The sequence below is a fragment of the Engystomops pustulosus genome, chromosome 6 (assembly GCF_040894005.1).
Source record: "Engystomops pustulosus chromosome 6, aEngPut4.maternal, whole genome shotgun sequence".
NCBI lineage: Eukaryota > Metazoa > Chordata > Amphibia > Anura > Leptodactylidae > Engystomops > Engystomops pustulosus.
In genome coordinates, this window is record NC_092416.1 from 121,154,680 (window position 1) to 121,226,768 (window position 72,089).

General features: G+C 41.7%; 1 protein-coding gene across 3 annotated transcripts; it reads right to left on the minus strand.

Moving 5' to 3' along the window:
- Positions 1 to 17,179: 17,179 nt before the first annotated feature.
- Positions 17,180 to 55,965, minus strand: PMEPA1 (prostate transmembrane protein, androgen induced 1). 3 transcript variants are annotated; one of them, XM_072110707.1, is made up of 4 exons: positions 55,448 to 55,965; positions 20,839 to 20,993; positions 19,720 to 19,773; positions 17,180 to 19,424 (listed from the first exon to the last, which is right to left on the minus strand). In XM_072110707.1, the coding sequence occupies exons 1-4, from the start codon at positions 55,548 to 55,550 to the stop codon at positions 18,888 to 18,890; spliced, it is 849 nt and encodes a 282-aa protein (XP_071966808.1). In that variant the 5' UTR covers positions 55,551 to 55,965; the 3' UTR covers positions 17,180 to 18,887. The 3 variants fall into 3 exon arrangements, with proteins under 3 accessions (XP_071966808.1, XP_071966810.1, XP_071966809.1); XM_072110709.1 differs by having other exon boundaries at positions 55,797 to 55,964; XM_072110708.1 differs by lacking the exon at positions 55,448 to 55,965 and adding an exon at positions 52,680 to 52,814.
- Between the last annotated feature and the right edge of the window lie 16,124 nt (positions 55,966 to 72,089).

The following is a 72,089-nucleotide window of genomic DNA, read 5'->3' on the forward strand; positions in this document are numbered from 1 at the left end:
CCGCTCACTGTCTTCATGTCCAGCACCTCCTTAACCACAAAGACATCAGTGGAGTCAGCCTCAGGAGCAGGAGGAGGAGATTGCCGAGAGAAGTGGTTCAAGATGACAGGCTTCAGGAGAGAGACATGGAAGGAGTTCTGGATGCGAATAGTGGGAGGAAGACAGAGTTTATAAGCAGGATTTATGCACTTTACCACCTCGAGTGGCCCCAGAAAGGTTTGAGGAGAGATGGCTTATTATGATCTTTGACCAGGTCTGAGGAGAGATGGCTTATTATGATCTTTGACCAGGTCTGGCCACCAATAGAGACGGGAAATGAGGGATACTGAGTACTGCACCCCAGGGTGCCCAGCCACATGAGAGAAATGTCTTCAAGTCAATATCCTTTTCCTAGGGGGAACGTCGGACTTAAGCCTTTCCAGGAGGAAGCTCCCGCAGATCCACTGGAGCAGCAAGAAACAGTCTTTCAGGAGGAATAACATTGTTATTCTTTCCCAATAACATTTGAGGCACGAGAGAGTGCATCCACTTTGACATTCTTTTCAGCAGGATGGAAGTGGTTCAGGAAATGTGAAAAGAAGAGGGACCAGCAAGCCTGTTGTGGGTTGAGGCGCTGAGCAGTTTGGAGGTATAGGATGTTCTTGTGGTGCTTATATACGCAGACCGGATGATGAGCTCCCTCTAAAAGATAGTGCCACTCTTCCAGGGCAAGTTTAATAGCCAGAAGTTCATGATCTCCTATAGCAGTGGTGGCGAACCTATGGCACGGGTGCCAGAGGTGGCACTCAGAGCCCTTTTCGTGGGCGCTCAGGCCATCACCCCAGGATAGAGTTCACAAAGCAGGACCAAATCCACCGCATCTTCCTGCAGTCTCAGGCAACTTAAGAGATGCTGCTCTTAGCACTATTTTAAAGCGACACTTCATTGACTGTTTGGAACTGAGGGAAAAATGAAAACGGTTTGACAGAAGCTCTTTGGAGGTCATCCTGTTGGATCAACCATTCTTCTTGTACAGAAGGGAAGCTACAATGATGGTCTGAATTTGCCCTCCTTCTTTCAACTCTATTGGTGGCCTCGGGCAGCCGATACAATTGAAAGATGTAGAAGTTACTGCTTAAAATGCCATGTTGGCACTTTATGGTAAATAAGTGGATTTTGGTTGGTGTTTGGGCTATAGCGTCAATGCCATAATGGGAGAGACAAGAGAGGAGAAGTGCAGTATAAATTGCCAATAGTAATTTAGAAACCCAAGAATCACTGTATATCATGGAGTCCTACTGGGCGAGGCCACTGAAGTACCACAGACAACTTAGTGGGATCCATCTGTAAGCCCCTGTCCAAGATTATATATCCGAGAAACAGAAGGCTCTTCTGATGGAACTGGCATTTCTCGAGTTTGGCATAGAGATGGTGGACCCTTAGGCGCCTAAGGACTTGACGTACGTGGACCTTCTGAGACTCCAGCTCGGTACAGAACACCAGGATATTGTCTAGGTAGAGCAAATCTCTGAAAATAGCATTGACAAATTCCTGGAACACTGCTGGAGCATTGCATAGTCCATAAGGCATGACAAGATAAAAATGTCCGTCACAAGTATTGAAGGCCTTCTTCCATTCGTCACCTTCACGCATACGGATGAGGTTATAAGCCCCCCATAGATCCAGCTTGGTGAAAACCTTGGCACCCCGCAGGAGTTCAAAAAGTTCTGTGATCAGAGGCAGAGAATAGTGGTTTTTCAACGTCACTTTATTGTGGCCGCAGTAATCAATGCAAGGACGGAGGGAGCCATCCTTCTTGGCCACGAAGACGTATCCAGCACCAGCAGGAGAAGATTTGCAGATGAACCCCTTCTTCAGATTCTTGAAACAGGCTGACAGGCTGCAGCTCGGGTGTGGAGAGTGGGTATACCTGACCTCGTGGAGGAGATGTGCCTGGTAGAAGCTCAATAAGACAGTCGTAGGGTTGGTGTGGCAGCTTGTTTCTCTGAGAAGACATGGGTAAAGTCCATATAAACAGCGGGAAGATCCACCAGCACCTTGGAAGTCTCAGAAGAAGACATGATGGACGCTGGACGAAGAGCCATGAGGCAGTGAGACTGGCATTCAGGGCCCCAGCGAAGAACCTCCCCAGTCTGCCAGTCGAGGACAGGTGCATGTTGCTGTAACCACAGAAGTCCCAATAGAAAAGAGGATGTGGAACGGGGAAGTACATTGAAAGACAGTCTCTATTTATGCAAGTCACCATCTAGTATCTGCCCACTGACGGATGAGATAACCAGTGGCTTCTCTAGATGAACCACAGGGAAACAATACCGGGAGACCAGAGCAGCATCCATGAAATTCCCTGTAGAGATGGATCCAGGAAGGCCGAGGCTTGAACCAGACCACTGGTTCTAAAACTGAGCAGAACGGGAACATTTGGTTGGGTTGTTCTCACTAGGTGCATGCATCTCCCTGGATGCTGAGGACGGGCAGAAAGTGTTGGACTGGTGCAATAGAAGCAGTGGTACCCAGTTTTTACCAGAGCCCGCCGCAAAGCAGGTTGGAGTTATTGCGGCGTGGTACCACCAGGTCGTTCCACAGGCGCGACTTATAGAATCGTTAGGCAAACTCGTGGTCGGGATAGGCAGGAGGTCGACACAGGCAGCACAGGATCAGAGACAGGGACATAGGGGAAGGTCAGGACAGGCAGTACAGGATCAGAGTCAATAACGGAATCACAACAGGAACTGAGAAATACAGCAAATTGAAGAAATAGCTTTCTCAGAGGCCCTAGGCACAAAGATCCAGTGGGAAATGCTGGGAGAGGCAGGCTTTTAGCCATATTCCTTAACCAATCAGCGTTGCGCTGGCCCTTTAAAACTCTGAGCATTGGCGTGTGCGCACCCTAGGAGTCGGGGATGCATGCGCCGGGCTGCTGGAGTTGGAGCAGGATCATGGACAGGTAACACAGCAGCGAGGGGAGCTGGAGACCAGAGAGATACATGGGTGTGCCCGGGACATGGGTTGCGGGGGCACCCATGATAGCCTGCTGTTACAGGTATAGAGTTTCAAATATTTGTGAGGTTTCCTGGTACCTTTTGGATTCCCAGCCCCACTCAGATATTTACCGGTATATGAACTTGAAAGTGGAAAGAGGGTCCTTCTCATGAAAGCTCCCACTAGTTCAGGACCAATGCGCCAACATTAAAGGGGTTATTTGAGTGTTTTTTAGGGTTATGTCACATGTTCATTTTTTCAGATGCAGTTTTTGATGCCCAAACCAGGAATGGAGTAAAAGCAGGAGGACGAGCAGCACCTTTAAATTATTTGTCTCACCCATTATGATCCACACCTGCTTTTGGCTTCAAAAACTGCATCTGAAAAACTGAACGTGTGCCATAACCCTTAAAGAAAATAAAGTTGTACTCACCTGCTCTAGTGCTCCCATACCGCAGTAAACAAACTCCGATAGACCGCGCCACGGGACACAGGGAGCAGGTGAGTACAGATTCACTTTTTTAAAAAGCCCTTCCCAGCCTGGCTAATAAATTTTAGTCAGACAACCCCTTTAAGATGACTTGGCACAGCATACTGTAAAGTTACAAGCCTGTTTAACTGCCTCTCTTGTGCTTCACAGTTTTATAAACACCTTAAAACCACAGCTAACAAAAGCTAAGGATCTGCCATGAGGTAGGATGACAAAGCTCTAAGGGAAGTGGCAGAATTGCTGTTTATAATGTGGGCGACTCAGTCAGCCACCACAAGTAAGGAACTTTAAGACACAGATGCTATTGATATGCAGAATTACACCTGTTTGTCTGCTCCAGTCTGTACTTTCTGGAGTACCCAGGCAGTGTGTGATGACGTCATCACACACTGCCTGTGTCCAAGGACAGAGGAGCGACCCCGAAAAAAAGAGAATATGGCAGCAGCCAGGGAACACGGAAGTATTAGTTGTATTATTTATTGGAGATATTTCAGTGATTAACTATTAACCCCTTAGTGACTGACCTGTTACGGACATCCAAGTTTATTTCATATATCTACAAGAGCTGAATTTCTGCTTCCACGAGAAGCTTGATCTAACTTAAATCTGCCTCACTGCCAGCTCAGGAGTCATTCCAACAGAACGTCAAACCCCCATGACCAAGTCCCACACCTAAACACCTATCCACCTTATCAGAATATTATTGGAGTTACCATCCAACTCTCTTTGATCCCGAGAGAACTAGTCAATGTATTCCATCCAGGAATTGCCTACACATTCAAGCCACATGAGGCTGGGCACTGTCAGGCAAAAGGAGGAACCCATGGCTCATTTCAACAGTGTAATGTATGGCAATGCTTCTAATAATAATAATTCCTTTATTTTTCTGATTAGTTCAACTCCTTAAGGATAGTCCAGTCCTGCCACGCCTTGTATTATGTGGTGGATGCCAATTAAGCTTCCAGAGAATGAGCTTTGCGCAAAGGTCTTCACTATAGTATGCCTGGTTTTGGTCACATACATGCACACCAAAAGAACCAGAAGCTTACATACACTATATAAAATACACATGCATGTTTTTGTCACTATCTAACATGAAATCAGAATAAACCTTTCCCGTTTCAAATCAATTAGGATTACTAAAATTATTTATATTTGCCAAATGCCAGGATAGTGAGAGAGAGCATTTTTATCACTTATGCAAAGTGAAAAGTTTACAAATACTAAGATTACTATGCCTTTAAACAATTTGGGATATGATGATGTGAATTGGTAGAGACACGCCTGAAATACACTGCTTCTTTTTGTTACATCATGGGAAAGTCTAAAATAAAACAGACAAGATATCAGGAAGAGAATTGTGGACTTGCTGAAGTCTGGTTCATCATTGGGTGCAATTTCCAGAAACCTGAAGGACCATTGTTCATATGTACAAACAATTTTATGCAAGTACAAACAGGATGCGAATGTGCAGTCATCATACTACTCAGGAAGGAGTTGAGTTCTGTGTCCCAGAGATGAACGAGCTTTGGTTTGAAACGTACATAACAACCGAAGAACAAAAGTGAAGATGCTGGCTGAAGCGTCAGTCCAGTATCAAAAGCCTCTCTCTGCCAGGAAACAGCCTTACCCCAAAAGAAGCAAAGTCAAGTTAATATTTGCAACAGGAAAAACCTTTTTGCAGCCATGTTCTATTGTCTGACAAAACTAAAATTGAACTGTTTGGCCATAATGACCATTACTTTTGGAAGAAAAAGGGAAAATATTGCAAGCCTGAGAACACCATCCCAACTGTGACAGATGTGGGTGGCAGCATCATGTTGTGGGGTTGTTTGCTTCCAGAGAGACTGGTGAATTTCACAAAATAGACAGCATCATAAGGAACATTATGAGGCAATACTGAAGCAACATCTCTAAACATCAGCCAGGAAGTTAAAGCTTAGGTGTAAATGGATAATGACTAGAGATGAGCGAGCACTAAAATGCTCGGGTACTCGTTATTCGAGACGAACTTTTGCCGATGCTCGAGTGCTCGTCTCGAATAACGAGCCCCATTGAAGTCAATGGGAGACTCGAGCATTTTTCAAGGGGACCAAGGCTCTGCACAGGGAAGCTTGGCCAAATACCTGGGAACCTCAGAAAAGGATGGAAACACCACGGAAATGGACAGGAAACAGCAGGGACAGCATGCATGGATGCCTCCGAGGCTGCTGAATTATTGGCAACAGCATGGCCATGACAGAGTGACCGAATGAGGCTAGATAGCATCTAAAACATCCAATAATTGACCCTGACACTATAGGGGACGGCATGCAGAGGCAGCGGCAGCAGTGGCAGGCTAGAGAGTCTCATGGCGACATACCCTAAATGGACTCAGGTTTCACCAAAGGAGGTGAAATGATTTCCTATGTGAACAAAAGGTTGACGGTATATTTAGTCAATAACACAGCATGGTGTCGACATAGTGACCAAGTTCCATAACGTATCTGGTGAAACACCCGAAAAATGAGCCTGACACAGCTCTTTTGATAAGGGGACGACATGTGGAGGCAGCCATGGAGACGACTTCATGATTAAGAGCGACAGTATGGGGCATTCATATTGCGCTGCTATGATTGCAACTTCAGGTCTCCAGCATGGCGGCGACAGATGGGCCGAGTTCCACTATGTATCTGGTGAAACACCTGAAAATTCTGCCTGACACAGCTCGTTTGATAAGGGGATGATGTGCTGCATATCCTCTCGTGCTCCAGCGTCTGGGGTATAGAGAGTTGAAATGAGACATTGGTGGACGCTGTGGAGGATCGTGGAGGCAAAATGGACAGGAAACAGCAGGGGCAGCATGCATGGATGCCTCTGAGGCTGCCTAATCTTGGGATGGAGCTGGCGGTCCACTGCCAGGCGAGCTTTCGCCTGTCCAAGCCCCTGTCTCTCGGCTCCTCCCCACCCAAAATGGGCCTGGAGGCCAGAAGCGTTTACTTTGAAAAAATTATAATTTTCAAAGCAGGCCAGGTCGTTTGAATATTTCACCTAGGAATAATGGTATAGCATAGTGGTTCTATTTTTAATTGTTTTTACGGAAATGGTTCCATGATTAAGAGCGACAGTATGGGGCATCCATATTGCGCTGCTATGATTGCAACTTCAGGTCTCCAGCATGGCGGCGACAGATGGGCCGCGTTCCACTATGTATCTGGTGAAACACCTGAAAATTCTGCCTGACACAGCTCGTTTGATAAGGGGACGATGTATGGAGGCAGTGAACTAGTAGTAGATTAAAGGTGCTGCAGTTAAAACTATGTTAGTTGGATCTTGAGATGGAGCTGGGGCTCCGCTGCCAGGCGAGCTTTCGCCAATCCAAGCCCCTGTCTCTAGGCTACTCCCCAAACAGCACTTCTAAGAACCTTTTGTATAAGATCAAGTGTAGTAGCGTTCTTATAAGTTTAGGATATGGCGGGTGAGGGGAATGTAAACAGATGCGCAAGAAGCGCTGAAATAATATTGGTAAATGATAAAAGTTTGCCAGTATATTTTGTGGATTACACAGCAGGGTGGCGACAAAGTTAACAAATTTGATGTGGAATCCATGAAAACAACCCAAAATTCTGCCTGACACAGTTCGTTTGATAAGGAGACCATGTATGGAGGCAGCTATATGGACGACTTTTGGAGGCAGCTATGGCGATGACGTGTGGAGGTAGCAATGGAGACAACGTGTGGAGCCAGCTAAAAAGACGACATGTGGAGGCTGCTATGGAGACAATTTAATTTGGATAGTGCCTGTATGTGGCAGTCCAAAAAAGTTTTCAAACCAGAGGAGCAGGTAGGTGGTCCTCCAGAAAAATTAAATAAATTGAGTGCCTGTATGTGGCAGTCCAAAACAGTTTTCAAACCAGAGGAGCAGGTAGGTGGTCCTCCAGAAAAATTAAATAGATTTAGTGCCTGTATGTGGCACTCCCAAAAATTGCTTAAAACAGAGGACCGGGTAGGTGGCCCTCCAGAAAAATTAAATACATAGAGTACTATAGCTAGAGCCAGTTGGCCCTGGCAAAAAATAGCCAGTTTCCTATGCTTTAGTGTACAAAGAGGAGGAGAAGGAGGACAATGAGGAGGAGGAGTGCATACATTATTCAGGTTGAGCTTCTTTCACCTGTTGGAGAATGAAAATCCGGAGAAATCCAGGCTTTATTCATCTTGATAAGCGTCAGCCTGTCAGCGCTGTCAGTCGACAGGCGTGTACGCTTATCGGTGATGATGCCACCAGCTGCACTGAAAACCCGCTCGGACAACACGCTAGCGGCAGGGCAGGCAAGAACCTCCAAGGCATACAGCGCCAGTTCGTGCCACATGTCCAGCTTTGAAACCCAGTAGTTGTAGGGAGCTGTGTGATCATTTAGGACGATGGTATGGTCAGCTACGTACTCCCTCACCATCTTTCTGTAAAGATCAGCCCTACTCTGCCGAGACTGGGGACAGGTGACAGTGTCTTGCTGGGGTGACATAAAACTGGCAAAGGCCTGCTTGTACCGTGGGTCCAGGAGAGTGAATACCCAGTAATCGGTGCTGGAACAAATTCTTTGAACGCGAGGGTCACGGCAGCCTAGCATGAAATCTGCCATATGCGCCAGAGTCCCAACGCGCAAAAATTCACTCCCCTCACTGGCCTGACTGCCCATTTCCTCCTCCTCCAACTCCTCCAACACCTCTTCTTCTGCCCATACACGCTGAACAGTGAAGGACTGAACAATGGTCCCCTCTTCTGTTTCGCCAACATTCTCCTCCTCTTCCTCCTCATCCTCCTCCACCTCCTCCGATATGCGCTGAGAAACAGACCTAAGGGTGCTTTGGCTATCAACAAGGGAATCTTCTTTCCCCGTCTCTTGTGACGAGCGCAAAGCTTCCGACTTCATTCTGACCAGAGAGTTTTTCAACAGGCCAAGCAGCGGGATGGTGAGGCTGATGATGGTGGCATCGCCACTGACCATCTGTGTTGACTCCTCAAAGTTACTCAGCACCTGACAGATATCAGACATCCACGTCCACTCCTCATTGTAGACTTGAGGAAGCTGACTGACCTGACTACCAGTTCTGGTGGAAGTTGACATCTGGCAGTCTACAATCGCTCTGCGCTGCTGGTAAACTCTGGATAACATGGTTAATGTTGAATTCCACCTCGTGGGCACGTCGCACAACAGTCGGTGAGCGGGCAGTTGGAGGCGGCGCTGCGCTGCCCTGAGAGTGGCAGCATCTGTGCTGGACTTCCTGAAATGCGCACAGATGCGGCGCACCTTTGTGAGCAAAACAGACAGATTGGGGTGTGTCTTGAGGAAACGCTGAACTATGAGATTTAACACATGGGCCAGGCATGGCACATGTGTCAGTCTGCCGTGTTGCAGAGCCGCCACCAGGTTACGGCCGTTGTCACACACAACCATGCCTGGCTTCAGGTTCAGCGGTGCCAGCCACAGATCAGTCTGCGCCGTGATGCCCTGTAATAGCTCTTGGGCGGTGTGCCTTTTATCGCCTAGGCTCAGCAGTTTGAGCACCGCCTGCTGTCACTTAGCAATGGCACTGCTGCTGTGCCTAGAGCTACCGACTGATGGCGCCATGCCCACGGATGGTAATTCGGAGGAGGAGGAGGAGGCATAGTAGGCCTTTGAGACCTGGACCGAGGTAGGCCCCGCAATCCTCGGCGTTGGCAGTATATGAGCAGCCCCAGGGTCAGATTCGGTCCCAGCCTCCACCAAGTTAACCCAATGTGCCGTCAGCGATATATAGTGGCCTTGCCAGGCAGCACTCGTCCACGTGTCCGTGGTCAGGTGGACCTTGTCAGAAACGGCGTTGGTCAGGGCATGGATGATGTTCTCTGACACGTGCTTGTGCAGGGCTGGGACGGCACATCGGGAAAAGTAGTGGCGGCTGGGGACCGAATACCGAGGGGCGGCCGCTGCCATGAGGTTTCGAAAGGCCTCGGTCTCTACCAGCCTATAGGGCAGCATCTCCAGGCTAAGCAACTTGGAGATGTGGACGTTGTGGGCTTGGGCGTGTGGGTGGGTTGCGCTATACTTCCTTTTGCGCTCCAGCGTCTGGGGTATGGAGAGCTGAACGCTGGTGGATGCTGTGGAGGATCGTGGAGGCGAAGATGGGGTTTTCGCACGGGAGGTGTTTGGGCCGTGGTCCTGGGCAGGGGGCTGACTAGCAGATGACACAGGGGAAGGAGCAGTGGTGTGCCCGGCCGGAGGTGAACGGGTTTGGTGCCATTGAGTGGGGTGTTTAGCATTCATATGCCTGCGCATACTGGTGGTAGTTAAGCTAGTAGTGGTGGAACCCCTGCTGATCCTGGTTTGGCAAAGGTTGCACACCACAGTCCGTCGGTCATCCGGTGTTTCTTTAAAGAACCTCCAGACTTCTGAAAATCTAGCCCTCGCCACGGGAGCTTGACTACGGGCAACATTTGGAGCTGATGCACCAGGTCTGGCCCTGCCTCTCCGTCTGGCCCCACCACTGCCTCTTCCAACCTGTTCTGCTATAGGACTCGCCTCCGTCTCAGAAGCACTGTGTTCACCCGGCCTATCAACCCAGCTTGGGTCTGTCACCTCATCATCCTCCGATCCCTCAGTCTGCTCCCCCCTCGGACTTCCTGCCCTGACAACAACTTCACCACTGTCTGACAACCGTGTCTCCTCATCGTCCGACACCTCTTTACACACTTCTTCCACTACGTCAATAATGTCACCATCACCCACAGACTGCGACTGGTGGAAAACCTGGGCATCGGAAAATTGCTCAGCAGCAACCGGACAAGTGGTTTGTGACTGTGGGAAGGGTCCAGAAAACAGTTCCTCAGAGTATGCCGCTTCAAATGCCAAATTTTGGTGGGAGGGGGCAGACTGGGGGGAAGGAGGCTGAGGTGGAGGAGCCGGAGGAGTGCTGATTTCGGTGACATGGGTGGACTGCGTGGAAGACTGACTGGTGGACAAATGGCTAGAAGCATTGTCCGCAATCCACGACATCACCTGTTCGCACTGTTCTGGCCTCAACAGTGCTCTACCACGAGTCCCAGTAACTTGAGACATGATGAACCTAGGGAGTGTAGCTCTGCGGCGTTCCCCTGCTCCCTCATCAGCAGGTGGTGTCTCACCCCGCCCAGGACCAGGGCCTCTGACCCCTGCAGTAGTTGGACGCCCACGTCCACGCCCTCGTCCTCTACCCCTAGCCCTCGGGTTAAACATTTTCCAAATGAAAGTGTAAACTTTTAATTTTTTTTTTTTTGTGTTTATTTTTATTTTTATTTTTTTTTTAACAAAACGATGCTATCCTATTGCTATGGCTAGTTTCTAACCTACACTGACAGCACACAACTGGATTTTGTGCTTTGCAAGATGAGTTTGAGCTGTAAAATGAAATAAAGGTAAAAAAAAAAAAAAAATCAGCAGACTCTGCCTAATTGTAATCAAACCCCTAATAAATTGTCCCACTTTGGTGTTTGAGGTGGATATGTGTGTCACTAAGAGCTAAAAACAACGGTAGCAAGTCCCCCTGCAAATTCCTCACAATATGGTACTAGCTGCACTACTAGTGCCAGCAAGCCCAGCCACAAGCAAATTAAAAAAAAAATGTATAACGTTATTGTAGCCCTAAGAAGGGCTGTTGGGTTCTTGTAGAATCACTCCTGCCTAACACTATTCTAATAGAACACCCTAACGCTTTCCCTGACCAGCAGCAGCTCTCTCCCTAGCGGCATCCAGACAGAGAATGATCCGAGCAGCGCGGGCAGGGGCTAGTCTATTCCAGGGTCACCTGATCTGGCCAGCCAACCACTGCTATCGACGTGTAAGGGTACCACGTCATGCTGGGTGGAGTGCAGAGTCTCCTGGCTTGTGATTGGCTCTGTTTCTGGCCGCCAAAAAGCAAAACGGCGGGAGATGCCATTTTCTCGAGCGGGCGAAGTATTCGTCCGAGCAACGAGCAGTTTCGAGGAAGCTAATGCTCGAACGAGCATCAAGCTCGAACGAGTATGTTCGCTCATCTCTAATAATGACCCAAAGCATACTGCCCAAGTGGTTAGAAAGTAACTTAAACAAAGTCAAAGTTTTGGAGTGTTCATCACAAAGCCCTAATCTCTATCTTATTGAAAATGTATAGGAAAAGGCAGGGGGCAAACAGGGGGGCCTACTAACAGTTACACCAGTTTGCTTCGGAGGAATAGGCTTAAATTCTTATCAACTATTGTGAGAAGCTTATGGAAGGGCAATGGTAATAAATAAATGACTTAAAACGGGAAAGGTTTATACTGCTTTCATGTCTCAAAGACATATGTGTCTTTATATAGTGTATGCAAACCTCTGGTTTTAACTGTAGATGTTGTTCCTACAGCTGAACAAATTATATTTTACAACTAGAGACGAGCGAGCACTAAAATGCTCGGGTGCTCGTTATTCAATACGAGCTTTTCCCGATGCTCGGGTGCTCGTATCGAATAACGAACCCCATTAATGTCAATGGGAGACCCGAGCATTTTTTTAGTAAAAGAGAACATTAAAAGAACAGTGCATAATAAAATATTCCAGATGTTTACTAATGTTTTGCTTGTAAGAACACATTGAAATAACACTATTCTTCACTTTCCAGGTGTTCACGTGCGTCTCCCGCTAAGTTAGGAGATGTGCACGAACATCTGGAATGTGAAGAATAGTGTTCTTTCAATGTGTTCTGCACTTAAATGGCCCTGTATTCACTGTTTTTAATGTTTTAATTATATTCTTCACATTGCAGGTGTGCGTGCGTGTCTCCCGATAGGTTTGGAGATACGCGTGCACAGCTGCAATGTGAAGAATAGAATTAAAACATTAAAAACAGTGAATATAGGACCACTTAAGTGCAGAACACATTGAAAGAACAATATTCTTCACATTCCAGATGTTCCGAACATCTAACTTAGCGGGAGACACGCGTGAACACCTGGAAAGTGAAGAATAGTGTTATTTCAATGTGTTCTTACAAGCAAAACTTCAGTAAACATTTGAAATATTTTATTATGTAATAAAAATACTGTTCTTCACTTATTTAATGCTCGATCTCAAGCCGGCGAGATACTCGTCCAAGTAACCAGCCGGTCCGAGTATGCTAATACTCGACCGAGCCGTATACTCGGACGAGTATACTCGCTCATCTCTATTTACAACCCTTTCCCGCTCTCCTCATGTAAAAGCCCACTTCCTGCTATTTATTCCATGCTATTGTGACCGTGCTTGTCCTACTCTGATACGATTGGTTAAATGGATAGGCCTCCTGCCACCAGTAGTGAAATGGACAATGCTAATCCAGATCAGGTATGTGCTCTATTAAACCATGAAATAAAAAAAAATAAAACAAAAAGTGCACACAACTTCTAGAGGCAACATATATGGAAATTTTATTGTATAGTAAGTATTGCAGCCATCTGTATGACATATTTCTACTAATACACAGTAAGCAAAAACAGTTTGGAAATTGGCATCAAAGTACATCTGTATATACCATAACCTGCAGCAAAAAGTACATTATAATAATTAGATTTTTTAGAATAATTATCAAGTACTGCATTGAATGTGCTGTAGTTAACATAAGTAGACTGAAACATGTGATAAAAATTGCCTAAAATACAAACGCCATACATATATGCCACGGAAGTATCCGAAAAGTAACAAGCATACAATGTAGCTCCTAATAGAGCCGAATAATATACAGCAATATTTGTAGTGTAGGTATTGGGACATTTCAACATTTATATTTATAGATGTATATATTTATATATATATTAAAATATGTAAAAAATGCCCAGTTTTTCACACAAAATGCTTCATAAATGGGCCTGTAACTTGGGATCTTTCTTTAAATGTCCGTTTCATCCTTTATCACAGAGTTTAGTGCAATTTCTTTACATTTTAATTTTTCTAGAAACATCATTCATTTCACAAAATTCAAGAAACAAGTTCTTCTCACAAAAAGCGTTACGTTAGTAAGTATGCTTGTATCATTGGTGTTCATTGTGCATTGTTTAAATAAAAGGCATATCAATATAGAAAAGCAAAAGAAAAAAATAAATGAATAGAATTTTGTTCTGATGCCATCGTCATTTAAAGGGAACCTGTACAACTAAACTTTATAAAGGAACATTATTTACAATATTGTTATTAAATAATTATGTGGGGGCAGGAAATGTTTAATAAACAATGTCATTCTAGTAGACTAAGCTACTTTAGGAAGATGGGGTAAAACAATCTATAGTCCCGCCACACATACAAATTTAGCACAACCATAATAAATTACTTGAAAGTGCTAGGAGCAAGTGACCTCAAAGGTAGGGCCTGACTAATGGTCTAAACCCAAGCCACCAATATACTGAAGGTGTAAAGATTGCAAGCTTACAAAATGACATGTCATGTCATCTTTTGTCAAAGACATAATAAATAACAGCAAAAATATTTGTTCTATAAAAAAATGTGTTTGATCTGTCCTTTATTTTAAATATTCAGGCATATAATTTTGGAGGTGGGGTTCAGAGTGCACCCAACATTGAAGAAAAAAAAAAAAAAAAGGATAAATCCAAATGATCAGTATTTTCCACATTACAATCTGCAGGCAAATACACAGCTAAATCTTTACGCGTTACCTCCAGGTTTGCTTGTGGATTTTTAGAGGTCAGTTGAACCTTCACTTGACTTTAAAGGAAATCTGAATGGGATGAGGATCCATAGACATGCTGCTCCACATGTTAAATACATATGCACATGATTACTGTGTAATACAGTACCATTCAGGTCTAAGAGTTACACACACACAAAATTGCAAAGCCCCAAATAAAACTTCAGTCTTAAATTTCTACTTTCCAAAAATGTGCAGTCCGATAGGAGCCAACCAATTTTTTTAAATTGGTTTAGTGCAAGAATGTCGCAAGAGCGTATCCAACTGGCTACTGCAACGCCACTGGAATTTGGTCTAAGCTATTCTTAAAGGGACATTATGGTCATGCAAGCACACAAAACAAAGTAGGAAAAGCTTTTTCTACATTCTCTGACTCAATCCTATTTTAGGAAAGGTGTTTTAGGAAGTTATTTTTTGGCAAAAAAAAAAAAAAAATACTATAGGATAATCAGCACAAAAATGCAAAATTAATGTGAATGTTTCACAATATTAGAAATTGTGTCCCTTTAAAAACGGCTTTACAATACATGGGGGAGGAATGTGGTTTCTTTTTAGATTACTCAAGTATGTAGGTCTGATACTGGTGCAGATTTTATTTATTAAAAACAAAAAAATGTATATATACATATATTATATTTAGGGCCATATCCAACAAATTGTTGAAACTAAAACGTGCCACTCATTTTTAATAATTTAGTATGATGAGAATGAAGATTTGCCTTTATTTCTATAATTTACAGATACAGTACCATTCCTACACAAATCAGTAATTTTTTTCTCTCCTGACATCACCATGCTTTATTGATCAATACATACAGGAAAAGGTTAATTTGATTCAAGTAGCAAACTGTCACAATCGGACAAGCTTTTCATATGCACTTTTTTGGCTCAGTAGGGGCAAACAAATTCAATTTGCGTTGTACAAAATCTACCACAGTTTTCAGCCGATCTGGCAATAGGATATGTGCATTATAAACAAGGCTTCTACAAAACCTTGGGAACAGTCCAATGCTTTGCATAACAAGCACCATACAGAACTAGGCACATTATATATATAGGATTTAGAGAGAAGGATGGGGGACATCTTAAAAGTACTATACCCCTTTGGCCTGGGTCTCTGCACATAGAGACAGCTGGGTTTGGTTTAACCCAGCCACCATCCTTCATCACTGAAGGCGTTTTTAAGGCACTAAATTGACACAACACCAAAATAAATCCCAAATGAACACCTACAGATGCTTGTATAATACAAAGACACCATGGTCATGTTATCAGATCAAAAGTTTTGGGTATTTTTCTCCTTTGTAAACAAGGGATTTACTGAAGTCCTTGGGGAAAAGAAATCCAAAACTAAAAAAAAATAAGACACACCCCAAAAAGGTAGTTTTATGGACTAATAAAAAAGAATTAATAAGAGCATAAATATTAGAAAAAAATAAAAATTATTGCCTTTAGTTGTTGTTTTCTATTTTTCACCCACTAACAGAGGTCACTGCTGGTTTATTTTGTAAGGAATTTTATTGTAAAATCTTGTGCAAATCTTGAGAAACCCTTATAGGAAGAACACATTCCCACAGTCCTTAACCATCCTCCAAAAGCATCAGAAAATGGAGGTTTGTATGCAAACGCCAACCGTACTTTGTAAACTAACACTTCTTAAATACTTAAAATGCTGTACTTAACCATTGCGAACCCTTCAGTCATCACTTCGTTTAGATGGTGGTGTTTGTGCACAGACAGAATATGTTAGGATCTGTAGTCCTAAAATGACTGGGAATGGAAATTTGCCAATCGTAAAAAAAAGTAACAATTTTGTTCACTCCTTTTTGGAAGAAGAAAAATAAATTACCTTATCAGGGACTTTAAAAAAAAATGTTTGAAGTCAGGACAATTTAGAAAACTTACTTGCAGTGTATTGGAATTTTTTTTTTCAGTAACATTAGATACGATGAATTTTTTTTTTTTTTTTTAAATACTTTTTTTTTAAATTTGGTCATAAATGAGGATTCTTTTTCTATGGACGAAAAATACAAACTGCTGCAAACAATATAAAAGGAAAAAATATGGACCCATGTTAAATACTCTCTTAAGTAATAGATTGCCGTCAAGCCTGTTGAGGTGTGTAGGTCTTGTTTGTTGATTTTTGCTTTTAAGTCCTTAATTAACATTTGTGGGTGAAGTGCAGTTTCACTAAAGAGAAGAAAAATATCTTGTCATTTTGAGCTCGTGGAGATATAGATTTCGGATGAAATCTCGATCCAGTTCACTTGGAAGGTCTGTTAATCACTATAATTAGCAGTTAGACAAGCTAATTTATGCCGCGCTTGACCCATTGACTCCAATATGGTGTGAAAAGCTTAAGCGGTGTCCTAGCCAGTCATAATATCATTTAGGTAGTAACAGTGCTATAGAACTGCAAACTAATAACATTTAGACTACAGCTCCCACTATGCTGCTAGTAGACAATGGGCGTTATAGCTGCCCATCATCATATGCCACAGTGAAGAAGTTAAAGCTGGCACATAATGGAGAATGTCTGACACAGTAATGTTCTTTAAAGAAGAGACCTAGCCCCACTTCACAGTGTATATATGATCTGATCAGGTCACCTATAGCCAGAATTAAGGCTTACTGCACATTCATAGAGCGGAAATCAGTTTGATTCTTTTGTGGATATTCTATTTTATTGACTAATGGCCTACAAATGCGGAAAAAAATCCTACAGCTCCCAGCATGCATGGAGTAAAACATTATGCCAAGTCCTGCAGTATTTTTTAGAACAAGTAAAATGGTATTGGTTACAGGGATTAATCACAATGAAAATACATGGCTGTTTTGTTTTAAACAATAAGTAGTTCTACACTCTACCACAGGATGCGAGTTTTATTAAATTTGCCGTATCATACACAACCTATAGATAGGTTAGTGATGGCTATTTTTCATTAACTGTTGAGTGAATCCTTTGGCATTATCTATTTGTTAAGACTTGTTAGGGAAAATGAAACAAAAAAAGAAAACAGAAGCTTATAAATAATAATTTATTTTCTCCAAATAAACTTAGTAAACGGTCCAAAATATTGTTTCTGGTCTAACAGGGAATGCATCAGCAGTACAAGAAGTGTTGGGTTCTAAAGGTGACGCTTTTTTTAAACTAAACTTTTCCCGACTTAAAAGGGTTGTCAGGAGGTTGAAAAATATGGCGCCTGTCTTCCAAAAACAGTCCCACATTGCAGCTAAGGTATATGGAGAGAAATGGTACCTAGTGGCAATGCTGCATGCTACCCATAGTCAAGAGCTTTTATATATATTTTATATAAAAAAACATATATAAAAACCATGTTTTTCAACCACCAGGCATGAACTTTAAACAATGAATAAGGCTTCCTGCAAAAACAGACAAATTAGTTTCATGGCCAATTTGAATCATTCTAGCAGGTTTTTCACTGATCCTCATGAACTTTAGATTATGAGTGATCCACAAAAACCTAATCTTACTTCTGCCTACACAACATGGCTCCCTACAATTATCTTAGTGACCGGAGGCATCATTTAGAGGCGTTTTCCCAAATATAACTGCAGTGGTACTTAGACTAGACATGTCACGTCACAATCAAAGTGGGTCCAAAGACCTGATACTTAATGGACCGGGCATTGAAAAACAGACGTCATACTTATTTATGGTTGACAGGATATGATCTTTAGACCCAAGGCTCCAAATTTTGTTATATCCGAAAACATTTTGGGGTCAGCCAAAATGATAAAAAATAGTACATAATTCCGACTACAGACCCAGCAATCCAAAAAAACAAAGTGCTGCAATTGCTTTATCTTTACAGTTGGATTTTGTTCAATGCAGCACATAACATTTAAAACTTTTTTGTCTCATTTTTAGTTTCGTATTGTTTCTGGTAGACATAATACACTGCTGTAATACACAAGGACTGGTATAATCATATCAAAAAATAGTGCAAAAAAAGTTAACATTTATATAAATAACTCTAGTCCCCTGCTTTTTTTTTCTCCTTTTTGATTTTTTAAAACACATTTTCTGAGTTGGCACTCAAACAAATCCACCCATCCGACAAAAAAAAACTAGTTTCTCAGCTTTTGTTGTTTTGTTTTTAACATCCATTTTCTGATGAGGAAACATCCCCAAATGTATAGGCCCTTTTCTAATACAAAAATACTTCCCCTCACTCATACCATTTTTCTCTTAGTTCTCATATATATTTATATATTGCAAGTCTTTTTTTTTACAAATAAAGTTTTGTGCAAATATTTTAGGACTTTCCTTTTTTTACGTTAAGTGAAATATTTAAAAAAACAATTACACATATATATATGTATATATAGGTGATGGGGAGTATATAGGTAAGCACTCACGCAGGCTAGTCAACTTCTTAAAAGGGCAACTGTGTAAAGGAATCCAAGACACAGATAACATATAAACAGGATTGCAAGCTTCTCCAGCTTGTGCATTCAAACCAGACAAAACAACTAAATATTTATACAGGAAGAAGGTGAAGAGCCCGGGAGGATTATGTTGCTTAATATTTCTTTCCTCCTCCCTTTCCTCTTCTTTAAAAGTTTTTGCCCCCGCAATTTGCTGGTCATCAGAAAGGCACGCAGCCATCTCGGCATTGTGACCTCGGCTGATAACAAAATGGGCCAGCTTAGAAGTGCAGTGTTTATGGATTTTAAGTTTTTGTTATTCAGTTCAGTGTTCTTCATTCTAATACGGCTGTCCTTTTAGTTTATCCTTGTCTTTGCTCCGTGCAACTGTGCTATCAAGAACATTGCTTTGCAAGTGAAGTCTGCTGTCTAATAACGAGGGAGTGCCTGTGTTCTGTTGATGCTGGTAAAATGATGATCCAGGGTAATGACCTATGACCTCACTATAAGTTGGAGGTGGTCCTTCCATCCTCCCGTTGCTGCCATAAGAGGTGGCACTCACTCCAGAGTTGCTGCTAGGTGGACAAGGTCCTCCATAGACAGAACTATCAATTAAGTCACTATCAAAGACGGTTCGGTTCGGAGGTGCCCGCACACTCTCTCTATTCAGTTCCATCTGTTGTTCAGGATCACGAAGCTGCAAAGTGCAAGGGCCTTGGTAAGGTGGTGGTTCCTCTCCATCCGATAATGAGATAGTTGGTGGGAGGTCGATCTCATGCTGAATGTATGGATAGGTGGGCTGGAAGCGGCTGAAGCGATCTCTCTGGAGGAAAGGTGGGATACTGAGTCTATCAGAGGGCCTTGGTGTGTAAATGTGCTGTAAAGGACAGTAAAAGACACAGTAAATACAACATAAAATATATGTATATTATTATGTACATATATATCAATAAAAAAAATTTTTTAATTTACAGCCAATGACTCTAGCTGCGACATGGACATCAGTTCTGCGTACATAGTATAGGGAGAACCAGAGAACTGATTGTTTTTATTTTATTTAATATCTTTTGGCATATTTTGACTGTCTAACTCATTCTCAGACCCATAAATTCCCTTGTGCCTAATATTAAAGCAACAAGTACAGTGATCCAATTCCTGTTTCGCCATCTTACCTCTGCCATGCCGTTTCCTGACACTGTGCTCTCTGAAGGCCACAGACTTCCTTCCTATATCAGACAAAAATAAACATGAAAATGTGAAGTGAAAACAGGGTCTATTTTTTTTTTTGGGGGGGGGGGGTATTAGAATGCTCATTGTGGCTTCCATGGAAAACTAGCACTAGGAACAGAAGGAATTATATTTGCAGTTTGAGTTTTGAAAAAAAAAAAAAAATTCTCAATTTTTTTTTGCAGTTCCCTATCAATGGAATCCCCATTTAAATGCCCCCATTAAAAAGATAATGCCATTATATTTTGGGACAAACCCACAGTACCAATCCCAATCTTTTTTATTGCTTTCAACATTTATTGAAATATTGTGGACATTTGTTTTCTACATGTAGCCTTTTCTGCAATTGCCATATCTGGTCCTGTTAATATTAGAAAGAGTCAGGATGTAATTTTACTCACCAAAAAGTGTGTTCTAGTTATGAGTTTTACATCTCTCAAATAGGCTAAAAAATTATCAGAAATTTGCCAGTCAGATTATTTTTAAGCATTTAGTACATTATCTCCAACCAGCATGCAGACAGATCTGACAGCCCAGTACTGCTTGTATCTGAATCAGTTGATATGCTAAAATGAACCTCATTTAAAAGACAAAGAATTGGCCTGTTTTAGGGATATCAATCACAAATAATATAAAATAATTTCCCACTTAAATAGGGGTGCCATTCTGTCTACCACACACAGTTCTGATCAAGGAACACCACACATGCCAAATAACATGCACCCCTCGACTGATCATCTTGGCGACTTAAAATTGTCAAAAGGTAGCTATAAAGTCAACCATGAAACATGCCCCCTTATGATGTTAGAATGTACCGAGGACATGCTTAAAACATAGTAACTCAGGAATTTGAAGAAAAAAAACAAAACAAAGCATCGTTGTAAAAGACACCTTCAACTTTTTCATGACCTTCTATCCTTTGTGAGGTCAGTAAGAGGTGAAGCCTCCAGTGACTCAAAGTACAAGTGGCCATTTGGAGGGAGAAAAAAAAATAAATAAAAAAAATACTAGACTCATTCTTGGTTGAATTTCACCAATAATCGGAGAGAAGTGAGAAGACTTACCGAAGACAGATTCTCCTCCCGCCTCCTGCCCTGACTGCGCCGATGTATGAAGGATCGAGCAGAAAGCTTGTAGTGGTTTAGGAGACACGTGATCACAACAACCATCACCATCATCACCACAACAATTATGATTATCTGAACGAATTCCAATTCCGCTGCAAGGAAAAGAGGAAAGAATGAGTTGATTTTACCCTCTAATAAAAAGTTTAAGCAGATCAATAAGGAATATAAGGATTGGATAAGGATTATCTTAGCAACAAATAAGCTTTCAGGGTAACTCAGGATTTCCTAAAAACAGTTACACTGCCTGGACAACTTTGCTCTTGTTTGTCGAGTTTATTGGATTGTTATGAGACATTGTCACCCTTCAGATTCCGTGCATCTCTCAGTTTCCATAATCTAACAATCTAATCTACTTCTAGGTGAAACAGGGTATTCTCATAAAGATACATGTATTCCCTCTGTTGTAAAGAGAAGTTAGGATACAGTGGGGTATTTCCTATGTTTCAGCTCCTCGCCCACTCATTTTGTGGGAACAAATAAGAATCAGAAGTTATTGATTGGATGTTAGAGAACTGAAAACACACACACCGCTGCATGCCAGTACATTTAGCATATACCCTGGGAGCTTTTCTGGCGTAAACACCAAACGTGTCAAAAACATGAAATGTCAAATCTATATAATTATTAAAATGAACACAAACATTCAATGTAGTGCTTCATAAGGCCTCATTTGAACAAACGCTATGGGGACCGATACCCGGCCGCACCACTTGCAGCTAGATACCAGTCCATATTGATGCCTATAGCGCCCAGTCTTCTCTATGGAGAGGGTAGGGGTGAGCAGCGCTCTCCTGCGCGCAGCTGTATGTGCCCGGGTGAGCATACGTTTGCCTGAATGAGGCCTATGGCGATGTTACACAACGCATTTAACGCCAGTAATATTGCTGAAGGGATTGCGTTATGAGGCGCAGGTCTAAAACTTTTGCCACCCAACTTGGTCTTAAATTTAAAAAAAAAAAAAACACACACACACACACACACACACACACACACACACACCAAAAAAAAAACCCTTAGTGGAAACAGAGAGGTACAAAAGAAGTTTTTCGGAATCTGAGAAAAGAAAATGGCAGCGCGTACCAAAGGTACTATTGGGCAAGTTGACCTTGATGGGCTTTGGCAGCAGGCTTTTTAGACACATCCTACTGGTTAGTCATATTTTAGGTTGATCTGGGTTTCTAGCACAAGCACACTGACTGCCAGAGCATGCAGCCTTAAAGGGAAGAAAAAAAAAAAAAAAAAGTTTGAGACAATTCCCAGTCAGTGCTTACATTTCTCCTTGTGTACTTCTGTACATATATTTGTTACATGCAACCAGAGGGAACCGATGTAGTCAATGAAAGGCCAGAGGAATCACATGCCCTGTGATGTAACCTATAATAAAGTAACCTTCTGAACCTCTAATCTACATCCTCACCACATATAAATGCAAAGCATTACACTGCATGGCGTTACCAAGCAGATAAGACGCCTGTTTATCACACAACTGCAGCAACAATCTCACCTTAAAGGTAATGTCACTTCTACTAAATACATTTTTAGGACTTAATATCTGCTGGCTTAGCCAAGGTCATGTAAGGTAACCGTTTTGCTTAGAGAAGGATCATGAAGTCCCAGAAGATCGCCGTTCACACTTTTCTTTTTATAGTCCAAGAAGAATTCCACCTAGGATTTGTTTCGCAAGTTCTGCAGCCTGAGTACAAGAGATACAGTTCCTAATGCTACCAAGTGGTTGCTAGAAAGGCAACAATTTAATGGAATCCATGTGGCTCCAACACTTGGAAAAAAGCAGTGTAATATGGATGACCTGAACCACCTATTGGGAAAAAAAGGTTTTCTTTAATTTAGTAGTACCAAACATGGAAACCTGACCTTGTACACAAGTTATGGAATGAAAATAAAAAATTATTTTTAAAATTTGAAACATTAATTTCAAGGTACGACATATACCTGAAGGTTTCATGGAAGCTTGTTTAAGTGTGAACCATAGACTATTGATGGATATCAATTAAGTAGAACAGTGTCCAAACATCCCAAAAAGTATCCAAGGTATATAAACTTCTATCCAAGGTTTCTATGAACTTGCATACAAGTGTAGAGGACTACAAACCACCAGGGCTCTATAATGTCTCCCACTACATGGACATCTTCTCAGATATTGCCACTGCCTTGGGCACACGGAATTACAAAACAGGCATCCTAATAATGATAAACAGACAGACAGTCATACGGATAGAAAGACGCTTCATAAAATATGCCGTCTCATGCTGCCCCACAGCCCTGCGGCAGCAAAGTGTAAACACTGGAATTTCGGCACTCACTCAAGCATGGGGATCAGAGAGCCTGAAATGTATAAAAATCTAATCTCGTTAGTTGCGGCTGTCTGTGAAGGGAGACGCTTGGAATTCATTGGGATTCTGGTCTGCAAGCGGTCTGCCACTGACTTTCAGCTCCTGTCATACCACTTATCTCAGCCTCTAAAAGATTTAGACTCCCTCTGCCTTGTTCCAAAATTCCCACATATAAGAACATTAGAGAATAATAATAATAAAAAAATAATATATGAATAATTCTATCAGATTTTTACCCAAATATAGCGTCCATGTTTTGCCACCTAACGTGGCGTCATGACGGGTGTCGGCTATACTGGGAAAAGATACGTTAGGAGGGCTACTTTAGGTTTTAATATAGCAGTGGATGTGTATGTAGGACATAGATTTGGGTTGGATAGCTGTGGTACATATTAGTGCCTAGTATCTCCTGTCTATATTCTAAGAGGGAAGTGTGCATGGATGGAAGCTAGATAGCTCCTTTTATATCCCAGTTAGGGTGAAAAGGTACCGTTTGATGTGAGAGAAATTGGTATACCCCTCCACCTAGTATCATATAGGTGCAATCCATACACTAAATCCTTATTCATATCGATCACCAACACCAAATCCAGAGCTGATCATTTTAACAGAATAGGGAATGAGATTTCACCATGTTGAAAAATGAAACCATTTTTAATTTGTAAGAATAAAAGTTAAGTTACAGCAAACTAAGGTTTAATATTTGCCAAGGTTGGAACTTTGTGATATTAAATAGTTATTAACCCATCACAATTGTTCGTCCATTGATAAAAAGACTTTGATCACACTAGAGATCAAAATTGGAGAATCACAAAATTTCCTTGAAGGGGTGTTCCCACAAACACAAGTGCGACCCTATCCACAGGATATTGCCGAACACTGCTCTTGCCGATCTCCATCAGCTCCATAGGGGTCCGACAGAGGTTTGTGGGACCCAATTGGGCCCCTAGTTTGTGTGATCTGTGGGGGTCTCATCATCCTGTGACTAGGGCCCAACTTGTGTTTGTGGGAAAACCCTTTAACGTAAAGGTCATTGTTTTGTCCTATGTGTATATATCATAATGTATATAAAACAGCAGTATTTTAAGCTTATGTCAAAGTGAATATCTCCCAAAGCACAGAATAAAAATGTAAATGAGAATTGAAAAAGAACACTGATGAAAATTAGAGAACACTTTCCAGGTACATCCACATGTTCAGTTTTTCAGATGAAGTTTTGAAGCCAAAACATATGGATAACTATGGATGAAGATATATCATTGAGAGAATCTGCTTCTTCTGCATTGTCAGTCCACTTTTGGTTTGGACAACAAAAACTGCATCTAAAAAACTGAACATGTGGACGCACCCTAAGAAGGTGTTGACTTCCTTAATTATCTGTCAAACACTATTTAACTGGCAGCACTGACTTAGCAAAAATATTGTGCCGTTCCCAAGTGACCGAAATCATCTGGCAGCAGGTTGTCCAGATGAAGGTCAAAGGGTATCAACCATAGCAAGAGCAGCTGTTTTTTTCTACCCCGTAATTTCTACACTATTTCACCTTTACAACATCACAAACCAATTGAAGGCGCCCCCCCCCCCCCCCCCAAGATGGCCGGAGAGGACAGGATCATGCAGAGAATCTCCATGGGTAATCGTTGCAACACTTCAGAGGGAATTTCTTGCCAGTTTAGCACCGATTAGGGTAATGATGTTTCTCGTTATACAGTGTCATTTGAGAGCATTTGGACTGAAAGCCTATTCTACAGTGACCAGACCTCTCATTAGAAGAAAGAATCTAAAGGCTGACCTCACCATTGAAGAGCATGTTGTGTGGACAGAGAAGAAGTGGTTCACAGTTCATTTCAGTGATGAAAGCAAGTTTATTTATTTGGGTCTGATGGGAAACAATGTTCCGCAACAATGGGGAAGTCAGTGAAAGGTGGTGGAGGAAGTGTCATGGTCTGAAGCAGGAGTTTAACCTCTCATACAGCTACATGGAAGAGTGAATGCAAATGGGTATCACAGCCTTCTTCAACACATGGTTCCTTATTTACATTCATTACTCCATCAGCCAGCAATTTTCATGTAGGACAACGCCCCATATCACACAGCAAGATGGTTAAAGCAGTCCCTTGAAACAAAATACACTGAAAAGAATCCAGAGTCCCAAGCTAAACTAATATAAGAAAATCCTTGGTAACAAAAGTTATGGCCAAGAAACCCACCAAAGTCACAGAAATGGAAGAAGAGTGAACTAAAATCACACCAGAGCAGTATGAAAGTCTAGTGATGTCTTAGGCTGCAGATGTGGTAAAGTCATTCAAAACAAAGGCCTGTGCACTACCCACTGATTGTCAACTGTTATAACTACATTTTCTGGAGTTCACATTTAGAGAACAACAATAACTAGCACAAAGAAATTATGATCATCATGACCCCTTACAAAAAAATCCTTAAAGTGTAAATTACATTATTTCTGAAAAAAAGTGACAATTTTTTGCCGATTTTGATAGTGTGTGTGTGTGCATATAGATAGGTAGATATGCAACATGTAAAATGTATGCAATAAAGATCTGTCTATTGAAAGGTAAGCCAGGCTCCACGGGGACATTAAGTGTAAAGAAAAACTATATTAAAAAAAGAGAATAGCCTGTGTGGGGGGCAGGTTCAGGATGTTCAGAGTCATTGCTATATTTATATTCCCGGTAACACAAGTTGAAGTGTGACTCCAGCAGCCAAGCACTGGGCAGGCCCCAGTCACTTCCAGACAAACGGGAGAGCAGCTCTATTTGCATAATGTCTAGACCGTCGTAACAGCTGCTGCCTGGAGAAAACCAGTTTTCAACACACATCTTCCGGGCACCTGTAGATGCTGCCCGCCAGGTGAAGAACAACACGGACAGCTAAAACATTAAACAAAGATTTTCATGCTGTCAAGAAAATAAATAAATGGAAAAAGCTTATTGATGTCAATAGTACAGGAGGCAGTAATACCCATTATGTGCATTTTCTTGAGGAATTAATTTTTCAAAACACTGCACAAGCACTAAAAAGAGGCAAGTAAATATGTCAAATATAGTTCTTTTGTCTTTTTTTTTTTTTTTTTTTTTTTTTACACTCTATTGCATCATAACAAAAGGCCAAAAGAACACAATGGCACAATCTGCTACATAATAAAAATAGAACCTGCAAAACTGATTTCCAGCAATCACCACTTAATTCATTGTTTAATGCCTGGACCATCTAGTTCAGCCTGGCTGGATCTACATAACAAGGCCTTAGCAACAAGAGATGTGCCAATGGCTTAAATTAAGACTTCAACCCAATGAGTTGACAACAGATATTGTTGTATGCCACTAGAATTTCCAAACTGTGCCAGCCAAGCAGGGTATGCAAGGAAACAATCTAAAAAGATAGTGATTAATGCTGGGGGCAGAAGATGTCAAAATCAAAAAATCCCGGTTGATGTCTGTAAAATGGACATTACCGAGCAGAGGCAATCCTGGCATTCCTCTTCTATCCATTTCATAGTGCGGCCATTACTCAGCACTGGAGTAGACTGCAGCCGACTACCATCATTTTTTTTTTTTTTTTTTACCATTTACAGCCTTGTACCTACCATGATATATTTTTGGGCTCCTACCCTATCATCTGCGCCATGAAGAGGCCATTTTTTGGAATTTTCTGGTATATGGAAGGAAGGTGCAAGCGGATGTAAAGACTGCAACTGCTTCTGCACTGTCAGATCTAAGAACAGTATACCGAAAAGGTAAATTCTTAAGAGCAATGCAGTACAAAGGGGTCTGAGCCCTGAGAATTATGTCTTCTGCCCTACTAGATGTGGACTTTTAGCTCAAGAGCCTTTCCCCCATTTCACTTTATTAAAAAAAAAAATAAGAGCAAAACAAGCGAATGACAGAATAAACAAATGTCATTTTAATTTCTAACAGAAATTTACGGAAGCCCTGATGCTTAGTTGACATATCTCGGACATCCAATTTTTAATCATGAGACACTCCAGTTCATAAGCCCTGGTATTTATGTTAATAGGCCTGAGATATAATATCCAGTGAACTGCCAAGAGTGGAGCAGATATTAGAGCAGAGTGAATTACCGCACAAGCCGACCTCAGTATAAGCCCTGCCCCCTAGAATACGGCCTGCCAGCCCCTTCCCGAGGTATGCCCAGCCTATAAGAGGAAGGAGAAAAAACTACCAAAAAAAAAAAAAACTGTACTCCCCCTTTCTTTGATGCACTGGCTCTGGGTCCCCGCACAGTGCCAATGCACGTACCATGGCGCCGCTTGCTGACATTATAGTGTATGCGCCGCCATCGGAAAAAAACACGAGGGGGGACCCAGTGCCAAGAAGAAAGAAGAGGACCTGCTTGGGGGTGCTGGAAAGGAGTACAGAATATTTTTTAATAGACTCAAATATAAGCCAGTTTTGTTTGTTTTTTTCAGCACATTTTTTGTGCTGAAAAACACGGGTTATATACGTTAAGCTGTATAAATAGACATCAAATATTTTCCCATACCCCAAAATAAGGTCAAATTTCTAAAATGTATTTTAAAGAAAACCATCTAATTATGATTAATTTCATCCTATGTTTCTACAAGGATGACTTCCCAGAAAATACACAGACATGTATGCAGAAGGCAATGCCGTCTGTATTTCCTTTATACAAAGCAATTGACCTATGCTGACCTTGTGGATTCCTACAGTCCAACACCAGAAAAGAGGAACATCTTGCTAGCTAGACAGCGATAAGGACACTGCCCTTTACCTGTCCTTGTATAGGGAGCCTGCCACCGTACAGGAGGTGCCAGCTTATAATGCTGTCATTCAAGATTCCTGCATGTCTGGCTCTCCTTCTACACCAGACAATGTAAGACTAATGATCAACAAGAGGAAATACAAAGGAGGATAAGATTACATGTCTAATCACATGGCTGCCAAAAATCACCCAAGATAGAATGGAAAACATCTCATAATTTTTAGATCCAATGTCTTTCAGCCTGTCCATCATGTCTTTCCACCCAGAATTAAAGGAAATCTACCAAAGACAAGCATGATAAACCAGTGACACATACTCATAGATCCAGTCACTGTGAAGGGCTCCCTGGGGAGTTACCAGAGCCCCTGTGTACTGGAGCTTCAAGGGCTGCTACACTGTCTCACATCCCCCTCTGCCCCTTAGCATTGCTGCCCGTTGTGATCTGACTGTAGCACAAAGTGTGTGGGGGGGGGGGGGGGGGGAGTGCTCCTTGCACACTGTAAGGCCTACTGGACAATCGTCTTTTTCCTACTGCTGCAAAAAGCTGCTCTATTTGCTATTTTGTTAGGACTGTGTGCCAACAATATTTCCCGCATGTCTCCACTGTGTGGCCACAAGGTAGGCCTGTGTGTATTCCTTGCTTCATGCTTTTTGCAGATCGCAGAGAGAAAAAAAAAAGGAGTTTCAGTCAATCTAAAAAGTCACAAGACCACTATTATTGAGTTTTGTAAAAGTCCATAGCACTATGCTTTGGTTTCTGACTTTCTTTGTCTCATACTACAATGTTTGATGACTATATGTCTATTCTGCTCCTTGAGTGGCTTCATCTTTGGCTACTCAGAAGGCAAGAGCTACTATTGCTAGCTGAGCAATAGCTTTTGGGTTCATCCCATTGTCGCTTAGCACCCCAGGAAAGTGCATTTCCACAACTTATATATGGTTTTGCTGCAGCAACCGGATAAGTTCTTTAGCTACTTTTGCATGTCCATTCCCTCTTTTGACCGTTTAATATTGGCCCTTCATAGTGACTCGTGTAAAGAAGCTGCTTCATAGAGGTACCATGTATCTTAATTACAAGCAATATTTTTCTATTGGCTTTGGCTTATTAATTGTTGATATTGGTACATGTGTGAGTTCTGGAGATGCAGCAGTCTTCAGGGCTTCCAGAATGGCTGAGCGGATTCCTTCTAACCAGCTTGCCCTTCCTAAGTCATACGTTTGCATGGGTCCCCCGCCCCTTGAGTTTTTGCGGCTGATGAAAGATTTGGTCTATCCCCCTCCCAGTCCCCCATGGATTTCTTCCTCCACAGCTTGGAGTGCAGTTTCCTTGCCAGGGCCACAATGTCGTCTAGTGGCATGGGTCAAAAGAGGTGGCAAAACCGCAGCCGGCTGCTGTAGGGGAGACTGGCTGGACAGTTCTACATCACTGGTCCCAGCATGCTCTGATGAAGACATTAGTTCTGTGGATGCTACCTTACACTCCAATATTCATGGCATCAATAAGACATCAATTGTTGAGTGTACAGATTAGCCCTTTTGTATAGATGAACAGAGCCACTTTTCCCAGATTTCATTGACCTCAAACCTAAAAACTGGCCCCTGCATGAGCCCAAGCGTGTCTTCACTTGGTTCACTAAAATAAAATTTGCACATGTCCAAAAGGTATAATTAACTCCAATAAAATACAAAAGAACACTAGTCAAACATGTACCCAAGTCAACTCTGCCATAAGGAACAGATCTGTCTGGCAAATGCGAGCAACAGATGTATTTCCAGGGTTTTTTATTCACAACTCCATTGAGTTCGATGGGAGGTTAGAGCCGAAAACACGACCAAGAATGGGACCTGCTATAAGGAATCCTCAGCCGAGTGTATGAGCCCATAGAAATACATGGAGGTGTGAGATGGCTGCAAAAACCTCAACTGTATCACCTGAGGAAACAACGATCGTGTTCATGAGGCCTAACAGCCTGAATCTGAGCTTCAGGCTCATTAGCATAAATAAAAGTGGATTTTATAACAAGTATAAGATTACCACAGTCACAGTGCCTGGATGACCAAATGTCCTTGGTTTATCAAATTTGATTTTGATGGTAGATTATATGCAGCTAAGAGGAAGTCAATACAGTTTCAAATACAGGTCCAACAAAAGCAATGATCTGCAGTAAGCAAGTCTAGTCAAACAGTAATATGGGACCAACAGTTATAATCCAGAAAGAAAAATACTACATTTCTAAAAGAAAGAAGCTGCAAGACTGACAGGATCATACAATGGTCTTATTGGTTGTCAAAAAGGTTTCACTGTGGCTGCTTTCACTTGTTCCGGTTGAATTGGATTTTGGAACACAAATCAGTCGGAGCGGGGAGGGGCTTGTCCTGGTAATGGGCACCACGTGTTTTGTATGCAACTCTAAAATACATGGTGCTTGTTACCGATTCCATGCGTTTTAGTTAAAATGTATATGCGATCAGTACAAGCCCCTCCCAGTTCCGACTGGGAACACAGCCTGAAGCAGGTATAACAAGTTATCTACAAGTAGTAAACAGAATTATAAACAACCTAATTGAAGAAAGCGCCTTAAGGACTTTGATTCACCAATTTCAGAGGAACTGCTCTTCACTCAATACATATTTACACATCATATGGCGAAAGAAATGAAAAATACACTTTCATTTCACTGTAACAATCCCATCTAGTTCACCCATTAATGAAGGCCCAAGCACTTCTATAGGAAATGAACTTCTGACTGCAGATTCGTGAACGCGCCATCCCACCAAATTTAGGGTGTAAAACAGGACTGGACCAGTTTAGCAGTCAGAATTCAGTCATACATGATCTTTGAATATATGGCCATAAATTTCATTTAGTGGATTCAGGGGAATCATTTATAGAAGTGTTTGTTTTTGTGTTCCAGCAAAAATGTGTCTGCTTGTGCAAGGGATTTATTCATTCATTTAAGGAAAATTGTTCCATTAAAATAAGCAAGGACTACTAATTTAATAAAATAAAACCATAAAAAAAAAAAAAAAAAATTCTAGCATCTGCTACATGGATTTCTAAGTTGCGATAATAAAACCAAAAAAAAAATTAATACATACTAAATATTTTTATTATTTATTTTTTACTTTTTGCCAACCATTTTTTTTAAGAAGTTATTCCAAATTAAGCCAATTAATATTTAACCCTCAAAAATGAAATGAATCCCCTTGCAATCAAGCGCCCTTGTGTTTGGCATGCCCGGAGATAGCGAGAATTGTTTTTCTGCTCTGAAAGGACAGAACATTCAGAGACTTCACTATCAGACAGACTAGATTTTCTATTCCAGACAAAATGCAAATATGCAAATATTTCATCTGTCTGGAGCATGAAAAAAAAAAAGGATTTTTTTTTTAAAGGAGCAGTGTCATACAAGGGGTGGAGGAGGGGGAAGCGGGACAACAAACAAATCCTTTGTATCTTTACTATAGAGGAGGAAGCTAAACAACAGACTGAGAAGTCATATGTTCTGTCCTGCCAGACATGTGAAGTTTATTAAGTCTGAGAAGAAGATGAGGTTGAATTAGCCTCTGTGCAGCCCACATTGTGTCACTCTTCCACCCGCTCTGTCACCATTCAACTCATGACATTGCAAAATATCTCCAGAGCAGCTCTGACAGGGGTTAAAAGCCATGCTAGATGACATTCACCTGTCTGTTTTTGTGAGGGGGAAGGTAAGGGGCATGGGAAAGCAGCTGATCTAATCCTTCAAAAAAGCTGCTGTCACCATAACAAAGTTTGACTCTGAAAACAAAATGGCTGCCACAGGGATTATACATCACTATTGGATAAAACTAGATGTAAAATAAAAATTACTCTCCGCTGTGCACACCTCTTAATGTGGTAGATCGAAAGTTCAAAAAAAAAATGTAATGATTTAGTCATTGGGTTTGTAATAACATTTTAAGAAAATGTGACGGGTTAAAAAAATGTTGGTAAACTCTGATGTGATTTGAATAATCTATATCCAAATACTATCGTTTTCTTGTAATTCATAGATCGAATATGAATCAGGTTTACTTTTATTTTCAGACCTAACCACCTCACTGCGAGTAATAACCCAGAGGTTTAATAGTAAAATGCTGGACTAAGTATTTGTGAGCAAATTAAGCAGAATTCTGACTGAATTGTGTGAACTGAGCACAAATCTGGATAATGATCCACATCTGTCGCTCACACATTAAATAATAATGGATGTCTCTCTTTAACTAAAGACAATGGCCTGTGAGAGAGATGCATTCACATCAAGCCAACTATAAGTGGCCATGCTACCCCAACCCCCAGCATGACCACATTATACCCTCTGACCTCCACATGACTTAGGAGGAGGTTTAACCTCATCCCTTATCAGACATGTATATACCACACAAGACTGTATTTACCACCAAGTGACTTAATGGATATAAACACTGCCTATATAAATCTACATTTACAAAATATACTGTACATAAATTTACACCTTAAAGTTATTAGATTCTGCAAACCGTAGCAAAATTGTGCCTGTATGTAAGGTTTATGATAACAAAAACTTCACAAGCGTTGTCAAATATGTCTATGGATGGCTTTACAAATTTATTTTCTGCAGACACAAAGCAGTATTAACAAAAGAATAGAAAGCAGTTTGGTGGCTACACCCTGAACCAATAATGGAGAAAGCAGAGTGCACAACCCAACACATAATAAAAAGATCACTATAAAATTAATAGAATAAATATTCCATGAGGGAATCACATGACCGGTTGTTGTTTAGCCCTCATAAACAACGACCATGTGATCCTCAAATTGACTTTTTATTCTATTAATTAATATGATATACAATTATTCTATAACTAATATCAACTACAACAGTAACCAGAAATACCGTTTTGTACTGTAGTGGTAAATGGAAGATGTAGGGACGGGTGCTAGCTGTTGGAACAACGGCTAGCACAAGTCCAAATACATCTTCAGGTACATGTAGATTCTATGAAAAATTCAAGCTGAGCTCAAATTCTAAGTTTTGGAGTTATTTGGACTTCTATAAGCTGGTGCTGCTCTGATAAGTATTTCAGTGCATTCTCTTCATGTGCATGAAGCCTTACTCGTTTGTTAATTTGCCAATTACTTTGTACATGCCAGCATCAGTCAACAGCAGCCATTTACCCTACAAGTACAGAAGGTTGTTCGACGCTGGGGAAAAAAAACGTGAACACCTCCAAGAAACCGAACAAACATTTTTGGGATGTCAGAACCACAAGCATAAAACCTGTGAAGAATGGGCTTTAGGGTTCCAGGGCTGTACCCCACAAATGATGATGACCATAACTCCATACAAGCAAGTTTGTAAACATCAATAAAATCTTAATGCTGGGCATGACAAAGACAATAGTGCAATGCCATCATCATCTGTGACAAATTATATATTTGAGCTATGGATTGGTTTTGGTATAACATTATGAGAATCTGCTTAGTAACAAATCACACAATGGTAACTGGTGACTATATTCTATATAACCAATAAAAAGGTAGTGCAACTTTTTTTCAATATTTAGCTATACATCAGTTGTCCTACATAGAGCAGGTCTCTACAGGCAGCCTGGAAAGGGGGGAGGGGGTAATCAACCACAATTCTCTTAAAAATTGAAAAAGGGTTAAATAAAACCAAAATACAAGCTGATAAACAGTTTAAAAATTTTAATTGCTAACAGAAACAAAAAATATCAATCACTTTGTTTATCTAGGGTGGTTAGAATGAAATTTGGTTACACTCTGCAATATAAAAAGAAAAAAAGAATACACAGGACCTCTATTTTTGTGTAGAAAATATGTAGAACATGCAATTTGAGGATTTTAAATAAAGAAAATATTACTATATCTCCAAGCATATATTTTGGATTACAGACAATACCTGCAGCCAAGATATATGCATACAACCAAACAATTGCATGGGCAACCGAAAAAATAAATAGTGAGCCTATTCCCCTGCTACAATCACATCTGCACGCTGTCTAGACACAGCCATCATACAATTGAATGAACAGCCCACTGCCTCTGCATAAACCTCCTCCTTTTAACTATTCATATAAGAAGCTTAAAGACAAAATGTACAAAGATATCAGCTTATTAGAAAATATGAAATTGCAATTTCTTAATAAGCTTTAAGAGTAATTGAAGTAGAAAAAAAAAAAAAAAAAAAAAAAACCTAAAAACAAATGCAAAAAAAATAAAATAAAAAATCCTGTTCTCCCAGCAACCCAAATATTCTGGCTGCGCTGTGTCTAGACACCAGATAACAAAGGCCATTTGAGGCTGCGTAGGAGACATAGAGCGATAGTAGTCATTTAAGGATGCGGCTAGTGCTCGGTCTCCCTGGATCTGTTTGTCAGATGAAGTTAAAATGGAAATGATTAGCTATCACTTTGTGTCACAGTGTGAAGTATACAAAAAAAAAACAGGCTGCACAGTCATAATACAGTATAAACATTTTGATAAAAATTAAATATTAGTGGATAAGAAGAACTGGTATACTACAAAGTCTTATAACTGTATTTTAGATTTGTTCCTTTCTTTAAGGCATTGGAGCTAATGCATTAATTTCTTATTCCATTAACTTGGGTAGTTTTCTCAGTAAAGTCTCCCACTCATTCGCATATTGTCATATTATACAGTGACAGAAACCATACTATTACCAGATGTGACAACATCTGGCGTCCAAGTTGGCACTTTGCTGCTCCTGATGGTACACGAAAGGCACAGTCTACAAGTTTGTCGTTTTACTTCCAGCTCAGAATAGTTCTAGAATATACAGTACATGCATTGTGAACAAATGTCATAAACTGGTTTATATAGAGTTTTACTGCAGAATACAAGATTTTCTTCCCTATATTGGTTCCCATCTCGTTTCCAAGTTTCAAAAACAATGATAATGAATGACAATGGTAGTATGGGCATTTGTAGTTGGTGCCAGGAAGATGCCAACGAGCCACACTATGGAAGATTATTATGAATGAAAGTATCAGTTGGCTGATCTTTCCTTCTTTGCAGAAATATGGAGGTTAACCATTGCTTAACATCTTAAAGGACATTATGATGTAAAGTCAGAAGTGTAATATTGGAATTATTGGAATTATTGATTGGGTACATCAGGGGGCGAGGACGGCGGCAGTGTTGTGGAGAGTCCAACACTGAAGTTGCCCTTTATCTTTGAAGCCAATAATGTGAAGCCACAACACCAAAGCCATGGGTACCAAGGGAAATCTATCATGTATGTCTATTTTATTAAAATTATTTTTTCATTTCTATATTTGCATATTTTTCTTATTGAATGAGCATAATAGTTTATCAAGCAATGCCCATGACAAAAATAGATTTTGGTGGGGGAAGAAGGTTCTCTGACAAGACCCTGCACACACTTCTCATTGCTAAGATTTCCACTTCTGATTGACTAGATGGATGAGACAGTCTTATGAATCATTTTAAAGAAGCATTTCTGACACAGTCTGGAAATGCCACCATCATCCTCAGCAGATGCCATGACCTCATTCACAATGAGGACTGCCCACTCACTGCCTCACACCCCACCCAAAACACGAAAACTTTGAAGGGGGGGGGGGGGGACTGGGTGGATAGAAATCACCACTAGAAGTCACTACTGTGTTATGGCTCAGTAACTACAGCATTATACAAGGGGCGGCTGAAATCAGTAACACCTTCGGTCTGACCTATAACTATGGGGCATACAGGGTTTGGTGGACAAATGTCAATACAGACTCATTAAAAATAAATAAATAATAAATAGTGCAACAATTGTGGTGCAGGCACTTTTTAAATACCTGTGCAAGCAGTTTGCACCTAAAAGAATGTGCAAAGTCCGACGGAAAACTGGAGCAAGGACTAGTAAATGTGCGCCTACGTGTCTTGTGCTTCAGCATAGCCATATTACAAGCTACATTTACCATTGTGATCTCTGATGTTTTTACATGTCTTCGCCTGATATCAGCCTGTTACCTCCATCCTGCTGATTCACCATTCAGGACTGTGGGAAAGTTGGATGATAGCCCCTGGGTTAGGAAGGGGGAACAGGATATCAGTTGTAACCCAGCATTACCAGACTATAAAAATGCATAGAGAATGGTGTCTATCATGAGAGCAGAGGAGACTGCTGAGCGGGAGGCAGTAGACCAGGCCGACAGACAGCAGGGAAGCTTTTCAAGATCACTGACGCATTCCCAGAGATGAACAACAAAATTCGGAGGTGGGTTGAGTGTGAGTGAAGCGGCTTCTGCGGGTTATTACAGAATCTCTGAGGCGGTGAGTAATAACACAGTTATTTTTAATACGTCTTCTTTTGTATCCAAGAACATTGGGAGGAATGCATTAAACATTGTGTCCGGGATCAGCAGAATTGTGCAGCATGCAATGAATATGTCCCAGCGTCTGGACAAAAGCCTTGTTCAGTCGCCCAGATGGAAATGAACCCCTTTATTGAGACACAAGAACCATTATGTCCAGATTCTCATACAATCCAACAACACCCGGGGCACACGAAAAAAAAAACGACATTCATAGACTCTGCCAAAAAAGTAAGTATTTGCAAGCTATAAAGCCTCATGAGGTAATACAAGTTACTGAACTCCCAGAAGGTGCCAAGGAATGCTGGTATTTATAGTGCTACCAGTGATGGGGAATGTAAGGTCCCATTTAATACAATATTAGGTCTTCCCAAATACCAGATAGTTCCTCAGCAGTCCTCAATGATTTGGATGTGGCTAGAATTGAACCATTTTGCCTAAAACCAACACGGGCATTGCCGCTCTTGCAGACCTACAACACCTAGCATTCGGGAACACCTAGCATAACTATAGCAACACCCATTTTTTGTAAGGCTGATAAACTCCTACTTCCTTTCCCCATGAAAGCACACCTAGGAGGAAAGTTTTGGGGGGGGGATGTGTGTGTTTTTTGTTTGTTATTTTTTTGGATTAAGTAGACACTACTTAAATTATCTGGGTGACATCCATAAAAGGAGAATAAGTGGCAAATCTAGTTGCCATTTAGCTCCAATGTAGGACACCTATAAATAGGAATATAGCATAGAAGAGGATAACTCAATGACATCTAACTACTTGGTCATTTCTAGGGGGGATTCATGAAGTTCACTGGGAAGACCAAAGGCCAGAGCAGAATAAAGCTACCTGCTGTTTGTGCAGTCAAGCTCCTCAGCTGAATCACGTGGAGCCCAGACATCAAACACTCTGATCTATAAACTGTCTTATCTCCTCCTTATAATCGTCTGGGGCTAAGGTTCCTTGAAGCTCATGGACTTGAAAGAGATTAGCAGGCCACTTCCTCCTGAAGAACAATATAGACCTTGTAAAAACAAAACCGCAGGAGGAACTGGGCGCTGAAAGAAGACACCGTCCCATAAAAATACTGCACTGAAAAAAAATAAACAAACTAACTGGGGAAACACAAGAATTAGGACGACAAAGGGCCAGACGAGAGCAGACATGTCGCAACAGGTAAGAGTGCAGGGAGGAAACATGCTCAACCACATGTAAAACATCACTGTCGGTTCCAACATATGGATCTTTTACTTGAGTGATAACCTCAATAACAGCCAAACTCCAGATAGGTGGCATTTCAGACACAGTTGCACATGAGGATGACAAAATCGTGTATAACACAACACAGGGACTAGCTGACTAGATACAATGCAACACTATGGTCTAAATATAGGGCCCTAGATTACCGTAAGTACTGACATGATGGCCAAACACCATAGTGGAAGAACTCAAGATATCAAGGTTACAACGGCTACTCTATGAAAACATGAAGGGTAGACAGCATCATGATGGGAAATTTACAATAAGGTGGAGCATCATGAAATGGGAGGGGACAAGAAAGTGTTCACATAAAATTGCCTTGGATTCAGCCCTGCTATGTGCAGTCAGCATTTCTAACAAATCTGTTTTAGTATAAACTGTTCATGGCTCTAACCAAGCTGTTGCATCCTATGCTAATAAACCCGAAGGGCTGCTGGGGGCATTACCAGATCCCATCCATGCTGCAGCTTCACAGGCTGTTACACACCCCTCCCAGGTTGGTACTTGCCCCTCCCTCTGCCCAATGACAGCAGAGAAAGTTTCAGGACAAAGTGGTGGTTAGAGGAATACCATCTTGAGGTCCAATAATAAGATGAACCAACCAAATCAGAGTGGTATCTAAGACAGATTGCCATCCATGTTTTTTATGTGGGCTGGGATGTGCCTTGTGTACAGTATCATGACTGTGTATTATAGTCCTAGCCTGGGCTGGGTTCTTTGTAACACAAATGTTATTATGGACGTAATTTCAGGCTCTTTCAGCATTATTTGAGGTCAGTACAAGTTTCTTCACTCTATTCACTCCATTGGACACTATCAAGCATTCTGTAAGTTTTTTCTCTTTGTTTTTTTGTCAGGGTGGTGTCAATGTATTGCAAATTTGTCTACTTAAAGGAGTTCACTGCATTTTATACAGGAATCAATACGGAATTAATAATGCCATGAAACAAGTAGTTTTTTTAGCCAGACCAGATGTTTATTTTTTACTCCTGATGGCACTAATGCACCTAAGCAAGTCATGAAGGGCAATATGACTAGAAACTGATACTAGATCATTGGTAGATGACCTCACACAAAAGCCCACAGTGGGCATCCTCTAAATCCAGAGGTCGCACTAACATTTTTCTGGAAGGGTAATAATACTCCTTTTACCATTTTTGAGGAGTATTTTTAGCCGATGAGGAGTATGAAATTTTTAGGAATACAAATATATAACTCCTAGTTGTGTATATATTTATCTATTAATGTCTACTAACGATCTAATAAACGTCTATTAATACAAGAAAATCATTAAAGCCTGAAACACAGCACACAGCACCTGGCACACTCGCCACACACAGCCCCTGGCACACACACTACACATGGCACCTGTCACACTCGCCACACACGGCCCCTGGCGCACACACGCCGCACTTGCCACACACGGCACCTGGCACACACACGCCACACTCGCCACACACGGCACCTGGCACACACACGCCACACTCGCCACACACAGTACCTGGCACACACACACGCCACACACGGCACCTGGCACACACACACGCCACACACGGCCCCTGGCACACACACACGCCACACACCCGCCACACACGGCCCCTGGCACACACCCGCCACACACACGCCACACACGGCCCCTGGCACAAACACGCCACACACGGCACCTGGCACACTCACGCCACACACGGCCCCTGGCGCACACACGCCGCACTTGCCACACACGGCCCGTGGCACACACACGCCACACTCACCAGACACGGCCCCTGGCACACACACGCCACACACGGCCCCTGGCACACACGCCACACACGGCCCCTGGCACACTCACGCCACACGCGGCACCTGGCACACTCACGCCACACGCGGCACCTGGCACACTCACGCCACACGGCGGCACCTGGCACACTCACGCCACACGGCGGCACCTGGCACACTCACGCCACACGGCGGCACCTGGCACACTCACGCCACACGGCGGCACCTGGCACACTCACGCCACACGGCCCCTGGCACACATACGGCACCTGACACACACGGCACCTGGCACGCATCTGGGACACTTGCCACACACTACACACGGCACACTCGCCACGCACACTACACACAGCACACAAACTACACACAGCACACACACACACACACTATACACAGCATACACACACTACACACAACACACACTACACACAGCACCTGGCTCACTCACTACACACAGCACACACACTACACACAGTACACATAGAGTGCAGTGAGTACAGTGTGGGTTTGCACTCACCTTGCCCTGCCAGAATCACGTAATCGCTGATACACAGGCCTGCAGGGAGAGCTGGAGCAGCAGCCCCGAACCTGCATGTCTGCCCCGGGGCCTGCACTCTTGCTGGGGGTCTCTCCAACGCGCCGCTGACACGGAACACGGCGTCACATGTCCAGCGGAGCGGCCCTGCGCTGCGACCGCGCCACTGATATTTCTCTCCTTTGCGGCGCTCACCGAACCCCTCAGCCTGCGCGCTACAGGAAATAATTGCCATGCGTACTTTGACGCATGGCAATTATTTTGGGGGGTAATGGCGCCTCATCATGCGTCTATGACGCTTGGTGAGGCGTTAATGCGACCTCTGTCTAAATCCATTATTATTTTTGAGCCAATGGTCAGAGGCTCATCTGAGGAGCTCGCAGAATGTGGCCGTCCTCATCAGACATCAAAGCACTTCCAGACTACAGTAGGCTGGGGAGAGGGAGGGGGTGCAGCTCAGGCGAGGTGAACAGAGGATGGCAGAATTTTTGGCTCTTGACTCAGCTATAATTTAGGATTCTGGAGAGATGATGCGTTAAACAGATGGCTCTGTGTTCCACTAAAATGTTCACGTATTTCAAAAGCACTAGAATTTTTTCCTAAGCACAGACAGTGGAGGCCTGAAAAATGAAGAAATTCGTAAAAGGATTAACCCAAACACAACCAAAGGGAAAAGGGTGAAAAATAATTATAGAATTGTAGATAATCTATAAGGCAGGATCCACCAGGAAAGCAACACCTCCTCATGATTTACCATAAGGATGACAGGGGGGTGTTTGGAGGATTTAACACTGTACACCTGCAATAGACACAATTTCTAGCTGTACAATGATTACCACCTTATGCCAACTCCACTCCAAGTGGGCAGGAGGGGCATGGCTCATGGCAAACTACTAGCCTGCACACTACCTATAGCCAGCGCCAACACCCATATAACCATAATCATATGTTTATAATGGGGGAGTAGGGGCTTGCTACAATGTATACAAAGTGTCACTCTATGGCAGTGATGGCGAAACTTTTAGAGACCGAGTGCCCAAACTACAACCGAAATCCACTTATTTACCGTGAAGTGCCAACATGAAATTTTAAGCAGTGACTTATTGCTACCTGTTCTTTCACATCTTTCAATTTTATTGGCGGTTTGAGGCCACCAGTTAAAAGAAGGAGGGCAAATACAGATTATCAGTGTTTGCCTGGGACTGCAGAAAGATGCAGTGTTTGGTGAACTCTGTCCTGGGGCGATGGCCTGAGTGCCCATAGAAAGGGCTCTGAGTGCCACCTCTGGCACCCGTGCCGTAGGTTCGCCACCACTGCTCTACTAGAAGGAGAAACAAAAAAAAAAAAAAAAAAAAAAAAAAAAAAATCATTGATTGCCTTATAAAACGCAGTCTACATAGATCCTAAATGTGGTGATAAATGTGACACATTTTAAAATAAATTTTTTTTGGTCCGCTTTCCATAAACATCTAGCGATATGGGAAGTATGGAATGTCATATTTCTAAGGAGACCTACCTTTTTTTTTTATAAAGAGTTTTTTTTTCACATCCATATGCTACAACATGTATACTGTGAGAAAAAAATGCACTAAAAATTGCAACATGCACTATTTCTTTTGAATCCTCAAACTACCATTTAAGTCAATGGAAAAAAATTTAAAATGAGGTCATTTGTGCGAGTCTTGCTCATTTCTCAGGTGATGCTAGACTGCCAATACTATAGACCAGTGATGGCGAACCTTTTAGAGACCGAGTGGCCAAACAACAACCAAAATCCACTTATTTACCATGAAGTACCAACATGGCATTTTAAGCAGTAACTTATTGCTACCTGTTCTTCCACATCTTTTTATTGTATCGTCCGCCTGAGGCCACCAATACAGTTGAAAGAAGGAGGGCAAATTCAGACTCTCATTGTAGCTTCCCTCCAGAGTCTCTCTGTGCAGGAAGAATGGTTGGTCCAACAGGATGACCTCCAAAGATCTTCTGTCAAAACATTTTCATTTTTCCCGCAGTTCCAAACAGTCTGAGAGCAGTTGCCTGGGACTGCAGGAAGATTCGGTGGATTTGGTCCTGTTTGGTGAACTTGGTCCTGGGGTTATGGCCTGAGTGCCCACAGAAAGGGCTCTGAGTGCCCCCTCTGGCACCCGTGCCATAGGTTCGCCACCACTGCTATAGACTATAAACGCATTTTTTTTTTCTCCACACCAATCTGAGGGAGCACCAAGAAAGTAGGCTCAAAACTGCACGGGGCCATAATGTATATCAATCAAAAAATATTTTCTGCAACCAACAAGTCTCTAGCAAGAGACTTGGCTGCAGAGCTGACTATCCATCCTATAAAAATAGGAATTATGAATTACTTTGTGCCTGTATGACTGGTTTACAACTACAGTAAGATCTGTGCGGCTGGTGTAGACGACGATAAATGAATCATGCTTTCCGCAAGAATAAACCTTTGGGCTTTTGCAGACATCAATTAGGGAGCGAAGCTGAAGGAACAAAGAGCGCCAGACGTGTTTGTACAAAGTCATGTAAAAGTGCATTCATCGGGATGCAAAATTAATACGACCGCTACACTATCCAGTCTTCTATCTAGCCAGGGGCAGGAGGATAGGATAGAGAAGGCCAATTCTTGTAGTCATTCAGATCCTTCCAATTTACTCCCAAAATAATAGCACTTAAAAATTAAAAAAAAAACCTTGAAATTAACTTTTCAATCAGAAAACTTGGCAACAACTAACGACTCCATAAGTTATATTATTAGGGCGAGTCTGCCAATGTTCTCACTGATGACACAAATGGGTGTCCCAATTTCACAGATTTCAATGCTCAACACATATTTGGTCCTGCTGACATACAATGTATAGCGAACCCACCAAATTAAGTAGCAAAGCTTGTATATGGGAATGTAGTGATTTTTTTTAAAAGTAATACTAAAGGAGACCTGATGTACACTCGATCCAAAATCTAAAGAGGGAATAATGATGGCACCAACCAAACTACTAAATTTAGACATATCCATCCTCGTTGTACTTCAATAGTAAACTTAATACCAAATTTTGTAAGAAACTATTCTCGTCACTCAGCCGAGACCTCACTATTTCTCCAAAGTTGGGCATAAGTATTCAATATCAGCAACACCTGAAAATATATAGCGTACAGACCAAAAGTTTGGACACACTTTGAGATTCAAAAAGTTTTCTGTATTTTTAGGACTATAAAAAAAAAAAAAATTGTAGATTCACACTGAAAGCATCAAAACTATGAACACGTGGCATTATATACTTAAAAAAAAAGTGTGAAACAACTGATAATATGTCTTCTATTCTAGGTTTTTCAAAGTTACCTCCTTTTTCTTTGATTACTCCTTTGCACACTCTTGTCATTTTCTTGATGAGCTTCAAGAGGTAGGCATCTAAAATGGTCTTCCCACAGTCTTGAATGAGTTCCCAAAGATGCTTAGCACTTGTTGGCCCCTTTGCCTTCACTCTGCGGTCCAGTTCACCCCAAGCCATCTCGATTGGGTTCAGGTCTGGTGACGGTGGAGGCCAGGTCATCTGGCATAGCACCCCATCACTATCCTTCTTGGTCAAATAGCCCTTACACAGACTGGAGGTATGTTTGGAGTCATTGTCCTGTTGAAAAATAATTGGTGGTCCAACTAAATGCAAATCGGATGGAATAGCATGCCGCTGCAAGATGCTGTGGTAACCAAGCTGGTTCAGTATACCTTCAATTTTGAATAAATCACCAACAATGTCACCAGGAAAGCACCCCCACACCATCTCCTCCCTGCTTCACAGTGGTAACCAGGCATGTAGAGTCCATTTGTTTCCCTTTTCTGTGTCACACAAAAATACGGTGGTTGCAACCAAAGATCTCAAATTTGGATTCATCAAACCAAAGCACAGAATTCCACTGGTCTAATGTCCTTTAGACCATTCCTTGTATTCTTTAGCCTAAACAAGTCGCTTGTGCTTGTTACTTGTCCTTAGCATTGCTTTCCTAGCAGCTATTTTACCATGAAGGCTGCTGCACACAGTCTCCTCTCTATAGTTGTAGAGATGTGTCTGCTGCTAGAACTCTGTGTGGCATTGACCTGGTCTATAATCTGAGCTGCTATTAACCTGTGATTTCGGAGGATGGTGAATCGGATGAACTTATCCTCCGCAGCAGAGGTGACTCTTGGTCTACTTTTCCTGGGGCGATCCTCATGTGAGCCAGTTCCTTTGTAGCACTTGATGGTTTTTGCAACTGTACGTGAGGACACTTTCACTTTACCAATTTTTCAGACTGACCGACTATCATTTGTTAAAATAATGATGGCCACTTGTTTTTCTTTACTTAGATGCTTACCAATAAGTAATAATTCTAACAGTCTATTCAGTAGGACTATCAGCTGTGTATCCACCCGACTTCTGCACAACACAACCGATGGTCCCAACCCTTATTAAACCTGACAGGGCACACCTTTTCTGGCGACTACCTCATAAAGCTCATCAAGAGAATGCCAAGAGTGTGCAAAACGGTAATCACAGCAAAAGGTGGCTACTTTGAAGAATTTAGAATATAAGACATATTTTCAGTTGTTTCACAATTTTTTGTTAAGTATATCATTCTGCATGTGTTAATTCATAGTTTTGATGCCTTCAGTGTGAATCTACAATAATTTATAGTCCTGGAAATACAGAAAACTCTTTGAATGAGAGGTGTGTCCAAACTGTTGGTCTTTACTGTATGTGGGCCTCCATAATCCCAGCAACAGCAGATACATGGAAAAAGGATCCATGAGTTGGAGCTAAACAATTACCAACCCCTTGAACTCACGGGAGAAAAGCCACCGCCAGAGTCCAGCAGCAGTCTACTTTCCATTTCTCACTTAACCAAAGTGCCAACAGCTAAATAAAGTGTACGGATATCCTCACTCTTAGACAGAGACCCTAGGCAAAAATGAAGGACAAAAGCAGACAGAACTTAAACTTATGTCATTTTACGCTACAAATGGCAATTGTTTTTGGAAGAATGAAAGGACTAACAGAAGTCAAGATTCTTGGGAGGTATGCTTGTAAATATTAGAAAAAAAAAACACAACACACCCCTGTGAAAGAAATAACGATCAAATTGGATGAGGGGGGTGTTGAAGATTCACACTCCTTCAAATATACTCTGACAAAATCCCCCCTAAACTATGTCATTGCTACTTATTAAATATCCTTTGGAAAACTTCAACAACAAATAAGGTCACTTTTACAGGGTTTGTTGTTTGAAAATGCTTTAGAATTAGGGCTCTATGCAAATATACTGATGAAAGGGGTGATCAAGCCCATGAACTTCTGACCCTGCTACTGCCAACTAAACTACAATGTGGCCTCTTTGCAGGAGCATCCAAAACAATCCGACACACTATAAAATAAAATGGGAATGGCAGGGTCAAATTGCCTTTGAGGATGCTAAGACATCATACTCGAAGGACAGGATGGGCCCCTTAGTGCCTTTGTGACAAATGACCTTTAAACTTCACTAATAACCTTCACAAAGACCTTTCTTACAGAGCTGATCCGTGCCCTTAAGGTCACAGCACATAAAGAGGCATGGGCATTAACAGCTGGGACTTTTACTAGTTTGGCAGGAAACACCATAAAGACCAGATACAAAAAAATCTCCAATAAAACAAGACAGAACATTATTATTGGAACATCGGTTTCCATAATATTTCAAAGTCAAAAACATCATCACAACCACCAACTATAGTCCCAGAAACAAACACATTCTCTAAAACTTCTAAAAATTTTCTACAGGAATCTAAAATGATTAAAGATAAGAAAAAAAAAATTATTTAGTATTGACTGCTGGATAAATAATCCCTTGAGACCTGTATCGGACTCCTCAGAGGGTCAAGCCAAGTTTAGGCAGCACAGACAGAGGCAAGCTCCTCAAAGGGAGAGAATGGGGAATTGGTGATACTTTGTGTGAGTTTTTGGGTGGGTGATTTGCTCTCTTAAGAGTGGAGCATTGCCTATGACCTTCATGTGTGACTGGACTGAGATCACACGAGTTAAAGGACACAAAGGTCCATCTGGCACTAAAGGTAAGGTTAGCTTAAATATAACACAAATGAAGGATTATAGAGGTAATCACATTTTATTAAATTGAAGCATCAAAGTAGTTGAGTTTTATATTGTAGGAATTAAAATCTAGTCCATTTTAGGAGAGGGTCTTCTTCATCACCTTTACTACAACCCAAACTTAGCCCACAAGTGTTTCCATTCTGGGCATCATGTTCCTTTTGAAAAAACAAAGGGGTCCTAAAAATAAGATCGATCGCTTTACGTTCCAATCCCAACCTGTAACTTGAACATACAAACTTTTTGGATTAACAAGAAAAGATATACCATGGCATCTTTACAAACCCTGCCGGTTATAGGAGGGCAATTCTATTAAAACTTATTTTTCCAGGTTCACTTGTACAAAAGACGTTACCAATAAGTTACGTTATATTGCCCTGTCTGTGCTAAGCAAGATTATAAATTCCTATTTTTGGGCTCATTTCACATCATCACAAAACAGGTCTTTACCAAGTTGCGAAATACATTACTATATTTATTAATAGAGCTAAAATCCACAAAATTAAACCAACAAACGTTCTCCTTTTCCTCTGTTGATTTTACACCAATTACTGCAAGAAACAAACATTAATTGTATGGCAGATTACAGCAAACTCTGCTACTCCCCATGAACCTTTCGAGCATTTATATGCACTTATCCATCCCTGAGATGCAAGCAGTTCAAAATAATCACAAATCAGTAAGGTAATCAATGGGAAAATAAATTCACAAGGTAAGAAGAAGCATCTGACAACACAGCTATACAAAAAGTGAAAGTAGCATATCCTAGTACAAAGGAGGCCGCATGCTAGTACATTCTTGTACATACAGTGTAGCATTATAGTAGTTATATTCTTTACATAGGGACAGTGGGGGACATGCATCAGAGCTGCATTTTGTGCACACAGCGTATGATAAAGGCTCCGCCCGCCCACCTCGGCAGATACACCCCAGGATTGAAAGTTTGCAAGCTGTGGCGTTGGAGTCGGTGACGGCGAGTCATGAAAAAAAATGGACGAACGCCACAAACGTATAATGATAAATATAAAAAAAAAAATTACAATTCCTCCTGATTTAGACCAGGAGTGAGCAACATTTATTGATGTAAAGGCCTTATTATCATACTGCCCAACTTAAAGGGGCTGTATCAGCAACTAGCACCTGGATGCACCAACAACCATGTCATAAAATGCCATCCCAGAAATGATAAATGTCACAGTACATCAATAAATGCCACCAGGAGACAAATACCAATACTGTAGACCCCCAGAGCATAAAACTAATAATACTGGAGCCTCCCAGACAAGACAAATGATGGAGACCCCAAAGCAGACAATAATACTAGAGAACCCATAGAAGACATGCTGGAGACCGCTAGAGCAGAAAAAAAATAAATAAATCCTCTCCTTTCCTGGCCCCTCTTCTCCTCCCTGTAGCTTCTTCTCTATGTGATCCACTCTGTGTCCCATGCTGGTTGCATTTGGCATCAGAACCCAGAGCAGAACTGCGCCAGGAGAAGTACAATACAGTTGACAAGTACTTACCACTCCTGGGTCTCTCCTGTGGGTACTCTGCTACACAGCCTCCTGTATCAATTAAAGCTTTCATCAATTATGGGAGCGGCTCACTACTCATGGCTGCATTTATCTCAGCATTGCTAAAGTGACTAGGGGAGTTTGGCTTACCGACTCCACATTCCTGCTATGGCTATAGCGCATCCCTGTGGCCCACCTGACATGGAGGTGGCATAGTCGCCAAAATAAAAAACGCAATTTCATGTTTCAGCCATTAGGTTCTTGTGAATAGGAGGCAGTATTACATTTAGGGTGTACTTTTTGATTACAATTAAGAGTAACTGGTTTCTCGTCCCTTAACTATTTAAAGACTAGTATGGGAGATCAATATTATAGCACTAAAAAATTAATTGTTACACCGCACTTTTCCTTCAACAACCTAATCTGGAGCAGCTGAGCATTCAAAAGGGCCAATCACAGTCCCATTTTCAAGTTCCAAGGATCCATATAGCAAGCTACTGCCATTGCACTCAATTCTATTACTCTGTACAGAATGGAAGAGATTCTGCATATATGGCTACAGCACAGTACTTCTCCTCTTAGCCTGCATCTATAGGTACAGCAGAATACTACGCCCCCTATCCTGCAAACATGGGCAATGCACAGCAGTAAATATGGACATATTACATTGCTTTTCAGCACATATTTTACTACCTAGTACAATTGTGCTTCTAAAATATAGGGTATGTGGACATTACAGTATTACAACATTTATCCCCCATTTATGGACTCTGCAAAGAAATATTTTTCTTTTTACTGTATATCTGGACAGTGCAGAGTTTTCACACCATTATCTTTAGGTCCGTTCCTTTGATCCAAAAAAAAAGAAAAAACACCTGCCGTCAGTAGGGAACCTTTCTTATTAATCTAGCTACCTTGGTTCTGGTACCACAACTAAGAAAGAACTATGGTTCTGGTACAGACTGCAAACATTAAATAACACTAATAAAAAATATATAAGAAAAAAAAAAAAAAAAAAAAGGAGGATGTGGATCTACAAGTGTTTCCCCCCCAGGCCCTATCCTAGTTTCTTCTGTATTACAAAGAGACTGCAGGGAAGATTTCACACCATAGGTGAAAGTATTTCAAGGAAATTATTGCGGACACATTTCTGACCATAACCAGAGCCTGGATCTATAGCATTTTAAATACAGTCAATAAACCACTGCAGGATATGAGGTGACCACACAAATACCTTGGCAGGGCAAAGGATTTATTTTCTAGGAGTTGCTTCTTTGTAAGGATAGAAGGATGCAAGTCACTCTGATGACAGGTGACATGGTAGTCATCATTATGAGTGAGGGGGGTACATTTATGACACCCTTTCAAAAAAATACCACTGTTAATCTCTTCACATCCTTTAAATGTCTGATAACAGAGAACAAGTGACTTACCTCAAAGACAGGAATGTACCTTTCACATGTATTTCTATGGGCTCATACACACAGCTGTGGTTCCCTCAGCCCCGTGTTTGAGCCTAGTGTCCCTAAAGGTCCTATGATTGGCTACGTTGGCTGCCCTCCCCTCCCATGAAAAGTTGATGGGAACATGAAAATTCTGGAAGCCACACAGGTAAGGGGTCCTCTTACACCTATCATACGCTCGCCTGGTCGTAGCCATGACTGACAGAAGAAACATTTGTACGCAAGTAGCCTTAGAAGGAAATAGGTGACATGGGATGATAAGGAGATAACATGGAAAACAGACCACTTGTGTTTATAGCTATAGAAAATACTGGGATGTATGGCAGATATAGGTCTGTGCGGCAATGGAAATGTATACTTCTATCAGGGCCTGCGGAAACCCTGTTAGACCCCGCTGAACATACAAACCTTGTAGGTAGAGGAGTCACATTTTCAGAGTTTTAGCGGGAATTGGTTAAAAACCGATTACTTTATGATATTTTATCCTTTTAAACCATGTGGTAGCTCTGGGCAGAGTTTTGGGGCACTGTCCAGTGCTTGGCAAGGAGAAGGTTAGCAGGATGCAGTAACTACAGGTGACATAACACCACAAGCTGCCATGGATTGGAGAGCATATGTGCAGAACTCAGATCTAGGCCTCCGAGTGTTTTTATTTCTCCTTCTCTCATGTAGTGTTCAAAACTCTGTTCTTTTCCTGTTAAAATTAGATTTGCAGAACAGACATCAGATCTCAGCATCCCACAGGACACAAAGATGATGAGAGTATGTAAGGCTTGCCAAGACTTGTTGCCTGTTCAAGAAACCCAACAACTTCTGCAAAATCTGCAGCCTGACACACAGTAAATGTGATATGTGAGCGTCCTAGGACTGTGACAAGAGTGACCAAGTATTAAGTGCACTTCTACTTACAACACATATATATGGATATGCAGCTAGAGGCACTAATAAAGAAGGCATGATATGGGTTGGAGGATAGCGACATAAAAGCAATTTTCTAATTTGAAATCCCTACAAATCGGAAGCAACACACTAGTATTCCCTGTCCTATAATCAGAATCTCCTGGCTGATCAGAAAAAACGAGATGCTATATTCCAGTGATGGCAAACCTTTTAGAGGCCGAGTGCCCAAACTACAACAAAGACCCGCTTATTTTTTGCAAAGTTCCAACACAGAAATTTAATTTGTGATTTATACTCCCTTCTCTGATACAGTTTTCATTGATACCAGCACCTGAGGACACCAATAAAGGAGAAAATAATCCCAGATAGTGCTGTCACTTTAAAATAGCTCTGTGCACAGCAAGTCCTGGGCTGCCTGGGACTGCAGGAATATACCTGGAGTCATCTCTGGTGATGGCCTGAGTGCCCACAGAAAGGGCTCTGAGTGCCACCTCTGGCACCAGTGCCATAGGTTCGCCATCACTGCTATATTCTCATATCCCAGAGACATGGACAAAAAGATATATTATTTAGCGTACATGTAGATTGGCACCAGAGAAGTTCCCACCATCCATTGTTTAGAATTGGATCAGCTAAATCATTCGGTCCATCTATGATCAATGTATGGAAAGATTTGGTAAATTCCTAGACAGGACAAAAATGGTGGGGTTGCCAGTAGCATTACACTGCCTCTCAGCTTTGAGACAATGTATCTTTTTTTAATTCAAGAGGTTCAGCAGCAACTGGAGAAAGGTGCAATCATTTTTAGGCGAGCCAGACATGTTTGGCAGACTGTTCAAGGAGCAGCTCTCACAACTGATTTTTTTTTTTGCCCCCAGATGGGAAGGGAAAAAAAAACCCAGACAGACGTCTGCAAGATGCTGCTGTCCTATAAGATCGTGGTGGCTGAATCACAAGCGAGGAGTTAACACTTCAACATACATGCAAAGTGACAGTGAAGGGCAGTAGGTAGAGGAATCTAATCTAGACCCATCCTTAAATTATTTTGATATATTTTTACATAAACAAGAAACAAAATTTACAGATTTTTGTTTTTACCAATGATTTAAGTATCCATATTTTTTCTGCCTAGGAAAGGACTTGATAAAATAATCAACAGACCTTTCCGTAGATGTGTGGAGACCCATCCAGCACACATTAGCAGGCCACCGTGTAATACTAACCATTGATGTAACAGATCTGCGCCATTTTTTTTAGACTGCTGAAAATCAACTGCGTTTTAGCAAGCCGAAAAAAACCTTGCAAGTCACATCTCAGTCGCCATTCTAAACTGATCTCAGTGGGTCCAATCCAACCACTTTGGAACTGTAAGCATAGTTAGGGATGGGTTAAAAGACAGGATTATAAATATGTTCCATTTACAGCCATTATTACTGCGTATTCCCAATGCTCAGCACTATGTGTATGGTCACTACCCAGTCTTCGTGTGCATATATTTAATCAAAGTTCTGTGAAATAAATTCACTGCAAACCGCAATTTCACACTTGTTCTTAAGAGCAGAGGCTGAAAGGAAGATTAGGGAAAGAGAAATTTCCCTAAAGATGTTTTTGGAGAGAATCTGACTCAATCCTATAATTGCCTGGGGGGGTCAGTGACATTGAATGTAACTTCTTAGAAAATGCGTTCCATGGCTTTAGCACATGGTAACAATGTCTCTCTGCAGGTATTGGACTATCAGGAGGCTGATTATACCGGCAGGGCTGCGCTAAGATCGCATATGTGTCTCTCTGTATACTACAGGAGGATGCCAAGCTTCTGTTCGCGTAATGGCAGAGTTGATGACTTTTGACAATTTTTTTGTCTTAATGACCTTGACAGGGATGCAGGAGGGTGGAAGACTTATGCAACATCCTATAAAATGACAAAATGTAAGAAGAACGAATGCACAGAGAGCCGTCAGATTATTGTAACTCCTTGATGCATATTTGAGTATCACAGACCTATGAAGCAGAGCAAAATGTGTTATATCAGTCTCTGGGCATGGTTTTCCTTTTATAAACACAGATAATGCAGCAAGCTAAGGAGACTGCCATTGTGGAGAGGACAACATGGCATTTATGGTGCCAGAAGACAAACTCAGCACTGCTACATTGGTATTATAAAATCGATAATGCCAGCCAGAAAAAACTGGGTTTGAGGCTCATTATTTGCTTACAAAATGGCAATGGACAGTAAACCAATATCTTATAAAGTGTATGTTATATCTGAAAACCGGTCTACTTAGATTACACCAAATAAACTCTGGTTGTTATGGTGACATTTCACGGTGGAAAGGGGGGGGGGGGGGGGGGTGACAGTGCACCTATGGCTAAACTGAAAAATGTATATATTTGCCATAGTTGAGCATAAAGACAGATGAAGCAGAACTAAATTTGTTACCTCATTTTAAAATACCAGATTTAAATCGTATATTAAACGAAGGTTTGTATGTATTCCTGGGCAAACAACGCACTTTGAAGCAAAACAAGTAGCACTAAATGACAAACTCAGCGCTACTACACCAGAACTCCATCAAAGACAAATATTTCGTGACCATCAGACAAGGACTAGTCACATATTTCCTGACATTACTCCAGAGACTGCAGTGCATGACAACTAATGGGGACATTAATATACAAAACCTTAAAATTTATCCCCGTAAGACAATATAAAGCAAGAAACGCAAACACTCAGGATTCGAACACTTCACCTGGGGGGAAACTGATGGCATCTTCTGCTTACAGAGCGTCTGCCGCAAGTAATTACCCTGTGTATACTGACTCATATATTCCACAGTCATCACTGAGTCAACGGACACAAGACCATAGGCAGACCATGACAGGGACAGCGCGCGGTAAGATCTTCCAATGAAAAATTCAACTGGAATGTTGTGTACAGAGAGTTACGTGAATGCAGACAGACACACACCTATGTACACAACCATACATCTAGGGAGAGAACACACGCATTCAGTAAAATCATATATCCACACATTTATTCACTAAGGTATGCAAATCCACAGATATACACATGAACATGTATGTTAATGGATATATAGTTACACTCAAATCTACAAACTACAGATAGAAACTGAAGAAGCAAACATTTATAAAAAATATGTACAGATATCCATTTACCTATGTACAGACAAGGACACATTTTATCAGGATTGTTGCTATATATAATATTTATACCAATTTCAACACCAATAGAAAGTTTATTTTTCAATAAAAGTGCAGCTGATTTCATGTATCTATGTATCCTTCTCTATTTGTATAGTGTGTTAACTCATTAATTCTAGGAGCTTATTCTTTCGTAAATCACTTATGGCTACAGTCTATAGGACACCTACATCTATAAAAAAAATAACAAATGGTCTCACCCACTTTGCTGTATATCAATAAGACATCCATAAGGACAGTACCTTGGGGTCCTACAGCTTTCATCTGATATAACTGTAAAATGTTCTCCTCTGTTTTATTTCCTATAGATGCCATTAATTCCCTATAGATTCTTTTAATCCATCAATATTGCTGGTAATACAGAACTAATATCCCTAAAGTAATTTACAGCCTGATGCTGAAAACATTGAGCAACAAAGAAGAAAACAAGTTGAGAGCCATACAAAAATCAGATACATTTTCGTGGAGAGGCAGTATAACTGGATTCTATATTGTTTCCTTAAACACACTGTGCTGCTGTGGCAAACAGAGCATTGCTTGCTGTAAACGCAGTTGGCAGCTCATGCGTCTGCTAGCTTTCTTGGATGCCCCTCTTCCTCCCATCTCCCAAATTTTTGGTGCAGTCACAATAATCCCTCTTAGACTTCAGTGCAGGGACATTAAATCCAGGCTGCAGCTATAGGATACGTCTCGCCTCACACTATTAAAACTTATGCAGTAAATTCTCTGCTTCCTGGGAGAACTCATAAAAACAGTGAGTCCCCATTTTATTTGAAGTTTTCCAATGCAGCAGAGTTTGTACACCCCTGGGGTGGAGAAATCCTTCCACCGCATTCCAGGCTCTATGGAAAAGGTGAATAATCCTGCTGTATGAAGGAGTTTCGCATGAAAAAAAAAACTACTTTTTTGAGACGTGTCGCAGTCTCAGACGGCTGAGGTAATTGGTAACGGGAGGTAAAAATCTGGGGAATAACAGAAACATACTCTGGTAAAGATTTAAAAAAAATATATATATATACACCCAGGAAAGAAAGTTTGTAAAAGGTAATCTAAAGGGCTTTGGTGGGGGTCTTTAGAGCTGCAAGGTTCTGTCGAAGGTCTAGACCAGTGATGGCGAACCTATGGCACGGGTGCCAGAGGTGGCACTCAGAGCCCTTTCTTTGGGCACCCAGGCTGCCTCCCCAGAACAGAGTTTATCAGATAGGACTCAAATCTTTCTGCAGTCCCAGACAACTTGAGATGCTGCTCTCAACGCTCTTTTAAGATTTCACATCTTTGATGGATTAGAACTGCAGGAGGAGTGAGAAGGTGTGAACAGGGCTGGATTATCTTTGGAGGTCCCCTGCTTTCAACTGTATTGGTATCCTCATGGGGTCGATTCAATTGAATGTTGTGGAAGACCAGGGAGCAAAATGCTACTGTTTAAATTGTCATGTTTGCACTTGATGGAAAATAAGTGGATTTTGGTTGTAGTTTGGGCACTCGGTCTCTAAAAGGTTCGCCATCACTGGTCTAGACAGTTTAGAATAGGGTCAACTTAATTGTGATAGTATGCAGTGGCCTCGACAGTGGAAAAAGTCTACAAAGGGGTCCCGAAGTATGATCAATAGGGGTCAACAGGGCAGTGAATTAGAATCTGCAAAGCTTCAGGGCTCTGGAGGGGCTATAAACAGGGGTCTACAGGGTTGTGGTGGTGGTTTAAAGAGAAGTGTCGAACTGATGGTCGATAGAGGTGTTGTGTGGGATCTAAAAGAGCTTTGTGGCTTTTGAGTACTACAGAACAGGCAGGGAAGAGTTTAATCTGCACCGAATGTAATTCAGAGATCAAAATGGAAGTCATAGGCATCAAAGAGTTAATTAACTACTAAGCAGAGGAAACGCAACATCACTGGCAGTGAAATAGTTAAACTGCAAAGCTCAGGGTGCATTGGGGACAATCAAGGCATTTACATCAAAACACAAATATAAAAGGTGGTGGCTTAAATCGACGCATCTTAACCCAAATATGAGTGATTAGCGACAATAAAAGGGGCTATGACCCCCCTCTAATTCCCCTACTCCAAACACAATCACAAGACAACAGCAACAATGTATCAAGAAACAATATTAAGAAGAAACACAGCAGGGGATGGAAGCCAGAGCTGAGGCTGCAGAATGGAGGAGCCTCCCCCTCCCCTTCCTCCTATACTACACAATGTACAGCCAACTCCAGGAAAAGTTTCTGTAGAGGCAGCACAAGTGCCAAGAAGTGACTGCACAGACCCCCCACACCCAGAGAGGAGGGCAGGCTACTCACTGATCTCCATGCTTTGGAACAAGGACCTCTTGCAGTTGCAGGAGCAGGAGACATTGGACTGGATGGCAGAGCTGGTGCTGTTCAAACCCATCAAGTCATACATTAAAGAAGAGGAGCTCCTGGAGGAAGAGGCACAGTCACTGGGTGCCACAGTGCTCGGGGTGCTGATCTTGCTGGAACATTGCAGACAGGGCTGGGATGGTGGGGGCTGCTGAGGGAGGGGGGAGCACAGTTACTTTGTGGCAGGTTCTGTCATGTAAACTGGGACTGGAGGAGAGTGTGAGCCCCAGCCTCAGAGGACAAGTCCACAGCTCCACTCCCAGCCCGGCTCTGTGAAAGGAACACTCACTAAGTCCCAGTCCTTCCTTCCTTCCCCCTCCTCAAGTCCAAGGAGATTGCCTTACAGCCGGATCCAACCCCAGGCAGCCAGACGGGCCGTGACGTCAGCGCCAGACTGGGACTGCCCTTCCACTGCAAGGGAGGGGGGGGGAGGAGGGAGAATGATAGGCGGGAGCAGCAGCCAATCCTAGCAGCAGAGGGGAGGGCACAGCTCTTAAAGGCAAAGCCGCCTGGAAAAACCTCAGACTGACCAATAGAGGAGATTGTGCAGCACCGGTCTATTACAAGTGGCTGAAGTGGAGTTATTCCTCTTTCAAATTGTCAGGATTAGATTGCAAGCTCTTTAGGCAAATTGTGGTGGTCACAGATAGAAAGAACAAAAAAGTATCTGAATCAACACTTAGAATTTTGCATTTATTTGAACAGATCTGAGGTGAAATTTTGGGGGACTGACTAATGTAGTAGTGGAACTTCTCAGTAAAAAAAAAAAAAAGTGGAAAAGATGTTGGACGTTGCAGTACTTTTAAGGTGCAGTCACACGTTGCAGATAAAACTGCATCACAATCAGCTTAGAGGAGGTTTTAGGTGCAGTTTTGTCAATTGAACAGGTGAAAGACATTTGTGGAGCAGGTTTCCTCTTCAAAATCAAATTCACTCGTTCAGTTAATGTCTTTCACCTGTTCAATTGACAAAACTGCACCTAAAATCACCTCAAAGTTGATTGCGATGCAGTTTTAACTGAAACCTTCCTCCACATGGAGCCAAAAAAAGGCTAATGGATCCATGCAAAACTGACCATAACGGATGACATAAAATTTATATTGATGTCAATGAGATTTTTAACTGATACTTTAAACCTCCGTTCTTTACCTTTTTTTTAACGGAGGTACCAAACAGAGATTTGGACAGTAATGTGAAATGAGCCTAAGGAGTCGTGTCATGAGTTCCAGCTGGTGAGGAAACCCTGTGATGGGTACTAAAAGGAAAGGTGATGGCTCACACTAGGTGGTATAATTGTCAGACACTGTCCCTTTCGGTTAAAGTCAAATATGGTCATTGAATGGTGGCACCAGAAGGGGAGCATTGGTTTGGGTACTGTGGATGTGTGGTGTACTGTCTCAAGAAATGGCAAGGACAAGGGGCACTGTGTGAGAGCCAATAAGCTTATTCCATGTCATCCATCATCAAGGGACACAGTGACTGTGCTTATAGCATCAGAAGAGAGGTTAAGGTAGACAGGGGTCAAATAAGTCTGGAATTGAAATATTGTGTGAAACACTAATTTATAAAAAGAGCATCCTTAGGTGTTTACAGAAGATCTGTGGGTGGTAATTATCAGTCGACCAGCCGATGCCAGTTATAAAATAATGTAAGGACCACTGGAGGTGGCAGGTACATTCTTATCCACGGAATACAATGTAATTTTGATAACTTAAAGGGGTTCTCCAGTGACAAAAAGTTAGCCCCTCCACAGGATAGGTGAGGGGCTGATTGGTGGGATTCTCAGTGATGGAACCTCCACAGATTACAAGAACGGGGTCCGTTGTACCCCAGGATGAAGAGACCGCAGCTCCATTTTTCTCTATAGCGCTGCCATAGCTGAGATTTGCAGCTCATTAGCATATTTTTAAAGCATCCTTTTAGAAAAACAAGACCATAAAAAATGATTACAGCGCCAGATCCTGCATAAGGATTCAAAGTATTTCTATAAGGTATGATTCAGACTTGACCTGAAAAACATAAAAAAACCTATTAATATTCACTCCTGCTCCCCTTCACCTTGATCCCTGCCGGGATCACCTAGAAAAGAAACTCATACTGTATTTAGCAGCCTGGTGCGTGGAAGAAGATGTCCGGCGCTCCAGGCTGCTAATTATGCAAGCAAGGTGATGTCACGTTGAAAGGCATGAATTCAGACCTCTCACGCAACATCACCTCCATCTCCGAGCATGGAAGGGAGAGGTTCGGGGTCTTACATAATTAGCAGCCCGCAGCGCTGGACATCTTGTCCCTGCGCTCCTTGCGGGGGACAAGATGTTCAGCGCAGCTAACTTTGTGTATCAGTGTATCAAGCTTAGCGTCAGACAGCGGAGGTGTTAATAGTTAATCGTTTTTTTTTATGTTTTTCAGGTGGTTGGATTACTTTAAGTAAAATATTGTACATTCTCATCCGTGTTATGAAGACCTTCAGGAGGGTCAAATTGACACTTCACTCACAATACCATATTTCTCAACATGATTATTCTAATAACTATGGAAGGTGAAAAAATGTGATTTATTACCCGGCTAGGCTACATGAACGTATAGGGCAGTGATGGTGAACATTTAAGAGACCGAGTGCCCAAACTATAACCAAATGGGATGTTAAGAAAAGACGATCCAGCTATGGTTTGCAGTTCCATAAAATCTTCTTGGTTTATTCATATAGCATTAAAACGGGTGATACATCCCACATAGGAAACATACATGGAAGACAAAGACAGTCTGCAGGCAAAGCCTACGCGTTTCAATAAAACATCTTAATCATGGCTTTGTCTTCCATCTATGTTTCCTATGTGGGATGTATCACCCGTTTTAATGCTATATGAATAAACCAAGAAGATTTTATGGAACTGCAAACCATAGCTGGATCGTCTTTTCTTAACTTCCTAAGTGGTTCCTTTGGGCAAAGGTTTGATCCATGCTGCTGCAGCCACCTATCTTCAATCACGGTGTCCAGGTGAGCAGACTTTTCCTTGTTCATATTCAAACTATAACCAAAATCCACTTATTTACCGCAAAGTGCCAACATTGCATTTTAAGCAGTAACTTATTGCTACTTAGTCTTCAACATCTATTAATCGTATCGTCCCATTGAGGCCACTAATACAGTTGAAAGAAGGAGGGCACATTCAGACTATCATTGTAGCTTCTCATCACCAGAGTCTCTCTCTACAGTAAGAATGGGGAGTCCAGTAGAATGACCTACAAAGATACTGCAACCCTGTCCACACCTTTTCACTTTTACTGGAGATCAAAACAGCCAATGAAGTGTTGTTTTAAAATAGCGCTAATTGCAGCATCTCTTAAATTGCTTGTGTCTGCAGGAAGATTTGGTGAATTTGGTTCCGTTTGGTGAGCTCTGTCTTGGGGTCAATGGCCTTGAGTGCCCACAGAAAGGGCTCTGAGTGCCACCTCTGGCACCCGTGCCGTGAACCATAGGTTTGCCACCACTGGTATAGGGGATATATGTACGGCTGCAAGCTTGCAGCCGTACATACATCCCCCATAGACCGCACGGAGTGATGCGGTGTTGCACACGTACGGCACTGTGCCGCACCACACACTGGGAAAAGATAGGCTATGTCCTATCTTTCCCTGTGTTACAGCCCGTATGCCTTTCTACTGTATAGAGAGGGGTCATCCCTCCTACTCTCCATGGGTACGACCCGGCGGGCATAAGTTCATGTGAATGTAGCCCAAGGACAATAAAGGTCAGAAACTTGTCAGACTCTCTGTACTACTATTTTTTGTTTTATGCTGTTATCCAGCAGAGATATAAACCATAAAATGTCACAGTTGTCTACATTATGATTCAAATATCTAAAAATGATGAGTAACGTGGCTAATGATGATGGATCAGAGCAGGAGGTAAAAGCACTAAGGCTTAAGGGTACAGATGTGCCATTGGCACTCTATAATGGGTTCTTCACTATGATTAGATAGTAGGACCAAATATAAAAATGAAAAGTAATAATTAACGTATAACTGCATATTGAATTTTACAATCTTAGGTATTGCCATGGCGGATTCACAACCTCAGATATTTTATCGGAGACAGAAGATGACTTTTAGGGGTAGAGTGAAGGAGGGCTGCAAGATTATGTTCCATTTCCTCCATGTTTCAGATTTTTCACCCGAATTTACCCATTTTGGAGAGGTCTTTTGAAACCTGGGTTCTCTGAAAGGGAACGTCTACCCTGCTAAACTACTAGCATATGAAATATTGTTTCTATAATTCCCTCTTTTATTTGAAATCTTACCCATTTACCGAAAAAAAATGTACCTATAAATTAGCAAAAAACTGTCATCTTTTCCAGAGAGAGATTGAAGGGTGAGCGTCACATTTGATGCCTATAACTTTGGTTCAGTAGCAGCTAAAGCCATAGTTCTGGTATCAGATTAAAGACGAGAATTATCTATTTCAGATTGCATCAGACTTGTGATCTACAGAACCAGCGATATAGGCAGGTAAAGTCATGGTCAGAAGCTGACGATAAAGCTTATTTTCATATGACTTTGGAGGAGTTTTGGAGATAAATTGTGACAAAATGTTGTTGCCACATGATAATCACTGTACTAGTGGTAATTAAATCCACAAATTCTAACACTAGTGATGGGGTGGATCTGTGTGGCAACCTCTTATTGGAGGAAAAGAGAATGGGGGGCACCATAAATACATGAAGAAAGATCTCACTATTCCCTGAACATAGTATAATATGATAAACCAGCTACGTGATGGGGGAATTGTACATTCCGGGTTGAGTCACCTTTTATAATAATCCACCTTGCTGAATACTAACGGTATCACTGGCTCAAAGGCTAACAGGGAATCTGTACCCAAAATACAGTATTATAATTAGCCCCCGGTGGATTATTTCGGTTTGTGGTGGTTACAGTTGTATCTCTGTACTACAGGCAGCAATAATTCCCTCTCTGTTGTCAAGTTGTTAAAAACCATTCTGTGCTACCAAATATGTCCAGCAGCTCTAAAACAGATGATAACTCAGCTTTCCCAAACTCCAGAAGTCTGTCTAATTTTGCAATATTATATCCCTTTCTCACATATGAACTTAGTTTTTAGGCCTCTGGGAAAGTTGGGTACCACAAATGCCAAGCGAACAATCTCAGGACAGTCTCCTATCCAGTTTTCCCAGTGATTAGCAAATTCACCCAGTTGAAGACACATACTATACAGTGAAATGCTCAATGTCATATTACCATTTAACATGTCCGATTTTCCATTCAGAAGCTTGGAAAAGCTGGGTGAAACCTTTACAATGATAACTGTATTTTTTTGCCTTGTTCAATTATTACTACTGCCTTCTCTTCAGGAGACAATCTATGGCTGCTCCTTGCTGCCATTGTAGCACAGCATAGCACAGCACCCTGACTCTTTTTGTGTGGAAAATCTCATAATTATTAACAAGTTGACATAATAAAGGTTTCAGGTGTCTGTATATGATTGAGGTCAAAACATACTGTAGATGTGAAATGCCACACATATTTTGCAAGTTCTTAATCCAGCTTTCTTATGGTCCTGAAAGGCATTTATGCCTAGCTTTAAGGTGATGTGTTACTATCTAAAATATCACTATGTAAATAAGCATAGTTGATAAGTGATAACCAGTATGTCCACATTTATAATTCTTACTAACCCAGCTGCCCCAGAGTCCTGAATAGCATGGCTAGTACAAAATGATATATCCCATTGCCACCTAATCAGTGTGCAGATAGACTTTCTGGACTGTTTCAGTGACAAAATGATTCTTTATCTGCAACCAAACTTTACCAATAACCAGAAAGACAAACACTTGCACTTTTATGTGGTTGCTTAGCAAGGCAGAGGTGTAATTCAGGGAACTGGGAAAGCTGGATAAAAACCAAATATATGAAGATTACAATGATCATGTTTTGCTAACTCCATAGTTCTGGGTGAAGAGTTCTGCAGAAATGCATCCTTCACACAGCTGCTGAACTATTCATATCTGACATGCAGAAGGCTGGGAAAGCTGGGTGCACCAGCACTATGGCCAGAATTACATATCTGTATTAACCATTCCAGAAAGTGTGGAAAATGTTATAATTGACCAATAAATTAGATGAGACTAATTCCATGATGATCCTTTAGAAGTCACCTAGGCTACATCTGCATGGTCTGGTGACATTTAACCCATTCAGAAGATTAGCTGAAGCGGGAGAGATGCCAGGGCATGGTGGCATCATCATTTTCTACCCATAGACCGCAGAGGGTAACAGCATCTGCAGATCAGTCTGTGGGGAAAGGGGTTGGCTACAATTCCAAAAATCTAAACTGATGGCAAAGCAGAGTAGCTGCTTCCTTCCAGCATAAGATGGCACAGAGGAGCGGGTGCCTAGGTGGGTAGAATATCTATTTTAGTACATCTGTTCCCATCCTGCAGTCACAGGAATTTCCAAAAGCCTGTCTAGACATATCTATTAGGATTTCAATGCTAGACATACCCTCCACCCTCCCCCTGCATCAGTTAACACCTTCACTGCCTGGCAGCTCCATGAAAGGACCCTGCACCCAGCTGGGATGACTGCAGGAAGACAAAGGATTCAATGCAGATAAAAGACGACTTCACTTCTCAACTTTTTTTTATAATTTTTTTCTCTCATAGAAATGCAGCTGAGACAGCGATAAGCTGGTCCCAAACACAACTAGAGACAGGCTCTGCCTTTATGACTGCTCTTACAGTCTACGCCATCAGCAGGGCCTGGGGTGGATAGTATGGAATCTACCTACAAATGTAGCAGAGTTGGGTTTGTTATGGCACTGTGGTAAAAATATAGAGAATGTGATTGGTGCTACACTACGGATGATGGCAGCTCTTCGTTACAAATGACAAGTTAAGCGTTCCTACATGAGAGTATGTTTTCTCATCTAGTTTTATTTATATAAATGCTATATTCTAGACACAGTGTAGTCTGTAGAAGTATAACCGTCTTTTGGGATGTCATTGTAAAGTATTAGTACTTTATATGAAGAATCATCTTCCAAGGTATTGTTTGGCCTATGATACATGGACATGTGTTAGACAGATGTATCCATAAAATAATAACTGCTATATATCTATCATATTAATCTATCTCATCTCTGTGTCTCGGGTGACATCAGTGTTGTAGACTAACAAAGGCTGATTTTCTCTCTCCACTGTGAGAATATAATATGTTCATCAGTCCGAGTTAAGTTTATCATCTCATCTATATATTGTCCCCAAATTTAAAAGAAGTACCTAAGGCATTGGTAAAGCCAGATCTTCAGGGAGGTTCTGTCCCAAATATATATATATATATATATATATATATATACATAGTATATACTTGAGTATAAGCTGAGTTTTGCAGCACTAAAAACTCGGCTTATACTCGAGTCTCTAAAGAAAAAACTCTGTACTTACCTTTCCTACACCCTCCCCAGAGGTTCTCTTCTTTCTTCTGGTACTCCATCTCCGAATCCCTGCACGCTGACGTCGCACACCCCATGACGTTAGCCGCTTGCTGACATCATAGTGTGTGCACCGTTTTTATTTTAATAAATACCTCGGACTGTGGTCTGGCTATATACCAGAGGGCAGGGGGCTGGCTATATTATTCCCAGCATAAAAAGCATCACTTTGATGCCATTTGCTTGAGGAGATTGTGACATTACAACTCTGACATCACTAAATACAATATTTTATTTAGTTATCAGTGACGTCAACATGTAGTAACCTGTCCACCTAACACACCCCCAGAAGCCTAGATGTCAGTATAATTATAGTGCCCAATACCTAACTTACTTATATAATAGTAGAACTATATCTCCTGATACTCACCTGCTTCATATGTTAGAGGAATAATACAAAATAATACCTACCTTCCTCAAGTATTAGTGTAATAATATTGTCTGATACCAACCTGACTTGTATGTCGGCATGATAATACTGCCCAATACCAACCTACCACGTTGGCATCAGCTTGTATTGGCTTAATTTAATAACATTGTTTTAGTTATTATTTAAAATATTATTTTTACCCACACACCTTAATACCACTTGATACCCACCTGCTTTATACAGTGGATTTATATACAGTCATTCAATATAATACTGCCCAGTACCCATGTGCCTTGTACAATATAATAATACTGCCCAGTACCCATCTACCTGGTACAATATAATAATACTGCCCATTACCCATCTACCTTGTACAATATAATAATACTGCCCAGTATCTATATGCAACATACAATCTAATACTGCCCAGTATCCATGTGCCTCATACAATATAATAACACTGCCCAGTACCTCTCAGCATCACACAATCTAATACTGCTAATATACTAATATAGTATATCTAATACTTAATAATACGGTCTCATACTCTGTACTAATACTGCCCAGTATTCATCTGCCTCATGATACATGACTTTCCTAGCGCAGAATGTTTACGATGCCCGCGGTCCCTGATGGCGGGTAGTATCTCTCCTGGAGCTGCCGATCGCCTGGTGACAGGGCGCAGCCGGCAGGTCAGGAATGCAGACGACAACATCCCGGCCAGAGATAATTAAATGACTTCTGTCTCTTTAAATGTTCCCCTAGGACACGGAGAGGCGTTTCCAGACAGTGACGTCATAGCCCGTCTGGAAAGTGACGGACAGCTACTGGCACCAATGAGAAGTAAAACCGGTAAATGGGCAGACCCAGACTGAACACACGACCAATCCAAGCACCCTGCTCGTGGCCAATGGACACATGCTGGGATACATGCACGTGGTTGGCTGGGCCGTACACTGGAAAGTCGGAGCTCTTTGACCCGGCTGTGACCTTTTTGTCCGTCTCTCATCCCTTGTGTGCTGGGGTAGTAACCATCTAGGGGGCGCTGTGTGTACAGCCATCATCAAGCCCTGCAGCTGTACATTGTAGTGACTTACAGGATTAAATGAGTGTTACACTGCTGTCAGGCAGAGGGTGATGTCTGTGCAGATGGGAAATTGTTAGGGTACAGTTGTCACACAGAGGGTGATATCCATGTCAACTTCAGTTTCCGTCAACCAGGGTATAAAAGCTGGCATTAAAGTGGGCAAAACGCCACTCTTAAATAACTTTATCAATGTTTTTGCATCCAGTTACTTCCAGTGCAATGTCTGCATTATTGCTTTAAAGGAAATCTCCCATCAAAATCAAGCATGATACCAGGGACACTTACTTATAGATCTAGGTATCGTGACTGTGGTAATCTTCTTATATTTATTATCCTTCATTCCATCTAAAATCAACTTTTAAAATAGTGCTGATGGGCCTAAGTGGCTCCTGGGAGTGTTACTAGAGCCATTTCCCTGCTGCAGCTTCACAGGCTGTTGCACTCTCACCCTTCCTCTATACTCCCTCATTACTTCATCCCTCCCTATGCCTGATGTAATCTCGCTGCAGCCTGGTGAGTTTCAGCACACAGTGGAAGGAGGAAGTGCACACTGTAACAGCCTGTGAATCTACAGCACAAAGCGCTCTGCTGACTCCCCAGGATAGGGCCTAACTTTTCTTCGTGAGAAAACCCCTTTAAAGTAGATGTGTAGTGAGTAGAGAGGGTTCCTGCATAAATATTACTACAGCAAATTCTACTTTTATGCCCCTTATCTCTGTGACATCTCTTATTAGGGAAGAAATAACAAAGTTTATCTGATTGACATTGTTGTCAACATTGTGTTTACAATACGCAAGCATTAATGCAATATTAACGCATGTGTTAACAATAAATAGTATTAAAAAAACATCAGTTCAAATCACCCCCTTTCCCTAGAACTGATACAAAAATAAATACATTATAGAAATGTTAGGTATCCCCACATCCCATAATGTCTGAAACGCCACTTATTCTCCAACACATAAAACTGGTGCAGGGGATTTCATAAATGTATTATAATATTAAAATGAGGGCTCTACATTATATATAGTACTAATATATAATACATTTAATGAAGGGCAGTATTGTAAAAAAAAATTAGGGGGCATTGTGTATGCTATATTATTATTAATTAGGGGTTCTGATGATTTATAATGTAATTTGGGGGACACGGTAAAATACAAGTTTCTAGAATATATTATATAATTTTTAGGGGGGGGGCAGTGATTTGTATTTGTGTGGAGCACAGTGTTGTCAGTTGTGGTGTGAGGGGTATATATTATTAAGTAGTTCAGTATAGTTATACAGGTGACATTATACTGCCAATGTCTGTCATGGACGGAGCTGGAGACATCTGTGGGAGAATACAGCAGCAATAAGTTAACGTCCAGGAAAAGCCACCATATTCTGTACCCAAAGGTACAGAATCTGTAAGTTCTGTAAGTTATTAGATGCCACTTCTGGGTGAGTCTGTACTAACTAACCTCCAAATGTGAGTTACATTCAGTAGCGAAACTGGAGTCCCAAAATTTCCCATCAGGTTCCATCAGAATTGTGAACAATAGTTTTCTGGTATAAAAACTGGCTACAATTGACTCCAGTATCCTACTGTCCCTTACTGAGTGCCTAATATATGACAATAAAATGTGGTCATGGAACATGCCTGCCACTAACTGTGTACACCTTAAACCATCTTCATATACCTGTGAGAAAGGGCCTGTAATGTGGCCTGATCCTATGGACAGTTCACAGTGCAGCAGATGAGAGTCAATGCAAGGACGCCCTGTCTGACGGCCTCTTGGTACCCAGCTCTCCCTAGAGAGCAGATCCTCTTAGAATACCAGCATACAGAGTGAGGAGAGAGTACATCATCAGGGCTGACACTTATCCTGATCCCTAGTCAGGAGACTCAGAGCTTCAGCTTCCACAGCATGGACACAGCTCCATCCCAGCTTGCATCTTCTACCAGGCTGGTGCACTATCCCTGAGGACCCTCTCCATGACCACTCCAGTAATCCGAATCTGCTGTCTGTGAGACCGTTTAGGCCTGTTGCCTGCTGTTGTTCAATAAAGAACTGTAAGTTATTTTGCACAACGTTGCCTCCGTCTGATCATTGGATACAGCTGTTACCACCACGGGCTCCCCATCCATTAACCAGGGACATATCTTACAGACAATCAGGGGTCGTCTGTAAGTCGGGTGTTCTTAAGTAGGGGGCCGCCTGTATATTCTTAGGCCACATTTACAGAATGCGTTTGCAATTCACAGAAAATGCATCAGCCAACACATATCAAAAAACACATCAGTATTTATGATGGTAAAAATGTAGATGTATTTCGAGGTGTGTTTTAAAAATACGATGCAAACACACTGGGCAACATTTATCAAAAACAGTGCAGTCTGTACTATGTGCAGTTTGTCTGTGGATAGTGCAGGGTGCGCCAGATTCATGAATCTGTGGGCTCCCTGCACTGCTCCGACAGAGAGCACCAATTTTTTTTTTTTGGGGGGCGGGGGGGACCTTTAACATGGGGTGTGCGACACAATTCTGTCAGACTCATAACAAATTATAAATGTGGTGCACGTGCACGGTCCGACTGAGCACTGGAATGCCCCTTTTAGTGCAGGATTTTCTTTTGCATTGATTTTGCACATGAAAGAACATGCAAAGTCTGACATAAAACTGGTGCTCGGACCATAGTAAATGTGTCTCTATGTGCACAAGACAAAATGCATTTCAAGCACCTCTGGAGAATCTCCTCTGTGAACGCAGATGTGTTTAGGCCTAAATTCTGTTTTTAAGTAGTAACTTCTTACCAGAAGCAGGCATTTTGGTCTAAACACATCTGCATTCAGAGAGGAGAAACTCCAGATGTGCTTGAAATTTATTTTAAAATGTAATTCATTTTTTTATACATGGACTTAAAGTTGTTTTCCCACAAAGACAAGTTAGGCCCTATCCATGGTCTCAGTTACAAATAAGTAATAACACAGAGTTCAGCATTATTTTTATATATTATAGCAAGATAACTATGATGAAAGGTAACTTTTCATGCTGTAAGTCTATTCTAAATGGTAAGGGGGCCCCGTTATAAAAATTGGCCCAGAGGACTCTAGTTACGCCATTGCAGGTAGATATAATTCATACACTCACCGGCCACTTTATTAGGTACACCTGTCCAACTGCTCGTTAACACTTAAGTTCTAATCAGCCAATCACATGGCGGCAACTCAGTGCATTTAGGCATGTAGACATGGTCAAGACAATCTCCTGCAGTTCAAACCTAGCATCAGTATGAGGAAGAAAGGTGATTTGAGTGCCTTTGAACGTGGCATGGTTGTTGGTGCCAGAAGGGCTGGTCTGAGTATTTCAGAAACTGCTGATCTACTGGGATTTTCACGCACAACCATCTCTAGGGTTTACAGAGAATGACCCGAAAAAGAAAAAACATCCAGTGAGCGGCAGTTCTGTGGGCGGAAATGCCGTGTTGATACCAGAGGTCAGAGGAGAATGGGCAGACTGGTTCGAGCTGATAGAAAGGCAACAGTGACTCAAATCACCACCTGTTAGAACCAAGGTAGGCAGAAGAGCATCTCTCAATGCACAGTACGTTGAACTTTGAGGCAGATGGGCTACAGCAGCAGAAGACCACAACGGGTGCCACTCCTTTCAGCTAAGAACAGGAAACTGAGGCTACAATTTGCACAAGCTCATCGAAATTGGACAGTAGAAGATTGGAAAAACGTTGCCTGGTCTGATGAGTCTCGATTTCTGCTGCGACATTCGGATGGTAGGGTCAGAATTTGGCGTCAACAACATGAAAGCATGGATCCATCCTGCCTTGTATCAACGGTTCAGGCTGGTGGTGCTGGTGTCATGGTGTGGGGATTATTTTCTTGGCACTCTTTGGGCCCCTTGGTACCAATTAAGCATCGTTGCAACGCCACAGCCTACCTGAGTATTGTTGCTGACCATGTCCATCCCTTTATGACCACAATGTACCCAACATCTGATGGCTACTTTCAGCAGGATAATGTGCCATGTCATAAAGCTGGAATCATCTCAGACTGGTTTCTTGAACATGAGTTCACTGTACTCAAATGGCCTCCACAGTCAACAGATCTCAATCCAATAGAGCATCTATGGGATGTGGTGGAACGGGAGACTCGCATCATGGATGTGCAGCCGACAAATCTGCGGCAACTGTGTGATGCCATTATGTCAATATGGACCAAAATCTCTGAGGAATGCTACCAGCACCGTGTTGAATCCATGCCACGAAGAATTGAGGCAGTTCTGAAGGCAAAAGGGGGTCCAACCCGTTACTAGCATGGTGTACCTAATAAAGTGGCCGGTGAGTGTATATAATAGATATGGGTGCCAAGGGGAATTTTTAAGAATGGCGTCTGTTCTTGTTGTTTCAGTTATTAACTGGCAAGTATTGTAACCAGACAGTATCTGATACCACAATGACCATGTCGGGGATACTTGTCTTCTTTGTGATGGCAGCAGCCACAGGTAGCAGCTCTGCTCATTTTCTGTCTGGTAGAAGCTGCACAGGTTTTTTTTGGAGAGCAATTGCTCTGTTCCACACAGCACATGTTTGTGCATAAAAAACCCCTAGGATTCCTGCCCACGCTGTTGTCTTTGTTTTTAATACCAGCTGACAAACTGAACTACTAAACAAAAGTACAACTTGTACATTTCTTCTTTGCGGTTATTTTTGCAGTAAAAATCCCCCCCCCCCCCCCCCCCATGTCTAGAGCAGAACAAAATAGAGGATAAAATCACACGTCTCATGTTAAAGAAGTAGTTGCAGGACCAGATCCCTGTCTCGCCATCACAGTGAAGAGAAGGCCACATGCTTGTCTCTGCAGATACACATTTATGCTATTTACAAGAATAGTAAATATTAAATACAGAATTACACAAAGCTACTTCTAATGGCAAATATGTTATTTATTAATTTGCCCATTAGCAACATCTACTTGGCAAATGCAACTATGGTGGATGTGAGCTACAAGTATATGGCACTGGCTGAGAAGCTATGCACCTGTTATACCAAAAGCCATACAGTTTTTCTATTTTATACAGTTTTTCTATGAGATACATAATAATATGAAAAGCTTTGCCAAACAAAAAAAGGAAAAAGGAGAACATCGCCATATTTTGATACTCTTCATTTTTCATACTTTTCTGTATTTTTTATAGTGATTGGTTGGGAGGTATGCTAATATAAAGTGATGATTTGTCTTTATCTACAACATATCTTGTTGATGGTTTCCCTCACCACCACTTTACCTCTATTTTATTCAGGTGAATTGCAGGCTTGTTCTCTGTATATTTATGTTCAAAACACTTGCTTAACAACACTTTTAGCATTGGAATATACATTTTCACTATATTGTACATTGATATGTATTGCAGTGTTACTCTTTTGACCTTATTAAGACCGATTATTAGATCTTCACTGAGAAGATAAAGGCTTGAGTTCCACGGAAACCCTACTACAAACCTGCATATCTGTAGCAGGCTGATTTATTTCCTACATAGTGTTAATGTGGGGATAAAGATAGGGAATGTTATAGATAAAAGTACCGTAGGTGCCCCTCCTTTGAAATACCTCTACTTGTCTAAAACCAGACCAGGATGCTTGGACAATAAAACCAGTATATCCTATCATAAAAATTATGGCCCGATGATGGAATTCTCTCAACCTCCATTACAGAGGTCAGCTAAAGGTGTCCTAAACCTCCATCTGGTTATACACATCAATGAAATATGTGGCATAATTCATAGTGCGGCCACATGCTTTTCCCTAATAACTCCATCCAGGTCTCTGGTGTTACTGGATAGTCCCTCAGCAACAGGTAGAAATTAAATAACTTCAAAAATATTTATACAGTTATCATCATGATTGATATGTATGCTTGCAGGACATTATGAGGGAAAAGATGGCATTAAGACCAAGTTTGTAAGATGGCCGCATGGCAAGATTCTGAGGCATGTATGAGGTTGTAAAAGGCCATTAGCATACTCGTAACCCTCCTCATATCATCACTGGCAGATGTAACCTAAATTGATTGCTTAGCTAGTGAGCATAATATTGTATTTGGGCATAGTCTATGGAAGGTGTCTTTTCAACCTTATATATGATGAGCGGTGGCAGCTAAAAGAGCTTAGGTTTTGGAGGGCGGAGTGGTGTCAAAAGACAGTCCAGTGTGACCCGGCAGGCCCCCTTCCTCAAGCTAAATCCATGAACCTGAGAGTAAAAATTGTGGGGCTGGGTATTTTTGGCTGTTCTCTTGTTGTTTTTGACTCCTGTTTATAGTATTCTCTGTTTGAGTCATACTGTGGTCAGCTATGGACAACTAATGTGAGTTATCTGATTAGGACAATTGCTGACATAGTTACAAAGTATGAGCATATATATGACCAACATGCCCCTTAACACTGTCATGACAAGTGAGCAAAGTTTTGATGAGGGAGGTTGAAATCTGTCAGTGGTTAGGCTGAGGGGAGCTGAATATTTATAAATTCCTGAGAGTTCACTAAGGATTGGAAAAGTACAGGCTGGGAGACTGGGAAACATTACATTCAGTTTGTGTCTCCAAGAGAATTTTGCTCCTTAGCAACTAAAGCAGTTTTCTTTCCTTCTTTTTCTTAAGTATGTCTCGTAAAGTGAGGTGAAACTTCACACAAAAGCTCAAGATGTTCTAAAATGCTGCACAGAGATCTGCAACACTTAATTTTTTTAAAAGTTTTCTACTATTCTATATGTGGGCACGGCTGATTATAACTCAACTATTGGGCTACAGAAAGAGGGACAACAAGCCCCTCCCTTTTCAGAAACCATACCTATTGTCATACCCCTTTCCCTCCCTTCAAACATAGTATAATATTGACCTTAATGGTCCCCACATAGTATATGCGGGGACCCCTTCCTGTGACCAACCCGCCATAAGCACCTATGTAATACCCCTTACTACAACTCAGCAACATATAAGACCCTCTCTTTAATTTTATCCTCCCTTTACTTTTGTGGCCTCATGTCCCCATCTTAATCATATTATGGGCTCCTTACCTCCATCCCTCTAAAATAGTGGCCTCCTGTCCACCAACCTTCATATACAGTGACCTCCTGCCCTCCATCCCTCTCATATAGTGGCCTCCTGTCCTGCATCCCTCTCATATAGTGGCCTCCTGTCCTCTATCCCTCTCATATAGTAGCCTCCTGTCCTCCATCCCTCTCATATAGTGGCCTCCTGTCCACCACCCTTCATATACAGTGACCTCCTGTCCTCCATCCTTCTCATATAGTGGCCTCCTGTCCTCCATCCCTCTCATATAGTGGTCTCCTGTCCTCCATCCCTCTCATATAGTAGCCTCCTGTCCTCCATCCCTCTCATATAGTGGCCTCCTGTCCTCTATCCCTCTCATATAGTGGCATCCTGTCCTGCATCCCTCTAATAAAGTGGCCTTCTGTCCTCCATTCCTCTCATATAGTGGCCTCCTGTCCTCGATCCCTCTTATATAGTGGCCTCCTGTCATCCATTCCTCTCGTATAGTGACCTCCTGTCCTACATCCCTCTTATATAGTGGCCTCTTGTCCTCCAGTCCTCTCATATAGTGGC

Excerpts from the sequence above, each read along its gene's own strand:
- PMEPA1 (XM_072110707.1), bottom strand. The coding sequence starts at position 55,550 with ATGTATGACTTGATGGGTTTGAACAGCACCAGCTCTGCCATCCAGTCC. Across the intron at positions 20,994-55,447 it reads GTTCCAAAGCATGGAGATCA|CGGAATTGGAATTCGTTCAG; the intron begins GTGAGTAGCCTG and ends TTTTCCTTGCAG. Across the intron at positions 19,425-19,719 it reads CAGGAAACGGCATGGCAGAG|CACATTTACACACCAAGGCC; the intron begins GTAAGATGGCGA and ends TGTCCTTTACAG.